Source organism: Glycine soja, chromosome 18 (genome assembly GCF_004193775.1).
Source record: "Glycine soja cultivar W05 chromosome 18, ASM419377v2, whole genome shotgun sequence".
NCBI classification, from domain to species: domain Eukaryota; kingdom Viridiplantae; phylum Streptophyta; class Magnoliopsida; order Fabales; family Fabaceae; genus Glycine; species Glycine soja.
Window position 1 is genome coordinate 47,648,421 of NC_041019.1, and position 72,089 is coordinate 47,720,509.

At 33.5% G+C, this 72,089-nt stretch overlaps 2 protein-coding genes and 1 pseudogene across 2 annotated transcripts; 1 reads left to right on the forward strand and 2 right to left on the reverse strand.

The window, feature by feature from the left end:
* The first annotated feature begins 16,441 nt into the window (after positions 1 to 16,441).
* On the forward strand, positions 16,442 to 22,278 carry LOC114396580 (alcohol dehydrogenase-like 4). Its single transcript, XM_028358643.1, has 10 exons — positions 16,442 to 16,658; positions 16,869 to 17,005; positions 17,159 to 17,208; positions 17,803 to 18,140; positions 20,250 to 20,332; positions 20,931 to 21,006; positions 21,145 to 21,200; positions 21,346 to 21,441; positions 21,640 to 21,801; positions 21,955 to 22,278. The coding sequence occupies exons 1-10, from the start codon at positions 16,574 to 16,576 to the stop codon at positions 22,063 to 22,065; spliced, it is 1,194 nt and encodes a 397-aa protein (XP_028214444.1). The 5' UTR covers positions 16,442 to 16,573; the 3' UTR covers positions 22,066 to 22,278.
* Positions 22,279 to 22,377: 99 nt separating this feature from the next.
* Positions 22,378 to 41,085, reverse strand: LOC114397346 (annotated as a pseudogene).
* Positions 41,086 to 64,453: 23,368 nt separating this feature from the next.
* Positions 64,454 to 68,625, reverse strand: LOC114396759 (vacuolar cation/proton exchanger 3-like). Its single transcript, XM_028358903.1, has 12 exons — positions 68,159 to 68,625; positions 67,288 to 67,355; positions 67,114 to 67,142; positions 66,570 to 66,766; positions 66,234 to 66,446; positions 65,966 to 66,094; positions 65,758 to 65,874; positions 65,577 to 65,630; positions 65,364 to 65,480; positions 65,145 to 65,238; positions 64,966 to 65,034; positions 64,454 to 64,860 (listed from the first exon to the last, which is right to left on the reverse strand). The coding sequence occupies exons 1-11, from the start codon at positions 68,426 to 68,428 to the stop codon at positions 64,973 to 64,975; spliced, it is 1,350 nt and encodes a 449-aa protein (XP_028214704.1). The 5' UTR covers positions 68,429 to 68,625; the 3' UTR covers positions 64,454 to 64,860; positions 64,966 to 64,972.
* Between the last annotated feature and the right edge of the window lie 3,464 nt (positions 68,626 to 72,089).

Here is a 72,089-nt window from a genome sequence, read left to right on the forward strand (position 1 = left end):
TTCCATAAGTTAGAACCCCTACATAATTATCCATCAAAGACTTCATAAACAGAGCCACAGGATTTGACTTACCATTAGTAAAAGATGGAGGGTATTGCATAATTATTCTAATGTGTTTCACAAGTATCTGACTGCAGGTCAACTAAGAATTATATACGCACCAAATAATGCTACCTACCATATACATTCCCACACGTTAGCATTAATGCTTGTATACAATACTGACCCTGAAACAATGTGCCCCTCCTTAAGTGATTCTACCTAACTCTGTATAATTCAGCCGTGACATATATCAACTCCCAACCTTTTTTTCTAGCAAATTTTCCTTTTGAGAAGTATCTTTAATCAGAGCAACACTAATCAGGATTCAATGACCATTATAAGGAATTTTCCCTTATAAGCATGACTATATAGTATATAGAGTATCTTGCATTACTTTTTTTTTGTCACAGTAAAAGAAAGCCGCACTAGAAGTGAGCAATGTTACCCAGCTATGATAGGTTTTAAGCCGGAAACCCCAACACTTAGTGGAAGCATATAAATCATCACTCGAGGATCATTCCTTTTGAATGCTAAACACGTCATTAATTCCAACAAAAAGTAGACATACCATTATCTCAATCCCAATTTAAAATAAAGAGATAAAATATACTATCATGTATTATCATAAAACTAAGTCAACCTTAAGTTTCAGCCAAATTAAGGTCTAGTAAAAATAAAATTGATACTACAAGTATTATCACAAAACTAAGCCAACCTTGAGGTTCAGCCAAATTAAGGTCTAGTAAGTAAAAAAGAAAATATTACTAGAAGATTAAGGTCTAGTGAACAAACAAGAATAACTTTAAAAAAACACCATAATGGTAACACTCACATTTGAATTGCCATTTTTAGCAAAAGAATATAAGGATGGTCTTTATGGAGAATTTAATGAATCACCTACTGTGCAATGTCACCATCAGTAAGCTATCCAATGTAAACATCATGAGAAACCACCAACAAAAGAGAATGTTTCTATTTTAAGTTGAAAATTTTCTAACCAACCATAAATTTTAAGACAAGAATAACTTACAGAAACTTCTTATAGAAAAGATTCAATTGCAAGATGAGAAATTAGGTGTAAGCAATATTGAAATATAGGGGTGGCAAAGGGAGAATGCAAATTGCCAAGGGAAGTAATGAAGCAAATCAAATGATTGATACGAAGGAGTGAATTGATGCGTACTTGTGAGGTGAGAAAAGCCTTCGTAACTAAAATTCTGAATCGTGGATGAGTTTAAAAATTGACAACATGGTTTTATCTAAAAATTAAAACAAATTAAAAAATTCAATGGGAACTGTAAGATTAATTTAAGGTCAGGGATTGCCTGACTGTGGGTGATTGCATTAAAACCTGACAGCAATCAATTCAGATCCGTGTCTTTTGTTCTTCTTGAATTGAATGTTGGTAGATTAATTGTTGCATTTTAATGCCTTCACCGACTAAACTTGTAAAAGTTACTACTAATAAAACATGTTATTCATCTCCTTTTTCTGTTTTTAGGAGGCGTTTATTTAAAGTTATCGACAAGATTATCGGGAATGTGGACTTTGGAATATGATAAATGTAGATTTGGTACAAGTTTTATATAAAAAAAAAATATTCATGATTGTGGGTATTTGGATTCCCATAGAAATGAAAGTTATTTTTTACAATGACAGCCTATCTTCGTTTCATTCTACCGCATTTGTTTTTCTAACTTTTATTTTTTAATTAAATAATTTTTTTTTTTTTAAAATTACTATTGTAAACAAACATGTTTATAGAAATAATATTCCTAGAAACAAACTCTCCCTTATAACTAATACTGCATAACAGAGAATCATTTATATTTTTTATGGCTTTAAGTACTTTGTTATTTATATCATTTGCATGTATTTGGATATAGAGTTAATAAATATTTGATTTTCTTATTTGAAGGATGCAATACTAAAGCTTCTTAGATACGCTTCTGTGCTTATATAAACAAGTTCTTTTTTAGCTAAATATACTTATATCATTTTAGTGTGAATAATGTCTTGAATACAGGTTGAAATATGCTCAAATATCTAGTGAACAACATAAAATTGCGCCTCCCTAGCTAAAACATGAGCAGCTCAATTGGCTTGTCTCATAATGAAACTTAATTAACCCAAAGTTTGGAAGAAAAAAAAAGATAAAACTTTTCTTGCACATTTGCAAGGTACCTCCTGGATCAGTATAGGTAACAGTGTTCAAAAAATAGCATCAACAATACTTTTACAATCAAGCTTAATACAAACATTGCTATAACCCAAAAAAGACAACCAATTTAAGGCTTGTAACAAACCCATAGCCTCAGCTTCAACAGGCAAAACAACTATATAAACAAGTTCTTATGTACTACTTCTCCCTAGGATGAAGACAATGAAACACCTAGATTAATCAAGCTTAATACAAACATTGCTATAACCCAAAAAAGATAACCAATTTAAGGCTTGTAACAAACCCATAGCCTCAGCTTCAACAGGCAAAACAACTATATAAACAAGTTCTTATGTACTACTTCTCCCTAGGATGAAGACAATGAAACACCTAGATTCACAAACATTAAAATGAATGAGGCATTGTATTTGAACGAAGTTATGCTTGATAGGAGGAGTGAAACACAAGATTAGTTTATATTCTTATATTTTGCTTGTCGTGGTTGAAATATAATGGTTATGAACAGTGCTTTCACTTAATAGTATCTTTATATTGTTCATAAAATATTTCTTAGTATTTCATTAAAAATGTATTCCCTTTTCATTTATTTTAATTATTTTTGCCTCTTAAGTTAAATGTAAATATTAAGAATTTTTTACTTATTAAATATAATATTAATTTTAAAAAATCAAATTGTATTTTCAACCCCTTTAATATGACTAATGTATAATTTTTCCTCAATATTTTGACTCAAATTTAATTTATTTGATTTTATTATTATAATTAAGTACCTTAATTTTTAGTTAGAGTAAATCACACATGTTTTCCTTGAGATTTAAGAAAATTATATATGTCTCATCTCCTTTTGCAAAACCTACACATGTCTTCCTTTTATTCTTAAAACCTACATAAATCCTTTAAACGTCGTCTATACATTTGACGGTGGTAAGTCATGTACATTAATAATCTTGATTAAAAAAGACTAAAATATATTTTTTGTTCTCATAAATATGAAAATATTCGGAATTGGTCATTGTAAAAAAATTTATCTATTTTTCATACTCACGAAATTTAAATCTATTACTTTGATGTAAAAAAATTGAAAAATCTAACACTTTTGACACTTCCTACAACAACATTCACATAGGTTCGGATGCACTTAAACCTAATTCTAGGAAAAAAAGTAACATTTAAATTTTGTGAAGACGTAAAGTAGACAAAAATTTTTACAGTTATTGATTTCAAACATTTCTATATTTATGAGGACAAAAAATATATTTATTTTTTTAATCAAAATTGTCGACACACATGACTTACTATTATCAAATGCTTAAACGATATTTAAAAAGTTTGTGTTGGTTTTAAAAACAAAAGAAACACATATATAATTTCCTTAAACTTCAGAGGAGCACATGTAATTTCCTTAAACCTTAGGAAAAACATATATATGTTTTTAAAAAGAAGATGAAACATTTGTAATTTCCTTAAAGACACGTGTAATCTAGTCTTTTAGTTATTATAATCAATACTTTCATTATTTTTTTATTCTATTAAAACTCCTAAATTCTCATTTCTCTCCCAAGTTTTTTAATTAATTCCATTAAATTAAATCTTTTTAAGTTCTTTTTAAATCAAACTTTACCAATCAAAACAATGTAAATTATATACAAAAGCAAATATATTTATAAAAATAATATTAAAATAAAAAATTATTTTATATAAATAAAAATGATATAAAATATTTATGAATATTAAATTACTGAAATATATATATATAATTATTTTTAAATAGATTTTAAATATTTATATACACAATTATTAAAAGATTTATTTTTATAAATTTAAAAACATATTAAAATTACAATAATATAAAAAATTGTGAATCACAAACTTAACGTTCGTACAAGACAAGTTATTTTACAATACTATACTCATCGCATGAATGATTGACTTAAGGTTATACTATTTAATAGTAGTAATTTTAAATGCCTATTCTATAAAATTAATAGTAATAAATTTAATCTAAATGAAAAATATAAATAAATTTAACACGAGCAAGTTTCGATAGCTTTCTATTTATTTGTGTCACATTATTAAATATTAATGTAATGAACCCGAAAAGGAGTCCTTTACGAAGGGGAACGAAGACATCTGGAATTGACAGGTTCAAAATGTCAAACTTCATTTATTCTTTAAAGTTGCCAAACTTGAGCAGGACGATAGCCATTATTAAATAAAAAACAAAGACCCAGTATTCTTTTTTAAATTCATAGAGTCAATTTTTTGTCTACTTAAGATTATTTATAATTTTATACTATAAATTAATTAAAATTACTTTAAATATATATTTAGATAATTATTAGGAAAACTAATAACTTTATTATTTATATTTATTTATAATTGGGTAAGAATATAGTAATATATAGACTGTTATAAGATTAATTTTATGTAATGATAAAAGAATATTGTAATTATACATAGTTTATATAGTTTTTGTTTTATTAGTATATTAATATTAATATATACTACATTCTTGGGAAGAATGTAATATCATAATATGGAATTTAATTAATTATTAACAAATAATCTTTAAAAGATAAATCAAAGGATTATAATTGTTTGGATTTTTTTTTCAAATATTTAAGTTATTTTTTATTTTTTATATTTGATCCCAGAATTAATTTTTTTAGTGTGTATTTGGATAAATATTTATAAAATTAATTTAAAATAAAATTAATTTTGATTAAAATTAATTTTTATGTGAAGTAATATATATTTGGATACTTTTATCTTAAAACCAAGTTTGCTATAAAACTGAATGCAAAATTTTCAATTCAACACAAAGTTACTTTTTATCAGGACTAGTCAAATAGAGATTTCGAAGCAAAACATTTTTATTTAACAATAATTAGACATCCATGTTTTTATGAAAATTAAATTTGATTACAGTCAAAATCAATTCTCCTTACTCACACAGTAAAACTAAACACACTATAATCCTAAATAACATGGAATGAACACGAATCAAGAAATTAAGGTATGTTTTTTTTTTTTAAAGTAAAATTGAGTCAAGCTAATATGTTAAAATTGCAAATTAATATAAACACCAAACAAAAATAATTATATTTTCCTTTGTTAAGTAACTTTACATGCCATCTTGGATTTTCCTTTTTTCTAAGCTTAATTATATTTTCAATCCTTAAAATTTATTATGTCACGAATTTTGTTCCTCAAAAACAAATTCACGGATTTGGCTTCCTAATTTGTGAAGAGTCTTGCTACAATTTTAAGAAATTAAAACAAAAACTATTTTATTAGAAATCATTTTTTTAGCAATTCAAATTTCATTAAAATGCATAAAAAGTGTTTGAGTAAATTTATAAGGAAATTGTATTATACAATACCCACAAAATACATGTGTCATCTTACATGACACCTTGAGACACATATCAATTCTCCACGTCAATCCTGCAACAGGAGTGCAAACACTCGACCCTTAACAGTGAACTTCCAAACTGATAAGTTACCTCTAACCTATTAATATTTGAATATATTTATCTATTGGCAAGTAGTTAATTATCTACAAAGTCACATTATTTAGAAGGCATAATTATCTTTTAGTTTTTATTTTTAAGTTATAATTTATCTTTAACGTTATCTACAAGCTCCCGACTATTTTCTAGAAGTTGGGAATTATCTGCAAATATTATAACAATCCCTACAAACAAGAACCTGCAATGACGCTCCACTCTTATAAATATCAGGTTCCATCAAACTCTTAAACACACATTCATGATCCTTCACACACTTCATCACACAAGCAACAAGTTTGGGCCTCTCTCTCTTACTCACTCGAGCCTTATTTATGCATATACTTGCTTATTTCTCCTAACTCATATTCTTACTTAAGCGTCAGAGTCAGGTTTTGCAGGTCCCCCCTCCTTTCCTCCTAACAAAGGCCCTTCTCAAAGCCGATGTGTAAAGTCCTAAAGCCCACTTTGGTCACGTCACCCTAACATACCCTAGCTTCAAATTTGGTAAGAACATTTAGTGCTCACCATGGGACCGCAGTAAAACATATCCCGCAATCTCTCGTCAACTCTCTCTTGCTCATCCATGGTTAGCACTCGGTCTAACCTCAGACACGAGACCCCTCTCGAAGACATCCTCATCCAGCAGCTATGACAGACACAAATACTCTAAGCAACTCCAAACCCACATTGTGGAGATAAAGCGATGCCATGAGAAGGAGCTAAGAAAGTTAAAGGCTGACCATGATCAGTTGGAGGTTCATGCCAGACGTCCCCAGGGCGACAAACACTCTGCTCACACTTTTCTCGAGCACACCCAAGGAGAATCACACTCTCAACGCATAGACATTACAGATGACTTAAGTCTCTCCCACATGCACCTTCAAGCAAGGCGGACTACTCGTCAACATCTCTTCGTCGACTGGATTATGGAGGCAGACATACCCTTGGCGTGGAAACCACTTAACCTTGAGCGGTACGATGGGACAACATATTCAAATGAGCATCTGGATGCCTTTTTGACTCAGGCAAACCTCTACACCAATAACGACGCAATTTTATGTCATGTCTTTCCATTGTCCTTCAAGGAAGAGACATTGACTTGGTACGGTGGACTCCCACCTAAGTCCATAGACAACTTCGACACCCTCGTTGAACAATTCAGTGTGAAGTACACGACCAATAGATTTCATCGCATGACCTTGGCCAGCCTGCGACAAGCAGACAAATAGTCTCTCAGAAAATTCATGGATAGATTTTGGTGCACAACCGTCCAAATCCAAAATCTTAACCTCGAGGTAGCGTTGCATTCGATGCTCCTCGCCTTACACCTCGGCAAGTTTGTGGATAGTCTATGCTTAAAAAGTCTCTGATAACATAGACTAGTTGCACGAACAAGCCAAGGGCTACATCTAGATGGAAGAAATGTCCAGATTCAAGAATGAAGCCTGACAAGCTAGACAAAAGTGTGACAAGCGAGAAGGAAGTGCCAAGACCGACTTACATAAGTTGGACAAGAGGCACAAGCCAGACAAGCACCACCCTCTCCCCAAAGGGCCTAGGTACGAGTGTTAGACACTCCTAACAACCAATCACACTACGATTCTGGAGGAAGCTTTCAACTTGGACGTACCCATCAGGCTACCCCTGATGAAGCCTCCCAGGCCGGGGTCAGACGCAACCAAATATTGCAGGTGCCATCGCAGTATTGGTCATAACACATAATATTGTTGGGCCCTAAAGGACAAGAAAGAAGAACTTATACAAGCTGGGTACCTAGCCCAGTTTGTCAAAAAGCTAGACAACTACCAAGCAGAAGCAAGACCTGGAGGACACCAAGAGGAGTAGCATAGGAACCACGAAGCAGACAGAAGAAGAGCGGAATACTGAGGTAGACAAAGACACCAGCAACAACGGCATGAGCGACAACTCCCAAAAGAATAGGAACCCGCCCTGTAAATCAGAGCACACTACTATGGAGAACAATCCTATCAGTCCCAAAAACATCATCTATACGCTATCCGAAACATCAACATTAATTTTGTTGACGCACCACTACAACGAAGTTTCCCTCCTATCACTTTACAGATAGGGACTTCAAGGGTATCAACCCCGTCAACCAAGACAACCTCGTGGTTGTCTCCATCATCATTCCAAACTTCATGGTGTCTAGGGTCTTTATCGACCAGGGTAGTTCTACTGATATCCTATATTGGAAAACTTTTCAGAGACTCGAGATCTCCCCTAACATTTTCCATCCTCATGTCGGTCCATTCCTCGGCTTTACAAGTGAGATGGTAGAGACCAGAGGCTATGTGGACTTGATGACCACCTTTGGTCAAGGCAAGCATTCCAGGATCTTCACAATAAGATATCTACTGGTTGACGTATACACATCATACTTTGCTTTAATATGTAGAAAGACACGTAACAAGCTTGGAGCCATAGTCTCTACGCCTCATTTGAAAATGAAATTCCCTACTCTGACCGTGGAGATTGTAACCGTCAAGGCAAACCAAAAGCAAGCACGACAATGCTATGTAGAGAACCTAAACATAGCACCATGTTCTCCCATTAAGGAGCCTGCCATGCCTCACCCTATAGTGTTTGAAGGCACTCGAGTCATGAGCGTGGATGAAAGGTCTCAAACTTAAGTCCTAACCATCTACCAAGCAAGCCTGAGGATTAATTTGACATAGATCCACGAGGTGACACCTTTAACAGAGACCTAAAACCCATTGAAGAACTTGTCAAGCTACAACTCAAACCTAAACCTGGGTAGTGCACGTGGCTCAGTAGGGACCTCACTAGTTACAAGCAACGATGCATCGCCAATGTGCTATACAAAAATGTGGGTTTATTTGCTTGGCAGCCAGCTGACATGCCGGGAATCCATCCCAGCATAATCTACCACAAAATTGTTATTTGTCCCCAGGCCAAACCAATATCACAGAAGAAATGGAAGATGAGAGAAGAACAACTTAAAGCCGTCAAAGAAGAAGTCGACAAACTCCTCAATGCAAATTTTATCAAAGAAGTCAGGTATTCTACCTGGCTCACCAACGTCGTCATGGTAAAAAGGCCAACGACAAATGGCGAATATGCACCAACTACACTGATCTGAACAAGGTGTGCCCCAAAGATGCATACCCACTGCCCAGCATCGACATGCTAGTCAATGTAGCATCCGTATTCTAGGTGCTAGGCTTCCTAGACACCTACTTCAGATACAACCAGATTAGGGTGCATCCTCTAGATGAGGAGAAAACGACATTTATCAATGAAGATGCCAACTTTTGCTATAGAATCATGCCTTTTAGTTTAAAAAACACAGGCACTACATACCAACAAATGATGGACTGAGTCTTCAAACAAAAAATTGGATGAAATTTCAAGGTATATGTGGATGACATGGTCGTCAAGTCTCAAAGCATAGCCCAGCACGTGGCAGAACCAGAAGAAGTCTTTGGGGAACTCCGCAAATATGACATGCGCCTCAATCCTGAAAAACATGTACTTTTGGGGTAAGCAGAGGCAAGTTTCTCGGCTTCATGATCACTCACCGGGGGAATGAATCCAACCCCAACAAATGCACTAACATACTGGAGATCCGAAGCCTGATCAATATCCAAAAAGTCTAGAAGCTGAATGGTAGGCTAGCATCCTTGTCCATGTTCCTCCCGAAGCTCACTGAAAAGGTATTGTCGTTTTACTAACTGCTCAAGAAAGTTGAGCCCTTCCTATGGGACGAGAGTTGTGAACAAACTTTCCTGGCTTTCAAGAAGACCATAGTCACACCGTTAGTTTTAATTCAACCCAGGCCAGGAGTACCCCTACTCATGTATCTCTCAATAGTTGACGAAGCCGTTAGCTCAACCCTTGTACAAGAAGAAGGGAAGCACCAACTCCTTATCTATTTCATCAGTCGCATACTCGATGATGCCAAGAAGCGTTATCAAATGATAGAAAAGCTGGCGCTGACACTTATTACCTTGGCCCAACAACTCAAGCCCTACTTCCAAAGTCATTAAGTGGTAGTCAAAATGAACTACCCCATTAAGTAGGTTTTGAGGAAGCTTGAACTCGCAGGAAGGATAGTTGCATGGTCTGTAGAAATTTCAGAGTTTGATATTCACTATGAACCTTGTGGCCCCATGAAGACACAATTCATGGCTGACTTTCTAGCAGAATTCACTGAAAACGACAAAACCACCCCAGACCGGAGGACCCTTTACGTTGGCAGCGGGACAAGGATCATCCTCGAAGGCCCTGACAATATCACCCTAGAGCAAGCCCTTAAGCTTAACTTCAGGGCCTCAAACAACTAGGCAGAGTACGAGGCACTGATTATAGGTCTGAAGTTAGCAAGAAAAGTCAGAGCCAAGAGGCTACGGTGCTACACGAACTCCCAGCTTGTCCAAGGATAGGTTGCCAACATATACTAGACCAAGGAAACAATGTTTCTCAAGTACTATCACATTGCAAGAACTCTTATTGACAATTTTGAATGTTTCAAAATGTAGTACATTCCCAGGGAGAGCAACACCAGAGCAGACCTGTTGATGCAAGCTCCATTGGAGCTTGTAGGCCTAGGATCTTCTTCATCAATGGATTCCTTTGCTTCTTGGAAGATGAATGGCAGCGAAATGGAGAAAGAAAGAGAGAGAGGAGACGCCACTTCAAGGAGAAGATGAGTATAGAAGAAGCTCACCACCATAGGAGGCTATGGATAAGAGCTTGTAGGAAGAAATAGATGAATGAAGGGAGAGGGAGAGAAAAGCACGAAATTTTGTGCTCTAAATGAGCTTTGAGATCTGAAGTTTAATATTCAAATGATCAAAGTTGAAAAAAATACACACACATGACCTCTATTTATAGCCTAAGTGTCACACAAAATTGGAGGGAAATTCAAATTTCACTTGAATTTGAAATTGAATTTGTGGAGCCAAACTTTGGAGCCAAAATTTCACTAATTATGATTAGTGAATTTTAGTTATGGTTCAGCCCACTAATCAAAGATCAATTCCAAGATTCTCCACTAAGTGTGCTTAGGTGTCATGAGGCATGAAAAGCATGAAAGACATGCACAAAGTGTGACTATATGATGTGGCAATGGGGTGTAGTAAGCAAATGCTCACCTCCCCCTCTAAAATTTAATTGGATTGGGCTTCTACAAATTCAATTAAATTTATTTCCAACCACACACATCAAATATCCACTTAGTGCATGTGAAATTACAAAACTACCCCTAATACAAAAACTAGTCTAGGTGCCCTAAAATACAAGGGCTGAAAAATCCTATATTTCTAGGGTACCCTACCTACATTATGGAGCCCTAAATACAAGGCCCAAAAATAATGAAACCTTAATCTAATATTTACAAAGATAAGTGAGCTCGTACTTAGCCAATGAGCCCGAAAACTACCCTAAGGCTCATAAGAACCCTAGGGCCTTCTCTTGCATCTCTGGCCCAATCTACTTGAAGTTTTCTATCCAATGCCCTTGCGGGATAGGATTGCATCACCTGTTCTCTAAGCTGGCCAATACCAAGAAGGTCGGGCACCTCAAGACTATCATCCAAGAGATGCTCCAAACTCCCACCATAGTCACTGAGGAAATTATGGATGACCCCCTACAAGAACTTCCTAATTCAGGGGGGGAGGTACTACCACCAAACAAGGATAAAGCCCGACACCTCAAACAGAAGGCCAGCTACTATGTCATCCTTGATGGTGAGCTATTTAAAAGAGGGTTGACAACACCCTGGCTAAAATGCCTAAACAATTATTAGGCAGACTACGTTATGAGAGAACTTCATGAAGGGATTTGCAGTCTCCACACCAGAGGACGCTCCCTAACCACCAAAGTGGTACGAGCCGGTTACTATTGGCCAACACATAGGATAGATGCCCTCAACTTTACCAGGAGGTGTAGACAATGCCAAGAGTTTTTAGATATGCCATGCACTCCTCCTGACAATCTTCACAGTCTGAGTTCCCCTTGGCCTTTCGCCATGTGGGGATTGGGCATACTGGGAGTATTACCAAAGGCCTCAAGAGCAGTCAAATACTTACTAGTCGTCATCGGCTACTTTACCAAGTGGATAGAAGCAAGACAATTGTAGAAAATTACGGCCAACGAGGTGGAGAAATTCTCCTGGAAACACTTCATCTGCAGGTATGACCTCCCATACGCCATTGTCATTGATAATGACACTCAATTCAAAGCTTAGACTTACGAAGACTTCCTGACAAGGCTAGGCATCAAGCACCTAGTCACCTCTGTCAAACATCCTCAGACCAACAGTCAGGTAGAGATAGCTAGCAGAGTCATCCTCAGGACCTTGCATTCTAGACTCGACAAGTCTAAGGGTCTATGAAAAAAAAAGATCTCTACAACATACTCTGAGTGTATCATTGTCCACCCTAGACAACATTCAATAAAACTCCTTACCGACTCGCATATGGCACAAACGCCATGATCCTCGTTGATGTCGGGGAACCATCGACAAGGAGATTGTTGTTCCAGCAAAAGCAAAATGAAGAAAATATGAGAGTGAAACTTGAAATCATGTTACGAACCAACTAATTTGCATCACCCCTCCACACATATTTTAAAATCCTTCCACTATAATTTTTTTTCCATCAACTCTCCCACCCAACCCTTGTCATCCTTGTTATTTTGACTCCAACACTGACACCCAAAGGCTCTCCTTCTCATGAAACATATTCAATTTCCACTTTACAATTAGTGCATCATTGAATAAAAATAAATCTTTAACCCGCAACCTTCCTTGCTTTCTCCTTTTACAAATTGTTTTCAAACTATTGAAAATCATGTGAAGCTACATTTTAAAATCATTAGAGAATGCATTTTTTGCATTTTAATAAAAATTATTATTTCTTTTTACTTTCTTAGTTGATGTCCTTAAAACATTGGTTAACATTTATCATTTGTAAAATATCACGAATTTTGTCCAAACATAAAAAAATTACCTCAATGAAAAAATAGTCACAAATTTTTTAATTATGAGAATTTTCTTTGTCTAGATAAAATTTGTGATGTTTTTATAAATTGAGGGATGAAATCCATAAAATTATTGAGAGAAAATTTTGCAAAATTAATTTTTTAAGTAAAAATGTAATTAAATTATTTTTTTGGAAAGGAAGATTTTTTTATTATTACTTTTTAAAATATGTGTTAAAAAACATTCTGTTTGATTATAATAGAAATTCTCAAACACTCTTGTTTGATTATGTACATACGAGACAAAATCAAAATAAATATTTTCAAACACGTCAAAAAACTAGTTTGATGATTGCTAGACATTAATATATTATTTTTAGAATAAAAACTTCATTTAATTCATGAAAATTGCATTTACTCAATTAAATATTTAATAAAAATATTAAATAATCCCTAAAATTTATAAATGTAAATATTTTAACTTTTTACTTTATTGTTTGTCAATTTTATATAAAATCATTATTAGTCAAAATGTCATAATAAAATAAGTTAAAAATAACTTTGTCATCTCAAAATAAGTTTTTTACAATTCTAGAATTTATTCAAATAAAATAAGTACCGCAAAAACTTATTTTGTTCAAGGAGATGTGTTTTTTTTATTATTATTCAAACAAGTAGAGTATCTTTTTCGGTCCTTTTTATAATGCAAATAATTAGTTTATAGGGATTCAATAAATAAGTTATTTTAATTGATACTATTAAATTTGTCTCAAATTTATGCACGCATATTTTTTTTTTAAAATTACTTCTCGCATTAATGAGACATACATTTTTTATGTTTTTACTTACTTTAATTCCTTTAGTTTCTCCCATTATTAATATATTTAAGGATAGATAATTTATTTTTGTCTCTGAATGTGTAGAACGTTGACAAATTCATCTCCAATAGATGAAAATTCAAATTTTAGTTCTCAAAAGTGAAAAAAGTGCGACAAATTCATCTAAATGTTAACCTTTTTTTGTTATTGGTGATGGAAAAAAAACATTGTAACAATGTATCAATCATTTTATTTTTTGTAAGGATTAACTTAATGATTGTGCATTTTTGTTTGAGTCTCATATTTTGGATAAGGTACTCTTACATTAGACATTTCAAAGTAACAGACAGATTATGTTTATTAATCAATGTTATGTTTATTTTAATTTATTCTTATTTCCCTTTAAGTACTTATTCTAATGTTATATTTGTAACGATAAAAAGGAAGGGGAGAAAAGATAAATATTAAATTATATTTTATTTTAAGATAATCATTTTTGTGATATTTTTATTTTTCTGTGTGTCAGATAAGCTTTTTCATGAATGGTAATATACAAAAGTTAATGGATGAATAAATTTATCGTACTTTTTTTACTTTTTAAAACTAAAATTTGAATTTTCTTTTAGAGATAAATGTGTCAACGTAGTTTTATGTATTTAGAGATAAAAAATAATTATTTATCCTATATTTAATGCTTCGATTTCTTAATCTCTTTTATCATTAATAAATTTTTAATCAATTAGTAGTTATGTATGTTATAAATGCACGTTAACAGAATAGACAGGGACAAGTTGGGACCCTAGTTAGATGCACAATGTGTCGCATTTATACTCATTATAACTTTTTTTTCTCTCATAAAATTGAATTATTTTATAATTTTGAATATTAAATTATGATTTTTTATACATATATTATACGTATTACTTCATCGTTTCGGAAACAAATGTTTTAAAGAAAATAAAATTTATTTCAAAATTTATGTTGTTTTACAAAATGATATATTAATTAGAGAAATAAGAGCATATTAGAAAGTTATCTATTTTTTTTTTAAATTTAACAAATTAATTATATTCCTGGATACTTGTGAAACAATCTTAAACAATTATTAAGAAAGTAAAAAATTTATAAAAAATAAGATATTCAACAGTTATTTATATTTACAGTCATAATAAATACTCACTCGGTTACTAATTATATAATTTTTTTCAGAAATTTATTTGTCCATTTATATAAGAATTTTTTTTAATTTTTAGATGTATTAATTATTTTTTTTATATACTCTTACTTAATTATTCTTTCTCTAAGTATTAATGAAAAACAATTAAATGGATAAAGAGATAAGAAAATGATAATTTTAAAATAATAATACAATTAATTGATAGATTTAATGGGATTAATTAAATTAATTACTTTTTTAAGGAGCGTAAATTAATTGAAAGATTCTTATAATTAAGGACGAAGGGAGTATTATTTTTTTCCATATCTTTTGATGTTTTTTTTTTAAAAGAATTTATGTTTTAAGATTTTAAAGTTTAATTAGTGGATTTTTTCAAAGATAAATAATAACTAGTATCTTTAGGATATTGGTTAAAGGACTAAATGAAGAATATTTTTTTATTAAAATGCGTAAAATTATATTATTCATATTTTTTTTACTCTTTTATAATTTTTATAATAAATATTTTCTTCCTCTAATTTTTTTAACTATTACCTTAAGAACACTAGTTAACCAGACTCATTATCAAATAAACTAATAATACAAGTATCAAATATCAACATATTAAATAAGAATATTTTAATCTAAATATAATAATTTTTAATTTTATTAAATATTTTTTAATCCATATACAATAATTTAAAATATCAAAATATATGTGAATGAGATAGTACTTAATAAGACCAAATCAGGAAGCTTTTAAGCTTACCCACCAATTAAAGGCTTCAAATATATATATATATATATATATATATATATATATATATATATATATATATATATATTGCTTAAATTTTATTTATTATTAATTTAAATTATATGTGATGAATCATTATATTTAATTGAAAATTTTCCTATATTAACTGTAAATTACACTAACACTTACTAGATTTCATACAATTATACAATTTTTTCTACTACGCTAACTCATTTAATTACTTGAACAAAATTAAAGTGACAACCCTTCGAATAGCTCCATGTCCAACGGAGTTTTCTCAAATATTGATATTTTATAAAACTATGAATTAAAGTGACTTACACTTACGATCTCAAAAAAATAAAAATAAAGGCCTACTAGTTTCACTATTGATAGTCTCAATTTATTTTTAAAATTAAATATATTTTTTACCAAATCTTACTATTTATCATTTTTAAATATTGATAAAATAATAAATGAAATTTTATTTAATAATATGGTATTTTAACAAGTAACAAAATAAAATTTATTTATATTATTTAAATAAAATTAATTTTGAATTTAATTTTATCAAAAAACTCATAATAAATATTATGCAAAAGGAAAAAAAAAAGACAAATGAATGAGAAAGAGACAGACCCTCCATTCACGCCTTCTATTTTGGCTGTGGTGACGTTTTCTTTCTTTTATTTTGAAAGAAAGCTGAGGTGACTTAATAGAGATTTTTTTTTTCTTGTTGCATTTAAGAGACTATTTTTTTAAGTTACATTTAAGAGACTATTAAAACTTGTATTTGAATATAACTTTGAAACGCCGGTCAATTCTTCAAAAAACAATTTAATTTAGTAATTATTATCAACATTTTTTTTTCTTGTTGCATTTAAGAGACTATTAAAACTTGTTTTTAAAATATAACTTTGATGGTCAATTCTTAAAAAAACAATATATTAATTTAATTAATATTCAACATATCTAATCCAAATCAAACAGAAGTGCAGTCTCAATAAATTGCTCTGTAGTGAGGGTCCTTTGGTTCAGTTTCATCAACCATAATTTATCTATTTCGAGTTCCATCTTCTTTCAAGCCAGCCCCCACTTCCATAAAAACACAAAAAGGCCCCCAGAGCAAAAGTTTAGAGGAACATGGCATGTCCAGCAATGGCAAATGGGAACGACTCATTGAACTTGAAGCCAAGTGAGACCAAGGGAAAGACCATCACTTGCAAAGGTTAGTACAAACCCGTAACTTAAATTTCACAACATAGCATAATCATCATATCTCACATTAATTACTTAGCTTGATGCAAAGAAAATACTACGAACACAAAACAAACCCCCTTAATCTCTCATCTTAGGTTGGTCTCAATTTTTCATCATCATATATTCATATCCAATATCCATGCATCTAATTTCATATGGGTGTGTTAATATTCATTAGCCGCGGTGGCATATGGTCCTGGAGAGCCCTTTGTGGTGGAAAATATTCTTGTTCATCCTCCTCAGAAAATGGAGGTTCGAATCAAGATCCTCTACACTTCAATTTGTCACACCGATCTTAGCGCGTGGCGAGGCGTGGTATAAATTAATCTATATAATTAATTAGTATTTATATATAACCTATGATCGTTTATTCCAATTAAAACCATATTATAAGTTGTTTGTCTCATAGTATTTTGTTTTTTGCTTTGTTTTCTTTTCTTCTCTTGTTGTGATTGTGATCAACCAAAGAGCGAGGCTCAGCGTGCTTATCCTCGGATTTTGGGCCATGAAGCATCTGGGTAAGACTTTATGGAAACCATTCAAGGATTTTTTTGAATTGTCATTTGTTTTGTTATGATATTAATTTTATTAGCAACAAGAGATGGAATCCATGACTTTTTTTTTCCTTTTATTCTTCTTTGACCATTCAATCCACCGTATATTTCCAATCACTTCCATTTTAACCACTCAAGTCTCCTGTTGCTAGTAGCTTGTTTTATTTTGCATTTCAGATGTAATTTTCCACATTTTTAATGCTATTTTTTACATTTTGGATGTAATTTTTAGAAGCTAATATATAATTATAACTTTCACATCAGAAACTTGATTCTTTATTGTTCAATGTGTTTACAAACATGCTATAAGCCGAGTCAAGTGGATTATTGATGTTAAATTATATGTAAAACATTTCAGATGTGATTTTCAGAAGTTAATAATTATAACTTTCACACATCGATCCAAACTGTGATTTCTTTATTCTTAACATGCTTTCGAGCATATTATATAGGCCGACTCAAGTGGGGTTGTTGACGCCAATTTATATGCTCAACATGATTGTAACTGATTGACATGAATTGGGGTTTGTTTTCAATTTAAATTTGATGGATTTGTAGGATTGTGGAGAGTGTGGGGGAAGGAGTGAGTGAAGTGAAGGAAGGGGACATAGTGGTGCCAATATTCAATGGGGAGTGTGGAGAGTGTACCTTGTGCAAGTGTGAGAAGACCAACAAGTGTGAGATATATGGGGTGAATCCCATGAAGAAGGTGATGGAAGGAGATGGCACAAGCAGATTCTCCACAGTTCATGGGAAACCCATTTTCCATTTCTTGAACACTTCGACTTTCTCGGAGTACACGGTGGTGGATTCGGCCTGTGTGGTGAAGTTTGTGAGCACTGACCACAGTCTCAGCATCAAGAACCTCACCTTGCTCAGTTGTGGTGTCTCCACAGGTTAGTCAAAGTTGCACACATACTTTGAACCTTTTAACTAACCGGATCATGTTACACATATTTTGCTAAATACACAATACAAATAAGAGTATAATACCTTAGTGTAAAACAATTATATTGTTGTTTAATTAAAGAAATGGAAAGAAAAAAGTAAAAATGATAATTTTGGGAAAAAAAATCAATTTTTCCTTGTTTTTCTTAACTGAAATTAAAAAAAAATATCTTCATTATTACTTATTTTCTACCATGCCAAGCAGACATACACTCCAAAATGAGATAAACACTAAACATTTTCTAATAAAATAACAAGTGTTTTTGTTTTGGCAAAAAATGTGAAACAAGTGTTTTTTTTTTTCTTTCAAAAGTAGTAGTTAAGAAAATAAAATAGCAATTTTTATTAAAAATTAAATATTTATAATATTAGAAAAAAATTCATTGCATAATTTTTTAAGTAATTAATAATATTCAATAAAGTAATCTTATATTTTCAAATCAACATTTTTAAACACTTATTAGGAAACCCATTTATTGTTGTTGTTTTTGTATTTTTCCTTTTCTTATGGGTGAATACAGCAAAATAATTTTGCTTTAAGATTACATGCATGGAAAATATATTTTGGAACAGTATCTTCGAAATATAAGTACAGAAAAAACAAATGAAAATTAAGATAGTACTACGTATTGAAATAGTAAAATGTAACCATGAACACACATAGATCGTGTTTCATGATTTCACGGCCTACCACTTCTTCTGTATCTGTCATCTTCCATTGCGTGCAGCGGGGTTTTGTATGATTGTTTGTTTGTGTATTACTTTTCAAATTTTCAACATTTGCACGTTTCATGCTGTGTTTTGTGATCACTGCTCTCCTCATGTGATCACTGACTACTGAATTTCCTTCTGGGAATGATGCATTGTAATAGGTATTTTAAGATTTGGTCGCAATCTGATCACTTAGTACAAGTTAGAGAATATTTTACAAATTTTCAAAGTAAAAGACTAAAGAAATTTACTTGACCAAGTCCTTGTGGAATTTCAGTTGAAGAAATTTGATTTCCAACTCGATCGGGCAATAATAGTTGACTTGAAATTTTGGAATTTATAAAAAATGAAAATATGCATCCTTCTTTGTTGCGTCTCTGATTCTGAGCTTTTGACATTTGACAAGTCATTTTCTGAAAATTTAATTTCCACAACTATCTATAAACTGCCGGTGCCCAGTTGTGCATAGTTGCTGAGGTAAGAGGGGACAAAGACAAATAATCACTGAGAAAATTATTATTATTATTATTATTATTATTATTATTATTATGGGTGAAGATATAAGGAATAAGGGTTGTTAAATTTATTTCATTTAATTTTTTATAAATATTAAATTGGATCAATTTAACTATTAAAACAAAAAACATTAACATTAAATGGATAATTATTTAAATTTCATATATTTAAAAATGGCATTTTATTTATTTTTTTTATATAGAGAGAAGAAAAATGATTATATTTTGACACCCTGTAAATCTTTTACACAGTCTTTTGATCAAAATCTACTTGGCTTCAAGAATCATATTATTAACTTTAAAAATAATTATCTTATTTAAATGAGAAATTATAATTAGATATGATAATGTAAAATTATTTTATATTATTATTATAGACATTAAACACTTATATATATATATATATTAATTGTTTAAACTAAAAGTTATTTAATAATCACTTAGAAGAATCATATTTTTTTTCTTTTAAACTTAATATTTCATAATTAAATTCAATAAACAAAATTTACTTATTCTCTCAAATAAACACTTCTTTCATTCGATATGCTTTTTTTTGTAATTTTTTTTTACCAACATGCATTTTACATCTATATACTGTATAGTTTTTAACAAACTCAATAAAGTAATGAATACTTTAATGATTGTCTGCTTTGTCCTAATCTTGCATTTATTATGATAAAATACTTTAATCTTTTTATATCACGTGGATGGCTGGCCATAATTGAATTGTGGTAACGTGTCGGCTATGCTACATACTAGAAATGATGTGTGATTGTGAATTGAAATTCCAATTAAATGTGAGTTTTTGTTGTTATCGAATTTAATGCGTAGGGGTTGGAGCTGCTTGGAATACAGCTAATGTGCATTCGGGTTCAACTGTAGCTGTTTTCGGCTTAGGAGCTGTTGGGCTCGCTGTGAGTTTTCTCTTCTTTTCCTTTTTCCCCCTCTTTTATCATTGGATGTTAATGTTAATGTTACTTTATATATATTCTCTACATTGTACTAAAAAAAATATTCTCTGCATTTCTCCTTTTTAAATTAAGTAATAATTACGGCGCTAAACCACAAAATAGGTGGCCATGTACAGAGAAAGAAAAAATGACTAAAGTTAGGCGTCATTTTCTCTTTTCTGTTTGATCCATTCCATGTGTGGATTATAATTATCACTTTATCAGTAACAACCTATATGGCATCATATTCAAATAGAGACGTTTACAATAACACCTACTTTATGTGTTTCACATTGTGTACTTATCTTCCACAGTTCCACAGAGCTTACGTGCCTCAGTTGTCTAATTATTGACAAATAATTTGTTTAAAGCAATGTCTAAACAAAATGTAAATAAAAACCTTGTAAAATATGTTATCATAAAAAAATGTGTAATCTTTTAATGTTGCTTGTCATATTCTCTTCTGATCCTATTTAGTTTAAGCCTAATAATAAACGAAGCAAAAGAAAAAAAAAAAAAAAAAACTACGGAAGGCACTCATTTTAAATTGGACGTGATCCAGGTTGCTGAAGGGGCACGAGCTAGAGGTGCATCCAAAATAATAGGTGTAGACATCAACCCTGACAAATTCATCAAAGGTAACTAACTTCTTTCAATTGTTACTGATTTTTTTTTTTATCTTGGTCCCGTTTTTTTTATTGATTTTGAAAATATGAATTTTATTTATAAATAAACCTTTAATGACAATATAATGCATTCTTTGTGCTCTGTTCAAGCTATGGGAGTGACAAACTTCATAAACCCCAAGGATGAAGAGAAGCCAGTATACGAGGTTGGCATTTTGTTTCCTCTCATTTTACAAAAGAAAATATCATCCATTTATACATGTATTTTGACAACTGACATTTCTAACAAAACTAACAAATTAACATTTATCAATAAAAAAAATACATTTTGACCAACAAATTTATTAGCAGAGAATTAGAGAAATGACTGATGGAGGTGTACACTACAGTTTTGAATGTACTGGAAACGTGGACGTTCTTAGGGATGCCTTCTTGTCTGCTCATGAGGTACATTGCTATATTCAAGCTAGTTTTTTAACCCCTTATTTATGGTTTCATTGTAATAGTTAATATTTTAACTAATGTTTTATAAACTCATTCCTCATTCGAAAACAAGGATCAATTTCAAACTCATCACAAAAGATTTTACTAGCTAAAAACCATTACCTTACACGTTCAAATTTGGTGTCAATTTTTGTGACACAGGGTTGGGGATTGACTGTAGTATTGGGAATTCATGCATCACCAACTTTGCTTCCCATCCACCCAATGGAGCTCTTCGATGGTCGCAACATTGTAGGATCTGTATTTGGAGGTTTCAAAGGGAGAAGTCACTTGCCTCATTTTGCGAAACAATGTGGACAAGGAGTAATGATCATCACTACTTGAATTTCTTTTATAAAATTATGCAATGAGTTTTCATGAGCAAATAATGTTATATTCTTTTATTATATTATTCAATTTAACAGAACTCATGCATGGACTAATATTTATTTGTTATGGTGCTAACTAACCATTTAGGTGGTGAAGCTGGATAATTTCATCACTCACGAGCTACCTTTAGAGGAGATAGACAAAGCCTTTGATCTTTTGATCACTGGGAAGTCACTGAGATGTCTTCTGCACTTCTAAGAAAAGATGCCCTTTAGATTGGATGTGATAATTATGATCTGAATTGTTCAATGGGAGCATATCAAAATATGAATGTGAAATAGTCTTGGAAAGGTGTTAGGGGTGCTTTTGAACAGTGTACTGAAAGAAAATAAGATGAAGTGTACTCAGCTTTGTTCACCTAACATCACTTGATAATAGCGTGCTGTAGCTGTTCAGCTACTTTTTTCTTTATTTCTTTGCAGCCCATAAAAATCACTATTCTGTAATTGGTAGAGTATAAAATAAGAACCAATCTAATATCAACATATATGCCAGATATGAAAGGTGAAGTGAAGAGTTTGTAGATAACATTTTTTCATATTCTTTCGCCAAGTAAAACATCCCCCAAAAATTACAGCTCATAATGAATTCATCAAAAGAATACAGCAATACATCGCACAAAGCAAAAATATATATCCAACAAAATTTTCAGCCAATGGATGCAGAAGCATTGAGAGATGGATAATCATTTTCACTGCCCGCAGATATAGGCTAAAGTAATACCCACAAATAATGAGAAGTTATAAAGTGACTAGCATTGATTCCACAAAAATTCAAGGAAAAAACTGGCTAAAACAATATGAATTCGAAGTTCAGTATCATTGATTATTAGTGTTCTTGTGTTTGTTGCGATTTTCCTCCGTAATTGTTTGAAATTCTTTCTCGCTAGCAGTAATTAGGCGCTTAACAATGCCATATGTGGTAAGCTTGATGCTGCAGAGAGAGAAATGGAAGATATTAAAAACTAATGACAAGAAAGCACAAAATTTTAGGTGTTAAAAAGGAAAATCTGGATAAGTTGGAAGTATATGAGCATTGCTGAAAGGTAACAGGGTCAATATATCATAATCTTAGTTCTATAGACAACAGCAACCTGCTGTTAGGCAGGGATTTTAGAGCATTGGGAACAAATCCCCGATACAAACCAGCAACCCCATCTCGTGCCACAATACCTGCATCAACAAAAGTATAAATTTGGTCATTATGCGATCTACAGAAGCATAAAAAAATTTCCATTGTTTAAATAAATTCCATCGAAAGGCTAGCTGATTTTAGTTAGAAGGGAATTAGTAGGACAAAAATTAATTCGTACTTGTCTTCACTGAATGAAGGTACCAAATAACTGTTAGTAAATATTTGTTTTATAATTTAAAATTTATAAAAATATATTACTCATATTAATTTTGTTTTTATAAAATAAATTATTTGTTTCAGAATAAAATTAGATTTCTTATCTTTTCTAAGATTTTGCTTTAATGGGTCAATGTAATTTATTATGTATTTGTTATTAAATTTGTTTGGATACCTGTGGGTAAAAATATATTACTCATATTAATTTTGTTTTTATAAAATAAATTATTTGTTTCAGAATAAAATTAGATTTCTTATTTTTTCTAAGATTTTGCTTTAATGGGTCAATGTAATTTATTATGTATTTGTTATTAAATTTGTTTGGATACCTGTGGGTTGGTTTCCAGCAGTTAGATCTTTGATGTTGCATAAGGGAGATATATATATATATATATATATATATATATATATATATATATATATATATATATATATATATATATATATATGTATTTTCTCCTTTCTAGAAAGCACACAAGCAAACAATTCTGATTTCTCTCTCTAAATTTTTCTATTCTTTTTCTTGTGAAAAACTTATTTGAGAGTAAGAGCATTGATTTTTCAGAAGGTGGGGATCCTTTCGCATCATAACCAACGGGTTGTATCTTGAGATAAGAGTGCAATCAAATTTTCTTACGAGTGCAATGGGGTGTTTTTCTCTCTAAGGATAGCATTTACGCACTTCAATCCAAGCTAACAAAATTTCTCCCTTGAATTATTTTCCTTTATGTTTATAGTGCATTGTTGATTCATGTTGTGAAGTTATTTTGCTACTGTTTTTTAGTTTAAGACTTTGCATCTTCTTCTCATTTATTTCTTTTATTTTATTTTAATTTTCTAACAATAACTTCCATAAATACAAGTAGACATATTAACTGCATGCCTTAGCCTGTTAAAATAACCTTCAGTAAGAGTGTTGATTCCTCCCAATTCACAAATATACAAGGGATAATTTTACAGTCAATTAGTCAAATGATCGACTTTACTGCATTAATCAAATAGATAAGTATTTAGTTAAGAATTGGAAGATTCTTAATATATTGTACTTATTATTCTGCATGTCTTCTTAATGGTATTTTTGATTTAGGGAAGAAAGTGAAAGGATAGAAAGAGTAGAAAATGAAATGATTTTATAGGTTATTTGGTAGGAAAGAAAGTTAAAACGTATTCAAAAATAAGAAAATCTTTTAAAAAAATAAACAGCCTTTCCTGCTCTTTTCCGTCTGGTTTTAGATGAATGACAAAAATTAGAATCACATTTTTTTCACTCTTCACTTTTTAAAGTGCTCCAAACAGATGGAAGGAACATATCACATGTTTTTTCTGTCCCTCTATAATCCGTCCTGGTGTCCTTCCAGAATCTAGTTTCAACCGTTCCAAACAAAGTGTAAAGGAGTATAAATTCAAAGCACCAATATGGTGACTTAATTACTGCAGCTACAAACCCAATAACAGTGGCCCAAAGAATAAAAGTAGAAACAATGTGACAATGCATAAGCCTGATTTTTTTAATATGTTTCCCTTGTAAACTTATGCATTCTGATGTCAAATAACCAATACGGGTATTTGTAATGTGGATGCAAATCAAGTGTCGCGTGACTATATATTGCTGATACTTAAAAGTAAGCAGGAACAATCCTCACCTGAAAGAGCATCTAATACTGTCTTATAAGGTGTGCCCTTCAATTGCATCTGTCTTCGCTGTGTCCAGAGGATAGCATGTAAGTGTAGCGAGAGATGCCGAAAGGACAGCTGTGAGTATAGATGTTTCAGTTCTCTTTTGATATTTCTCAGGCAATGATTTCTTTAATCTGTCATCAATAGAAATTTGAGATATTTCAATTTCAATGTCCAAATCCAGTGTCTCTCAATTTACTTAAAAGATATAAAGATTATTAATGAACTTACAAGTCAAAAACACAAAAGTTCACTGCAATATAAGGAGCTATTGCAATTAGAGAAGACCCAAGGCCACGGTAGAAAAATGCAAATCCTTCCTCCCTTAGCATGCTTAAGGCAACCCGGAGAAGCCATAATATGGTTCATCTTCAGAGAGGCAGATCTTGCATAAATACTAAATCAGTTCAATCATACCTCTGACATGGTCCAATAACCAGGTTCAACAGCTAATCGCAATCTTAGAACGTCTAATGGGTAAGTTATCTACATGGATATAGTAAAACATTAGATACATAGATGGATAATTGGATATTAATAAAAGAAATGAGTAAGATATATAGGATATAAAGAGATATCAGCTGTATTACATAAATATGACCAACAAAATACAAGAACACCACAAATCAATGAAACCATACAAGCAAGGGTCCACTAATTACTTACAAAAGTGGATGTCATTCCAGCAAAAGCACCTGCTGCAAGTCTTCCCGCAACAGATAGCCTGCCATTCTCTCCCCTGAATATTTTCTGTGAATCCAAAAGTAGATATTCAGACATGAACAGGTAATATTTGCCATTAGAACTTCTGATACTATAATTTGGGGTAACCTTATAAATCTCATAAGCAAAAAGCTGGACAGCACTGTAAGGTACAACACGGATCACCTGGAATATTAAAGAAGAAACACTAACACAAATGAAAAGACCGGTCAATATTATGAGATATAAATAGAGAAATACCAATACATTCTTTCCTTATTGTACAGACCTGAGGGAGGTTACCCTTCCAGTAACCTTGAATACCTTCTTCTTTCCCTATGACTGCTATGGCCTGCAATTTATATGATGTAAGATCCAAGAAGAATTTTGTAACATTTTGAGCACAGAGATCTTAGTGCATCTACCAGGGCGGATCATCAAGCAAAGAGATTGGGGAGGCCAATAAACCACATTTAGTAATTAACATGCAATTTGTAAATATAAATCCTTAATAACACAAGGTAACTAGTGAAGAAAGTAAGCTATTACTATTCCTCAGCAGTCTTTACAGACAGAACTTGGCAATTTCTTTACTACAAGATGGCTACAATTACTAGACAGCAGAATTATCAATTACCAGCTAGAAACATGCAGCTGAATATGTCGAACATTTACAAATACAATTGTCATCATGCAACCACCTTGTTACACTTTCAATTAAAAAGGACTTTCACCAATTGGTAATGGATACAATATTTAATCAAGAGTCAAGACAATGGAGTCTGTCAAGAAGGTACGGAACTCCTTGACATATCTCCTGCAATTCCTTGTCTGTCGTGTGCCTTTCAGTTTTTTATTACAAGTTTGTTAGGTGTAGAACCATTCATGTGTTTTACCCAACAGTTTTAGATTTTGAGATAGTTGGTTTTATGACATGATATCGAAGCCACTATAACCATGTGGTCTAGTTTGATCCTTGTCCTCATTCTTCTAAGTTTATGAGAGAAAACTAAATTTCGATGCAAAGTAAGGAGGGCCATTGTTCACACTTAAAAGCCCAAAGGGTTCTTGGGCAAGGAGGCATGTTAATATAAAAATCATTCATATGCTTTATCCAACAACTTAAGCTTTCGGGATAGTTGGTTCATGATGAAGTGGTTGGAGGGGAAGATAACTCCTAAAAGCTAGAATTCTCTTATGTACTAAATAACACAACAGCACTCCCCATGAATGATGAGATTCAAAGAGACAAGAACCTATTCTTGCAGCCTCATTTTGTACCAATCACTTGAGAAACCATTTTTTGTAATCAACGAAATTTGATATACAAATTGCAAAACTTCATCTCTTTCAGTCTGAGATAGTGTTATTTTTTCTTTTAACTCACGCATACATCTTTTAAAGATATATATAGTGAAGGTATAAGTAGCTGTCAATGAATAGCCTAGGTATTAGAATAATATTTGTTCATGTGACCATATCATATCAGGTAAGTGAAAAATAACAAAACACCCTCCCACATCCCAATTCATAAAGAGATTCCAAGCTAGTCATGTTTAGACCAAAGGAAGAGTGTATACGAAGCTCCAAAGCAGATTATATCACATAAACAATATACTTGCACATCCACAACTTAGGGGCAAACAGCATACTCTGGAACCTCCAAGTAGGAAAAAAAAAAGAGAAAGAAAACTAGCGTACCCCAGTGCCCAGAGGCTCCTCGCTAAGTGAAGGCATGGGGGAGGGCCATTGTATGCAGCCTTATCCTTGCATTTGCAAAGAGGCTGTTTCTGGATTCGAATCCATGACCAAACAGTCACCAAGGCATAACTTTACCACTGTCCCAGGGCTGGCCCTCTCTAGATAGAAACAAAGGAAGAACAAAATCAGTCAACACTTAACAAAATAAGATGAAATAAATAGAAAGGATTGAAGAACATTACCTGAATGAAACTTATTGCCTTCTTAGCACTATTCTTGCCCAACCCGCACGCCATGAGTCTACAAATACAGTAAGTGTTCAGATTAGATTAATTAAAAAGTTGTCTGCAACATAGTTTGATTAGGATTATTATAAACATACACCTGGTTTCTATTCCACCTCATTTTCTTTCTATTACTCTCTTCATTTCTCATCACATAGCTTATCACATTATTTATCATTTTCTTTCTCTACTTATTTCTTTTTTCTTTATATCTATCTTCTTTCCATTCTAACCTACCTCAAAATGAGGTTGACGTTTGATATTTTCCTTTTGATTACAATAGGGTGTTTGGATTCTTTTTGGTCTTCCTTTTTAGTCATCGTGTTTTCAGTCCCATCTTATTTTCATTTCGTTTCACATTCCCAACATTTTGCAAGGGAAACAGTCAGAACAACGTATCCTTGTTTTCAACATTTGGTTAATTACGCAATTGTGAATTTGCTCTTTAACATTTTGATCATAAGCTTTTTCAAATAACAAAACAAATCTAATCCAAACACGCACGTAACATCAATTCTCAATAGCAGGCAAATAAACCAAAAAAATGCATCAAAATTTACAATTAAAAGACTTAATTATATTTTTAGTCCCTCAAATTATAAGGTGCCTTCTTTTTAGTCCACTACTCAAATATAGAAATTTACATTTCTTAGTCTCTCAAATTTGAAAAATATTCTTTTTATCCCTCCGCCAGAATTTGATATGCATATTTTTATTAGAGGAAAGGACTAAAAGAAACATTTTTTTAAATTTGAGCACTAAGAAAATACAAATTTTTATTTGACGATCAAAAAAACATAATCAAGCCCACTTTAAAATATAAAAAAAAAAACACTATTTAAACGCTTCGTTTGAGACATAGTTGTCGAAGTTCAGTTACAACTTACAAGTTTGTTATGTTCAGTTAGTTACCGTTAGTTTCTAAGAAAGAAAAAAAAAATTATTTAATAGCGGCATTTTGTACACCTGCATGAGGAGCTTGATGCGGTCGAGCGGCGCGGTGAAGGTCTTGGCGGCGGCGCCGGCAATGGCTCCGGCGGAGAAGACGGCGGCGTCGCGGGGCACGATGGCGAAGGCGGCGGGGGGGTTCTTGAGGAGCTGGGACGGCGTGGGCATGAAATCGTGGTGCAGTTTAGAGCCGCCGGTGGCGAAAGTGAGGGCGGTGGAGTTGTTGAACGACGTCGTATTTGAGGTGGAGGATTTTGCACCATGAGAGTGTAGCTCTCTCCTCTGTGGGGAACATTTTGGAAGATGGAAGAGGGGAGAGGAGATAAGGCGCTCAGGGAAGAAAGGTGGGTGATGACCGATGAGTTTGAAAAACACAGACAACCCCTTATTATTATTTTTAAATAATTAATAATCATAAAAGGAATATATAAGTTTTATTTCATGTAAAGATTTGGCATGGGAATGTGGGAAAAAAAACTTAGATGCTCTCAATCGTTATGCTATCTTCATTTATTTTTTAAAATCTTAATTTGAAAAAAAAATTATGTTATGGATTTTTTATGAAATGGTCAATATTAAAATTTTGTAAATGAAACAATTTAAATAAATTGAGTCTCCAGAGTTCACCCGAATCAAGAACACATAGATCATAAGATTCAATGAACATTTTCAGAAGTAGTTAATCACTTAACTTTTACTAAAATAAATTTATATAATATCTATCAATAATATTCTCATGTTTACCCACAAAAATCAAACTCACACCGAAATCTTATATAGGAATAATGTTACTATAGAAAATTACTATCAATCTGTAATAATCTTTCATTACTTAAAGTAACTCTGTGTGTAGGAAATTTCCCCCCCATAAATTATTGTCCACACTAAATTTATATGCACAATTTATGTAATTTGAATGTTGTTTTTCATCTTTCGTTTCTCTTTTTTATATATTTAGTAGCTTACTAAATTAAAATTTAAAATATTTTGTTTGTAGGATTCACACCCCACATTTTCATTAATTACAGTACCATTAATTTCAAATATCTTCATATGCATTCTTTTCTCAATTTTGTTTTGTTTTGTTTGGCTTCTTTAATCTCATTTTTTTTTCTTTTTTTTTCTTGCTCGAAAGATCACCTGATTAGATTCGTTGGTTGCCTTTTCTTCTTTGGCTCTATGGTAGGTTTACAATCTAAATAGGTTTAATATTTTTTTTTTGTATTTGATTTCTACCTTTACTTGGATTTGATCTTCTGTGCAGTTTCTTCTTTCATTTTTGTTGCAATTAATCTCGGTACTTCTTTTTTTTCTTTTTTTGTATGGTATATGAACAATCACTCCCATTGCGTTAGCTCCTTCGTATATCTTTCTCTTCTCTCTTATCCAAGCCTTTATATAGGTGAAAAATATAAAAATTATTTGTCATATGTCAATTTACTTCTTGCTAATTTGTTTCTTCATCATCGAAAATTAAAAAACAAATGTTTTGGTTTGAGATGCATATGCAAGGTAATTTTTCCTCTTTTTCTTTTTATTTTCTTTGCAATTTCTCTATTTGAAAGGCCTCTACCATTTTTGTTCCTTTTGCATCTAGAGTTTCAGAAGGTTACTCATTAATGATGTGTCAATCATATTCAATTGAAAAGTCCAAATATCCAAACATTGAATGGTTTTTTAAATGACATGGGAAACAAATCATGTAATATTAGTATGTTGGATTGGGTTGGAAACAAACCATAAATACAAATTATTCTTACTTCTTATATTCTCAAGCAAAGTTATTCATGGCTTTAAAGGTTTTGTGTTCACATTATATAATTCATGACATTTGAGTACTTATTGGATAATATATAATAAAAAAAAGATTTAAATAATTTTTTAATCCTTATAAATTAAGTTAAGCTTTAGTCTTTTATGTTTTTCGTCCCTATAATATATATATTTTTTGAAAAAATATTTCATTAAATGATAACATATTTTAAAATAATGATGTCACAATTTGATGATATCATCAAGCACTACATATACAAATAATGACACAATTAAATGTGTCACGTCATAATAATAACATCATCACAAAAATATAAATTTGCAAAAGGTGATTGATAGATAAAGATAAATAACTTGAAAGGAAAAAACAAATTTGATTGATTTGATCTGAAACCTTGATTACATTGCAATTTTTACTTGTTATTTAAAGAATACAATTGAAATCAACATTTTTTTCCTCTTACAATAACTACTCACTACTCCCCTTTTTTTGAGATTATGGAAATATGGGAATTTGATTTGAAAAATTGTTTTCAATTACATTCTATGTTCAAGCTTTGTTTTTCCCTTGAACTTCTTCCAAATTGAGCATAGTTGTAGGTCACCTTAGGCATATTTGTGTTGAACCCTAATAAATCATATAGAAAATGGCCAAATTAGTCATTTTTAGTGCTAACATAACTTATCCTTTTTTTCCTCGTCCAACTATGACTATGAAAATCGACTAGGAATTCCACTCAACCAATTTTAATGGGAACCAAGTCTTAAACTAGTTTGTTTAATTAATTAATTAAAAATTCCATCCACACAAAAGTGGCATCATTAACTCAATATTAAATCGATAAATTTCATCTCAAACATATTATAGGAACTAAAAACATATTTAAATCTTAATTTTATTTTTTTAATTAGAGTTAATTTGGATCAATTTGAATTCATTAATGACTCGTAACCCCGTAAATGTTCCTACATACACTATTAGAAAATACACTTTCAACATCGGTTATTTGGAACATTCTACATCGGTTCTAGAATCGATGTTGAAAGTGACGATGTTGAATGTATGAATGTTAACATCGGTTTTGGAGAACCGATGTTAACATACATATGACAACATCGGTTCTCTAAATACCCGATGTTAAACACAATGAACAAAAAAAAAAAAGTGTATGCATGATGAACGTTGACATCGGTTTTCCAGTAAAACCGATGTTAATATGTTAGTTTAACATCGGTTTTCTAAAAAAACCGATGTTAATATATGCCCTTAACATCGGTTTTGTTAGAAAACCGATGTCAACGTTGATGATGCATACACTTATTTGATGTAGTTCTTTGTGTATAACATCGGTTATGTGTACATAACCGATGTTAATATTCAAATATTCACATCGGTTATTTATAATTAACCGATGTTAATGTACAATAGTTGACATCAGTTATCTACAGATAACCGATGTTAAAATACAAACGCTGACATCGGTTATACACAAATAACCGATGTTAATATACAAACGTTAACATCGGTTTTCTATTATAACCGATGTTAAGGTTCATATCGACATCGGTTTTTGTAAATAACCGATGTTGGTTATGATATTAACATCAGTAAACCCAATATTGTACCTGTCAAATGCAATTTCAGGAGGCCCAATTCACAGCAAATAAACATTTTATTCTGCTTTCAAGCAGTTTTAATGATAATAAACATCAAATAATTGATTTATTATAAAGAACAATCATCAAATGAATTCAATGTTCATGTTACATAGAAAATGTACAAAATGTAAAAAATGTTAAAAAATGTCCCTAAATCCTAGGCCTGATCTCTAACTCGGAGATAAAATTATGCCCACTGGATCCGCAATGCTTTTAATCTCTCTGGCTCCAATGGTCTAGGATTGTTAAAATACTGCATGATGAAATAAATCATAATAAATTAATAATGTAATACAAATTATAAATAAATCGATTTTGTTTGAAATAAACTTACCGCTTCCTAATTATTTCTAAAAGTTCCTAAAATGATGGTGGACATCCAGTGCATCACATAGTAGCCGCACCCAGTACTTCCTTTTTGTCTATTACACTAAATACATAATGAAATTTGAATATTAATTAAACAACTAGTGTACAAACACATAAAGAATATATATAAGTGGAAGTTTTATGTAAATGACGTACCTTGACGACAATCCACCTAGTAGAAGCCTTTGATTTAGGCTGTGGAGCATCATGAAGACCCTTGATAGCACTGTTCCATATGAGTAACAATTAAAAACTAGTGTTGTACGTTGAGGTATTACAATGCAAATGTATTGAAAAGAACACTAACCTATTAATAATCCCCTTAAGGTAGTTGTCTGACCTGTTATTCAATGAACAAAACCAGACAACTAAGTGTTCCTTGGGCAAGATGACCACCATCTGCCAGTGTCCGCTGCAGTGGAACCTAAAATGGGTTAGTACATTAGTAAACATTAATTAAATTTAGTTATTTTGTGACTTACTCATTTAGGTAGGCTCCAAGATACACATCGTGTTGTGAACTCTGCATCCAACTCTTTATGTAACTTTCAGATTCAAACTGCGATTGCCCAGACTTCTGAATGGACTGTCGCTCGAGGAATCCATAGATATCAGAATTCCCCGCTCGCATACATGTTTCAGTGAGATGCCTGTTTATGTTAAGTCAAAGTTAAATATTTATGAATTGAAAGCCATAACTTAGGTAATTAAAAGCCTTTTATATAAAGACTTACATAATCCACAACTGTAACACTGATATGCTGAGACATTGACCACCGTGTGCGATTTCGGAGAGTTCTTCGTGCTTTATGTACAGGGGGAAATCTGGATTAACGACCCCGAACACAGTGTCTTCCATCTAACCTGATAAGGCCTCAAGAAAAGCTCTGGGATGGTCAATGTCATAAGATAAAGCGGATCATCGACCTCCGGATCAGGCTTCGGAGGTGGTTTTGGCGGAGACACAACTACCTGTTAATGAAACCAAGTTAAATAGCCAAATTTGAGGTACACTTAATGAATTAATTTAAAAAGAAGAAACATATAGTAAGGACAATAAGTACCTGCTGTGATAAAGACTTGACCAGATGTGTCGGCCAAGCAAGGAAGGTGTGAAGTGCCTGCCCCACTAAGGAAACCTCATCAGTGGGTACAGGAACTGGAGCATCTGGATCTGTAACCTCCTCCACACTCACCTTTACTTGGCCAGACAACAAAGGAGTGCTATGAACAATAGTGGATCCCTCATAAACTCTCCCCATGGCAACCAGGCGGGCAGGATCTGCTTTTATGTACAAGCCGCACCTGTCAGAATCACCCGTCTCAGGATCGTTTCCTGAGGGATCAACACAACTCCCCTTTGTGCTCACTCGAGGACCGGAGGGACCAGGACCAACCAGAGGCTCAGGAGGCACTGCAAGTCCCTGAGATTGCATCTGTGACTGAAGCTAGCTGAAGGATGCCATGACTTGGTGGATGATGAAACTGGCGACAAACATCAGCTGGATGAAGTCCTAAGGAGGCAAATTGAAACAAAAAACCGATGCCTCAATCAGAGAAAAATGTAGTTGTCACTTACTTGCTTTGGTGACCTCTGTCTCTGCAGAAAATTACATTAGACGATGTTAATCAATTCTCCTTCATCATGATCATTTCGATTAGCATGAACGTCGTCAGCTTCTTCTTCTCCGACAACGTTACGAGTGATTTGAGCGGTCAAAGGACTAACATAGGTGTCCATGTATGAATCATCATCTTCTACATTAACACCAACTGTTTTGCCCTGCAGAACCACGTACCACCTTTCATCACAAGGGTCTTGCACGTAAAATACTTGTCTAGCTTGTTCTGCCATGATGAAAGGGTCATTGTGGTAACCAAGTTTCTTTAGATCTACCAGCGTAAATCCTATATCATCGGTGCACACACCGGTGTTGCTATCAACCCATTTACATTTGAAAACACATACTGTAAATTTCACATAATTAAGCTCCCAAATTTCATCAATGAACCCAACGTAAGGAATGGAAGCTACACAGGATTGGCGTCATTGACACTTGCAAAGTGTTGAGATTCAGCCCTTAGGGTGACCAGCTGTTCTGCATTGTACTTTTGTCATCTTGTGCTTTTGTGTAAAATGAATATTTGTTTATGTTGTATCCTTGCCAGGTTATAACATTTCTTTTAGGCCCATATGCTAGCTTTCTTAATGTTTCTGAAGCATTCTCATCTGTAAAGACTGTATCTTTAAACCAATCACAGAAAGTCTTGTTATGCTTTTTCAACACCCAATTCTTTGACATTTTCGGATTATTCTGTTTGACTAAAGCTTCATGCTTAACTATGTATGGCAAAACTTCATTACTGTTATTCAAGACATACAAGTGAGCTTGTAACAAATCTTCTACACTTGGAGTGATCACCTGCAATCCTCTTGAACCCTTACCACCCACTCTGTCATCATGCCGAGACTCAGGAAGCCCAACAGGTTTAGCCTTCTCTAAGTATTCTGAACAAAATTCAATGGCTTCTTCTGCAATGTACCTCTCAACAATAGATGCTTCTGGACGATATAGATTCTTTGTATACCCTTTTAAGAATGTATCGCTCAACCAGGTACATCCACCGTAGATAAACAGGACCACAACATTTGATTTCTCTGACTAGATGCACAATCAAGTGAATCATGATGTCAAAGAAAGCAGGGGGAAAATACATCTCCAACTGACACAGTATAATTGCGGCCTCATTTTCCAACTCATCAAACATGACTGGATCAATGACTTTGCTACATATAGCATGGAAGAAAAAGCACAGGCGAGTTATCGTTAACCTGACTTTGTTTGGCAAGATGTCTCGTATAGCCACGGCTAACAATTGTTGCATGAGCACGTGACAATCGTGAGACTTTAACCCTACAAGCTTAAGCTCCTTCAACTGCACAAGACTCTTAATATTTGAAGAGTATCCTTGTGGAACCTTCACCCGACAAAGACACTGACAAAAACTTATCTTCTCCTTCTTGGACAAAGTATAGCAGGCTGGGGGCAAGTAAATTTTCTTCCCATCAGACCTTGGATGCAACTGTGATCGTATACCTATATCAGCTAGATCTTGACGGGTATTCAAGCCATCCTTCGTCTTGCCTTGAATGTTAAGGAGCGTCCCAATCACACTGTCACAAACATTTTTCTCCACATGCATAACATCAATACAATGTCTAACGTCAAGATCACACCAGTACGGAAGATCAAAGAAAATGGACCTCTTCTTCCATATGAAACTCTGACTTTTATCCTTCTTTTGGGTCTTCCCAAATACAGTATTCAGGTGTTGAACCCGCTGATATACCTGCTCACCAGTCAACGGTATCGGCGCAATATCATGCTCTTGACTTCCATTAAAAGCTTTTCTCAGTCGTCTGTAAGGATGATTGGGTGTTAGAAATCGGCGATGCCTACTGTAGACTGTTTTTCTCTCATGTTTAAGTTGTATGTAACTTGTATTTTCTTCACAGATGGGACATGCATGATGACCCTTAACACTGTAACCGCTGAGATTCCCATATGCTGGAAAGTCATTAATGGTACAAAAAAACATTGCACGCATTTCAAAGGTCTCCTTGCGAAACGCATCAAACACTACAACCCCCTTGTCCCACAACTTTCTCAGATCTTCAACCAACAGACTTAGATAAACATCAATGTCATTTCCTGGCTGTCTTGGGCCCGATATCATCATAGACAACATCATGTATTTTCGCTTCATGCACAACCAAGGAGGCAAATTGTAAATTACTAGCAGAACTGGCCATGAACTGTGTTGAGTGCTTAAGGTGCCATATGGATTCATTCCATCACTGGCTAGTCCAAGTCTAAGATTTCTTGGCTCATTCCCGAAATCTGGATACAAACCATCAATCTTCTTCCACTGGGAGCAATCAGCCGAATGACAGACCATTCCATCAGAAATCCTTCCATTTGCATGCCATGTAAGGTCTTTTGCGTCGTCCTCGTTAGCAAAAAGACGCTTAAACCTTGGAATGATTGGAAGATACCACAAAACCTTTGCTGGTGGGCCCTTCTGTGACTTTTCATCATAATTGCTTTCCTCGTCATCCTTAACTTTGTACCGTGAAGTCCCACACACAGGGCATTTGGACATTTCTTGGAATTCATGCCTGTAGAGTATGCAATCATTGGGGCAAGCATGAATCTTCTGATACTCCATACCCATGGGACACAGTATCTTCTTCGCCTTATAGTAAATTTTAGGCAGCGTGTTGTCCTCTGGAAGCAGATTGTTCACTACCTCAAGCAGTGAGGTGAAACTTTTGTCACTCCACCCATACCTGGCCTTCACATTAACCAGACTTAACACCGCAGACAACATGGTTAAGGAATTCTTGCACCCCGTATACAAAGACTTCTTTGAATCACTCTGCAATCCTTCATACACAGGGGCGTGTGCTTCTTGAAAAAACTCTTGTCCAAGGTCACGAATCATGTCCTCCAAGCGATCTCCCATTTCTACATCAAACGGTTCAGATTGGGACCCACTTTGCATGTCAGTCACTTCACCATGCCATATCCACGTCGTGTAATTCTTCTTCATCCCATCACACAATAGATGGTCCCGTATGTCGTCAAGTAGTTGTCGTCTTCCATTCAAACAGTTGATGCAAGGACAATAATATTTTCCTTCTTCATTCGGTCGACCTCTTTCTAAAGCAAATTGCAAAAACTGCTCGACGCCATCCTCATATTGTGGGCTCATGCGACTTTGATTGATCCAACTTTGATCCATCTAAGCAAATCCATGCATACAAATCTCACTTTTTTATTTATAGGTGTGGCCCTATCCCATTTAGGAAGACGGTCTTTTATGTTAGCCTCAAACGTCATGGTTAGCATTATTTTGAACAATTTGAGTAAATTTCGGCAGCATTTTGCATTGGTCTCCAAGTACAGGACATGACATCGGTGAAACAAATTTCACAATAATCAAGTATGCACTCAGAGAACAACTTGAAATGCATTCAACTGAAATTTCATCAAATTAATCAAAATAATAATAACCTGACTGAATGAGTCTAACATAAAAATACCAGTCTCCCCAAACTGTCCAAACGGACAATTCAAGACTAAATACAATGACTAATGCAAACTATCCACAAGAATCATTGCATTCAGTCTCAAACGGGAATCTACGGTTCACTCAGCATGAACAACAATTATTTATATAGCAAATTACATTCAGCACGTATAACAACATTCATGACGTACAAGAACATACAAGGACATCAACAGTTGTGTGTGTGTTTGTCTCTTTATGTGTGAGTATGTGTGTGTCTGTTTATGTGTGTGAGTGTGTGTGTCTGTGACTCAGTGTGTGTGTCTTTGTGTGTAGGTCTTTGTGTGTGTCTGTGGCTCAGTGTGTTTGTGTGTTTGTCTGTCTCTTTATGTGTGTGTGTGACTCTGTGTGTGTGTATCTTTATGTGTGTGTGTGTGTGTTTGTGTTTGTGTTTGTGTGTGCGTGTGTTTGTCTCTATGTGTGTGTGTTTGTGTATCTGTGTGTGTCTCATTGCAGGGTAGCAAAGGATCATTAAATTGTAAACATCATCAGCCACATGATGAGGGAAGCAGTATGAAATCAATGCTTTACAATCTTTTTGGTGGGGAGCAGATATATTGGATAGGAATCTTTGCAGCAGAGAGAAAGAGGAAACAGGACATTTGTTTTTCCACTGCAATAGAATCATCCCTATTTGGTGGGAATCATTATCCTGGGTGAACAAATCTGCAGCTTTTCCAAAAGATCCAACACAACATTTTCTACAGCATGGAGATATATTGAATGAGGGGAGAAGGACTACTAGGTGGAAATGCTGGTGGGAGGCAGTGACCTGGACCATTTGGCAGCAACGGAATAAGATAGTATTCTCCAATGAAACATTTGACAACAACAAATTGATTGGCAAAGCAGCTTTCTTGTTGTGGACTTGGCTGAGGCATTTGGAGAAGGATTTATTTTGTCATTTTAACCAATAGTCTAGTAATCTTAGAGAAGGGACAATGTAATAGCTCAGAATAGAACTTTTGATTAACAGCTTTTCATTAATATGGTCTATGGCCTGGCTGTGGTTCCTTTTTAGACTCCATTCAGTCTAATCTCGAACCACTAGCTTGGGAAACAAAAATTGTATTTCAGTACCTCTGGTACTCAATTATCTATATATATACTTATCTTTGCTGATAAAAAAAAACATGTATAACATATACCACTTAAGGGCACTGGTTAAGAAATTGAAAGATGGAAATTTATTGAAAATTATAGGAAAATGCTGATGGTGTCTGTGTGTGTGTGTGTGGTTGTCTGTGTGTGTCTATGTGTGTGTGTATGTGGGTGTGGGTGTCTGTGTGTGTGTGTGTGTGTGTATGTGGGTGTGGGTGTGTTTCTGTGTGTGTGGTTGTGTGTGTATGTGGGTGTGGGTGTGTTTCTCTCTGTGTGTGTGTGTGTGTGTGTGTGTGTGTGTGTGTGTGTGTGTGTGTGTGTGTGTGTGTGTGTGTGTGTGTGTGTGTGTGTGTGTGTGTGTGTGTGTGTGTGTGTGTGTGTGTGTGTGTGTGTGTGTGTGTGTGTGTGTGTGTGTGTGTGTGTGTGTGTGTGTGTGTGTGTGTGTGTGTGTGTGTGTGTGTGTGTGTGTATGTGTGTGTGTGTGTGTGTGTGTGTGTGTGTGTGTGTGGTTGTGTGTGTATGTGGGTGTATATATAAATGCTACGACAAATGTCTACCAAACAAATACAGCAGTATATGTGTATATAAATGCTATGACAAATGTCAAAACAGTAGTCTATCATAATATATATAAAGATAGTAGACCGTACAAACGTACCTGGAGTTGCTATAATCAAAGAGCTTCCACAACAACGCCAATTAGCAGTAGTAAATGATAAGCCTAAAAAAACCATATAGAAATTAGCCACAGTGTATTTAAAGGCTTTTAAAGCCTATTATCTACATTTCAATTAAAATACAACATCCCAGTAGTTCATGACACCCCAGCACTTCATTTAAAGGGGTTAAAATGTTCTTAACAGTTTTCTCTTCATTTCATGACACCCCAACACTTCATTTAAAGGGGTTAAAATGTTCTTAACAGTTTTCTCTTCATTTGATGACACCCCAGCAGAAGAACACAGTCTACTTACCTTGGAATTTTCGCTTGAAGTGGATGACCCTGTTTCTGATGCTGCCTCAGATATTAGAGCTTATGATTTATGATTTGAATAGCTAAAAAAAAAACAAGATCGTGTAGGGATGAGAACCCTGTTGACAATTTTATATGACTATATATGTAAAACATTTTTAATGTTATTTTGTGGTGAGCATTCCTGTATAAAATGTCACTGTCAACCATCCATCCATAAATGAGAATCAGTTACAAGATGGTATGAGATACTTAAGCATTCAAAAGGACATTAAAATCCTGCTTCTTATGGCAAAAATAGTCGTGTGTAATAATTTTATATTATACCATTCTTCATCTTTGAATAGCTAGTGATTAGTTGTATTATTAGAATTTCTTCCTTAAATTTTCACCTTTTCCTTTTTTGGTTTCTATAACACCAAATGGGCAATCTGCAACAAGCCCATTCCCACAGTGGACATTTACAGGTACACCACCTTCTCTAGATTGAGTAGATTCTATTTGTTCACTTTGCTATATGTAAACAGAGGCATTGGATTATTAGTTCTTATTATAAACACTTGCTTTCCTAGGGCCCTATGTTTTCTACAGATCTATTAATTAAGAGTCGAGGACTAATCATATTTCACAGCCTTCTATTTAGCACCGGCTTCAAACATAGCTATAGTACTACTCAACTCATGAGCAGGAAATTTGGGGCACAATCAATACAGATTGCAGAGACACTTGAAACAATATGGCATGCAGAAATAAGGTAGGTTTGAGGTTTAGTTACCAAAACAATTCATGCAATTCATAGTTTAGGAGCAAGATACAGAAATTATACCCAAGCTTGGAAAGAGGATAGGATGGAACTACATGAAAATTTGAATCAAAGGCTCACTCTAATTACTTTCCTACTATATGTACACTTGGCAAATTTGTTTTCACTAATATTAGTAGGTCATCACCACTACAGTAGAATTTAAGTTAAATTTAGATAAGTACCTTATGAAGAGGCCAGCTACCTTTTCACACCTAATAAGTTAGAATTGAAGAAATTTCTACATGTATAATTGAACAAATTTGTTATCAAACTTGTGTGTGTGTCTGTGTGTGTTTCTATGATGAGTGTGTGTGTGTGTGTGTGTGTGTGTGTGTCATGAGTGTGTGTGTCTCTGTGTGTTATGTTTCTAATTTAAAGTTCTAAGCTGTTTATTTTGTCTCAGGATGATGATGATAACACTGTTCTCCATATAGCAGCAGAAACAACAAAAATGATACGTGAAAATCTTGATTAGCTCATTGTATGCTTGGGAATCCTAATGCTGATGTATTAGTCAGAAACTACTGCCAAGTTGCAGCTCTGTGCACTCATTGTCATTAGATTTTGATAATTTATATGACTTGTAAAGCATGACAACAAGTTTTCTTTTGGATTGAATTTCCTTTAATTTCTATATTAGTAACACTGGAGGTGAAGTAAAAAAAAGTAATCAATTACCAGGACAGAAGAATTTATCAACCAATTTCTCAAAGGGGGTCCTGTCGTTGTAAATATACCTGCATCATTATCAACACGAGCATAAGATTGTTGTGTTTTTTTTTATCAGCCAAAAATATAATATATTCATTAATAAGTACCAGACGTACTAAATTAATACATATTTGTATAAGTATGAATCATAGCTGATTCTCTAACAAGCCTTGATATTATACAAGTTGAAAGAAAACTACATAGGATAATAGTGCAGAGCTGTATCCTATTTCCCTATGTTGGGGACCTTGCAGTGTTAAGACTGATTGTGGGTGCTTGCATATGCATGGCCACTTTCCCTTTGCTATTCCTAATGTATCTCTGTTGGCAGATACTGACTTAAGGAAGTGAGAATAAAAAGAGACAATTGATGATAAGAAAAAGGTTGGGAAACTGGTGATTGACAAGGCTACGTGCCAGGCCTTATGGGGGAATACAGATATTGGATGGGAATTCCAGCCATCAATAAACACAGCTGGTGGCTTAGTGTGTGTTTCCTGGATTCAAGGTGAACTTCGAGAAGGCGTATGATTCTGCTTCATGGTCTTTCCTGGATTACATGCTGGATAGGATGGGCTTCAACCTTACATGGAGAAAATGGATCAAGGCTTGTTTGCAATCTGCCACAATATCAATCCTAGTAAATGGCAGCCCTACAAAGGAATTTGTTCCCACTAGAGGTTTGAGACAAGGGGATCCTTTAGTCCCCTTGCTCTTTAATATAGTGGCTGAAGGTTTGACAGGAATGATGCGGGTAGCAATAGCCAAGAACCTGTACAGAAGTTTCATGGTAGGGAAGCAAAGTCAGCCTGTAAATATTCTGCAATATGCAGATGATATAGTATTTGTATGGCATGCTTCATGGGACAATGTCATTGTTTTGAAGCCTATGCTGAGGGGTTTTGAATTGGCATCTGGATTGAAGATTAATATTGCAAAAAGCCAATTTGGGATTTTTGGAGCTGGGGCTAATTTGATTCATGAAGCAGCACAATTTCTGAACTGCAGACATATAGAGACTCCTTTCCATTATCTGGGCTTTCCCATTGGGGCAAAGTCTACCAACAGCTTGGTGTGGGAACCTCTGATAAGCAAATATGAAGCTAAGCTATCTAAATGGAATCAGAAAATTTTATCTATGGCTAGGAAGGTTACTCTGATTAATTCTGTCTTGACTGCCCTACCCATATATATTTTATCTTTTTTCAAGCTCCCACGAAGAATAGCTCTCAAACTTGTGTCCTTGCAAAGGAACTTTCTGCGGGGGGGGGGGGGGGGTGATCAAGGGCATAAGAAAATCCCTTGGGTGAAGTGGGATGTCATATGTCTCCCTAAGGAGGATTGGGGCCTTGGGGTCAAGGATATTTCTAAATTCAATCTAGTTGTGGGCCAGAATACTAATGTCAAAATATGGAGGCTGGTCAGATCTTAGTAATGGAAGGGACAAAGCTTGGCATTCTCAATGGTGGAAGGACCTCCGAAAGCTATATCAGCAGCCTGAGTTCACTCTTATTCATCAGCAGATGGTATGGAAGGTAGGGGAGGGGAAAAAATTAAATGCTGGAAAGATAAATGGTTAGGGGATGATTGTCAACTTGAACAACAATATAATCAGTTGCTCTTGATTAGTGGTCAGCAGAATAGTACCATCTCGAACATGGGAAGCTTCTCTCAAGGCAATTGGTGTTGGGGCTTAAAGTGGAGAAGGAATCTATTTGATTATGAGCAACATATAGTTGTGGCATTTATGGAAGCAATTACTGATATACAAATCTAGGCTCATATGCAGGATATTATGGTCTGGAAAGCTGATCCCTGTGGTGTATATTACACTCTTCAGCAGAAATATAATCAGTTTTTCCTGATAAGTAGACAGAATCACTCTCATTAATTCAGTTTTATCAGCCTTACCTATCTATTTACTATCTATGGGGGGCAACATGGAAGCAAAGAAGCCTATCTATTGTGTGGCTGGGGGATAATTTAACTCTACAACCAAAATATCCTACTTTCTATTTAATAAGCAATCAGCAGACCTTTCTATTTCTATTTTTTACACATTTAAAACTCAAACATATAAAATAAAAAATATATAACAAACTAACAAAGATAAAGACAAAAAAAAGAAAATATAAACTCACCTCACTTGGTGCTGCTGCCCATCATTTCACTCTCACAACAAATAGGAATCATGTACCTGCATGGAAGAAATAATCACACAACACACAATGATCAGAATAAGCAAATGCATATAATTAAGCATGATACAATATCAATATTGATGGAAGTAACAATGACTTCTAAAAAATTTGGATGAAATTCAATATGTAAATCAAAGCTTTGCCCCTGAAACCCTCTGTGTAATATCTCGGGGCCTGATTTTTACCAAATTAAGGTACCAGAGAAGAAGATCCTAATCTAAATGACTGATTCCCAAAAACACAATCAAAACCAATGTAAAAACTAAAAAGCAATGTCATAGATAGCAACTGGTAAGGGAATAAGGACTGAATTTTATTCAAAAGAAATAGAACCCCCAAGATGTTTGAGAGCTTGGTCTCTCCCTTCTTGAAAACCCACTAAAAACTGCCTAACCCCCCTGCTGTTACTCTATAATTTATTCTGCAATAACTGCTTAAGGCAGTTACATATGGTCCTAAATCACTACAGATTCAGTTACGATTAACCCTTTGTGCCTAACTAGGGTTTTGAAACATCACAACAGAGATAGACCATTGAACAATGGATTTTCATCATTAACATACAACAGAGACATGCCTTCGATGGAAGCGCAGACACGAACTCCACAAACGCGAACTCGACAATGTGGTTGCAGTCACAGAAGGAGAAACAACAATAACGCCCTGGGAGTACCCTTTCCGGGACTTTTTCCTTTCCTACTTTTCTTCGACCTGCGAAAGTGAGCAAATGTTAAAACGACGAACGCCTAATGTTAAAACGAAAGGACGTACCTCAATGGATAAGTGGCAAAGACGATCTCCACAAACACGATCTCCACAATGTGGTTGCAGTCACGGAAGCGCAAGCCAGTTTGACACAAAGACGATCTCAGGCAGAAGGAGAAAGAAGAAGAACGATAGGGTTCAAGTGCGCGGGTTGTGCAATTTCAGAAGTTTAATATATAATGATAACAACATCGGTTTTTTTTTAAAAAATAACCGATGTTAACATCAACTACGTAACATCGGTTTTAATAAAACCGATGTTAACATCGACTCGATAACATCGGTTTTTACAAAATCGATGTTAACAATGGCATACTAACATCGGTTTTGGAAAAACCGATGTTAACTAAGTCTACTTATTTACAAAAATGTCACCGCACTTTTGTTAACATCGATTTTGTGAATAACCGATGTTAAAGGTCCGATGTTATATGTAAAAATTGTAGTAGTGATAACACCTTTTAGTGCACCTAAAAATATGACAATGGATTATCTTATGTAGACAACATGCCATATTTATGTCTATCGCGGGCATTAAACCACCCTTTGTAAAAGAAAAAATACAGTACAAAATAACTTTCTTTTGTTGACTAAAGCTTAATTGGATGTGCTCTTTAATTAGTTTCTTAACATTCATTGCCTTTAGGAACTATTGTAATACTTAGGCGTCAGGGATCAAATACACACCCAATTCAAGTTGGATCACTGAACTACCTTCAAAACGTGGAAAATCTTGAAATTGAGTTTTTGTGCACAGATACATGCAAAGAAATGCTACTACAATAGCCCTGACTTATTAAGCACCTTCAAAAGTAAAAGTTGCAAATGTGGGGACATGTTGGCGAAACCCATCTCTCCTCGAAGCTGTGATGTCTTAAATGGTTTTGTTAAGAGTAGTGCCACTTTTGTGATCACGGATGATTGGAAACTTGTGCCAGACTCGTTAGATACTATTTTTTTATCAGTTCAAGAATTTGGGAATAGAACATGTCTTTAGTTTATGATATGACCGTGACTATAACTAAGAATAAGGTGCACACTACTAAAAAACTTGTTTTTTACGACGCACATTCTAAGGCGGTTATACAAAAACCGTCTTAGAATGTGACGCGGTGGCATTTTTGTAATTAAAATCATTATTTTTTATTTTTACGACGCACATTCTAAGGCGGTTATCAAGAACCGTCTTAGAATGTGGCACGATGACATTTCTGTAATTATAAAAGAGTTAAACAAGGACGGGTATCTTAAAAAACCGCCTTTATATTTGTTTCTTTATTACTAACCCTAGCTTTTTAGTGCTTTCAATCTCATCTCGCGCCGCACCCCACTCACCCTTTCATTTTCCATTCAATAATTCAAACACCAGTTAATGGCTACCCTTCAGATATTCTCCTCCTCCTCCTTCTTCTCACAGCATTAAATGTCGTCGTTTCCATGACTCCATAATTCACCGGAAGCAGAACAAGAAGCAGCAACAGCAGCAACGTGAGTTCACTTCCTTCCAACAGCTTCACCATCACCGACCCCTCCATCCCAGGACACCCCATCGTCTTCGCCAACCCAAGCTTCCTCAAGCTCACGGGCTACTCCCTCCGCGAAGTCCTAGGCTGGCCCGCAGCCATCTTCTCGGGCCCATTAACATCCCAAAAATTTGTAATCGAAATTCATGAAATCGTTAGAGAGGAGGGAAACGCGCAGGTCATTTTGCTCAACTACCACATAGATGATATGCCATTTTGGATGCTTTTTTGTGTTTCCCCTGTTTTCAGCAGTGACGGTGGCGCCGTCGTGCACTTTGTTGTTGTACAGGTACCGCTTCAGAAAAAGGAAGGGTCCGGAGTGAGGGATTTCGGGTTTGGGTTCGGGCCCATTCGTGCACTTTGTTGCTCAACATTAATAATTACGTTCGTGCACTTTGTTGCTGTACAAATCAAATCTCTCTGTCTCTGTCTCTCTCTCGACCAATCCCTAGAGAGATCCGGCATCCAAGCCCCCAACCTCATATCTTCATTCTATTCTGATTTCATACTCTGTAAGCTCTTTCTCTCACCCTTTTTTTTGCTTCTGTCTTGCTGGATGGATTTAATAAAGAAAAAAAATAAAGCATTTATATCCCATGTTTTATTTTTCTGGGTTTGATGCGTGACTAGGTTTTAGCCTTGTACATATGAATGAGTTTTTCCATCCAATTTTACAAGATTTGGTTCTGTTCCTGTCTGAAATTTTGATCCAATGTGTTGCCATAGAAGCAGAATTTTCCATCCAATGTGTTGCCATAGAAGCAGAATTTTCCACCTTTTCCCTTCTGGGTTTTCTCCTTATGCATCCCACTGTACCACACTGAGTTTTTGAATATGTTGTCTCCCTGTGTGCATAGCTAGTGTTCAATTTTGTTGTTAACAGCCAAGTAAGCAGTTTAACAATTTACAGGTACCTGAATGATACAAGTCTCAAATTATTTGTCTATTCGATATATGTTAATGTTCAAGGTGAGTGAGAAATCGTATAGCAGACGAAAAAAAACCACGTTAAGAGAAACTGATTTTATAAAAAAAATCCAAACAAAAAAAAGAAACAATAACTGTCAAAAAATTAAGCGAAAAAAAAACCACGTTAAGAGAAACGGATTTCTCAAGGCACCAAATAACATAAATGACATAATGAAGAAACTGAGAGAGAAAACAGTTTTCTGATACGTGATTTCTCACCCTTCACGGTAGTATGTATCAAATAGACAAATAATTTAAGACTTGTATCATTCAGTTAATTATTTATTTAATTTGTATTTTAGGGGTCAAAAACTCAATATTTTCTCCTCATACGTTGGTTTATGGTTTAGTGGAAGAAAGTAATTAATTATAGTGGTGTCCCTATTGAGTTCTATGAAATGATGGGCCAGCATATGTCACACAATGTCTGATTCAGCCTGGGCAGAGCTATGTCTACAACTTCACCATCAAAGGTCAAAGAGGCACACTTCTCTGGCATGCACATATCACTTGGCTAAGAGCCACGGTGTATGGTGGCATTGTCATTTTGCCTAAAAAAGGCATTTCTTATCCGTTTCCTAAACCAGACAAAGAAGAGATAATTATTCTAGGTAAGTTTTATATTAGGGAAAAATAATCATTAAGCCTCTAAAGATTTTAGTCCTATGTTTTAAAACTGATGGTTTTAGTACTCAGCATTTTTAAAAGGTATTGGATTTTGTCGTTGATCATATACTTTATTTTGACTATGCCCGTCACATTTTTAGAAATACCAAGAACTAAAACTATCGTTTTTAAAATATATGGACTAAAATTAGTTTTAACAAAAAAATTAAGGTACCTAAAAAATATTTTATCCTTATATTATTGATTCGATTTATTTTCATTAGCACTTATACGTTATATTCCGTTGTAGTATTAAGTTTGATTTGTATCAGTTTTAGGTGAGTAGTGGAAATCAGATGTTGAGCTTCCTTTTTTTTGCTGAGATGGGTGTTAAAAAAGTGCACGGAGTGAGGGATTTCAGGTCATTTAAAAACTTGTTGTACAGGTACCGCTTCAGAAAAATAATTTTTATGTTGTATTATCAATATTAAGTAATAGTTTTTAAATGTTGTAATTATTAATGTTGATGAACTATTCCAAAAGGAAAACTATTCCTCTTTCTCCAAAGTCATCCCAGAGACTGAAGTACGTAAAACTCTAGCTTAACAGGAGAAAATTATAATAACAAAATTGACATAGACGTACGCAGATTCAAGCAGTTATTTACAAAAATAATATGAAAAAAGTAGTTTCTAAAATAATATGAACAAAGTAGTTCTCCTCAGCCAAGGGAACCTGATAAGACTCTGATTAAGGAGGAAGATGATTTTGCCAATGTTTCTTAGGGTATACTTAATGATTCGTGTGAGATTAAAGCTAATAGGAAGAAGGTGAAAGTAAGCTTAATTATGATTATCTGAATACAGTTACGCTACATGGTTTTATTGGTTTTGGTTTCGGGTAGACTAGACACCTGAGCTGCATAAAAAAACTGTAAAGGTTGTGGAACAACTAGGTATTGATCAAGCCATTCCTTGTAGAATATTGGAGATAATGAAAGTGGAATGTTTGACAACTAATTATTGAACTTGATGCAGTTTGCTTTGTGGTCTGTTAGGTAAAAATTGTAGATGCCGTTTAATTTTTACTAACTTGATGTTTCAGGTGCATGTGGATGCCCGTTGGTCCCACCTCCTCAAGTTCGTTGTTTTCCCTATAATCAAGTAAGTATCTACGAATTGAACAATTGAACTCCATTTCAATGCTATTTCTATTTGTTAATATAACCACATTTATATAATTTATCTTTACTAGTTAACTAAATTATTTGCCAGAGTGATGCTAATTAGATATTCTCATCAAATGACAGAATACACCTTTTTATATAAATTAAAATTAATTTATACATAAATTAGATATAACATTGTGATGCTACGATAATTTAAAATTAATTTATACATAATTATTTGCCAGAGTGATGCTATGCCGTTAAATTTTATATGGATAAGGTGATATATAGTGACATACTATCATTTTCTATTAAGCCATGATTATCAATTACCTTTCTATTTTATTTTTTAGTTAATTGAATTTTTTAACTAGTATAACAACCATTTCATAAAATTTATTTATGTTTGACTTACTCTGCATCTACCTCTAAAGAAACAGGGAGAAATTTCTTTATTTTTCATGTCTATTTAGCTTAATTAAAAAACTCCACTTCTGTTTAAAAAAAAAAGACTCACTTTTTTTTTATTTTTAAATCAGTATCCTAAGATAAATAATAGTAAACGTTTAATATTTAATAATAAAAGTATCATTTTATTGTCCCTTAATTAACGTTGCTTGAATACTGCTTATTTGATCTTAATGTATTAATTTAACTATATATATATATATATATATATATATATATATATATATATATATATATATATATATATATATATATTCATGCAGTAAATAACTTTAGTGTATGCCCATCACGATAAGTATATAATTAACGAATTTAATTAAACTACATACATGATATTTAAAAAAATTATATTATCATCTAATTATAAATTATTATGTATGATAAAATAAATGATTTTTTAATAATTATTTTAAAAATTATGATAAAATGAAATTCATTTCCTAAACAATCCTCTTTACGCTCTCAACAAAGTAATAAATAATAAATAAATAACTATCCTCTTCACGCTAATGTTTTAAATGAAGACTTGCTTTATGGACAATTAATGCTATATTAAAACTGGATCAAGTTTATAGACTTTTAAAAACTAGCTTAACAAAAGAGAATCCGGCCTTGACCTAAAGTAAAATTTAGGCCCCAAATAAGTTACCCATAAAATTTTACTCTTTTAAAAAAAAGAAGAAGAAATTATTGAAATTACAATAGGTAGGTAAGGTTAACAAGACTTGAGGTGACCTAAAGATAATTTCACTCCTAATAACAGAGTTTGAACAGATTTTTTGAAGGAATAAAAAATCTTGTAACTATTATTTTTCAATAAAAGAGGGGCTAATTCCTTCTTCTTCTTTTTTAAATAAAAGTTACGGTGGCATGAGATAAGGAAAGTTACAGTAAAAAATAAATATTGCTTCCCTCTTTGTTTTTTCTTTATACATTCATTCATTTTCATTTTTCTTAAAGTTCTTTGTCACAGGCTATAGATGAGGGTGAGGCTTTAATACATCAACCACCAATATTAGATACAATAACTAATTATGTGTTTACTTCAGCTTGTTTAAATTCCAATAATATTTTTGTTATCGACATTTATAGTTTCAAAAAAATGCAAATTGGAATAATAAATCATGGTACACAAATAAGGGAATCTGTTTATCTTGGAATGTGCATTTTTGCTTTGAGAAGTGTGAAATTCATTCACCAAGTAAATGAAATAGAGATTAAGTTCCTTCCTTATGAATGGCATTAGTTTACTGTCTTTGTTAAGAACCATTGACAATTTTAAGGATAGAACAACGAAACTTTTCATTTTTGCAATGCATTACATGGACTGGGCATTGTATAGGACTTACAGATTAGATGTTGCCTGCCCTTTTATCTAGAAAGCAAATGCAGCAGGTGATTCTCTTCTTGTTTGAGACTATAAATAGAAAGCAAAAGCAGAATGTCATGGCTCGGGAAGCCAAAGTAGACTAAAAATAGACTATGTGGTGAACTAAGTTTTGTTTTCTTTCTATATCCATGTTACTCGTCCTTTCCACATTATGTTATCTAGGAGAAATAGATGCACAGAAAGCTCTCTTATTGTTAATTTTTATTGTAGGATTGTTGCTGATGGGGAAGAGGAGGATACTGGAGCTATGGTGAAGTCAACAACTCCCCATATGTTCTACAAGACTCTTAGAGCTTCAGACACCAGCACTCATGGTGGATTCTCACTTCCCCATCGAGCAGCTGAAGATTGTTTTCCTTCCCTGATAAGTATGAATTACGATGCATTGATTTCTCGTCTAAGGAATTGTGTTCTAGTGTTTTTGTATTATGTAATATAATGATTTTTCAATTGTTTAAAATAATAAGTATACTTTTACTTCAAATCAATGTTTAGTGTTGTATTAGTTAAAGAAATTACAACAAATAAAACAATAGCAAAAAATATTACAAAAAATAAAACCGTTGCAAAAACAAATATAAAAAAAATTACTAAACTTTCTAAGACGGTTATAAGAAAAACCGTCTTAGATAGTGAGACATACTAAGACAGTTCTTGAAATAACTGTTGTAGTATGTCTCATGTGAACTTGACTTTTTAAGACGGGTATTAGAAGAACCGTATTAAAAAGCAACACATACTAAGACGGTTATTTAAAGAACCGTCTTAGTATGTCTCGCATGGACTTGGGAATCTAAGACGTTTATTGATAGAACCGTCTTAGTATGTCTAACTTTTTAAGACGGTTCTATTAATAACCATCTTAGAAAGTCTAGTATACTAAGACGGGCATGACACAAAACCGCCTTTGATAAATTATACATTCTAAGACGGTTATTCGAATAATCGTCTTAGAAACCTATCTATACGACAACGGTTTGAAAACCGTCATAGAAAATGTATACCATTTTACGACACCGCAGATTTCGACGGTTAAAAACCGTCGTTAAATGTCTCATAGAACCGACTTAAAAAACCCTTTTTGTAGTAGTGGCAATTCCTTGAACTTGCATATCATAATATTGCTTTGGATTTCCTTTTGTATTACAAGTTGTTATGACAGCTGTAGATTGATTAAGTGGGTATTTGTTGCTATGAGATAAATTTTTTCATAATCACTTATAGGAAAAAAAAATTTAAAAAGTGAAATATTTTTTCATAAATTAAAATTAATTTATTTATCAGTTAATTTGTAAAAATTCCCTTATGTTAACTTCTCCGAGAATTGATTTTTAGCTCCCCTTCTTCTCTGCTTTATTTTTAAAATGTGGGAAACCTTCGTCCAATGCTATTGAAATGGGAAACCTTACTGCATGTTATTTGACTTCTAGGTTTACGCCAGCAAACATCAGCTCGGGAACATGTACAACTTTGGAGTTTGTTGTTCCCATATCTGAGACAAAAAATGGATATGTGAAAGGACCAATAATGTAGATGGCAACAAGTGATTTTGTTGTGACGCCCATGTCGTCCCTTTCTATTATATCTTTATTGAAGAGTATGAAGATTCCCTTCAGTGATTAATTTGGGAGATTAGCATCGGCACTAAGGAGATAAGAATAATCTCCATAACGAGATACAATCTTGACTTATTATGGTTTAGGTTGATTTTCGCCTGATTCATAATTAAATTTTATATATCACGTGAATATTATTATATTCATCAAGATCATAGTCATGTAGTTGGTACATGTCCTATTTGGAGTCGGCAAACTTTCATTCTCGGTAATCGACCGAGTGGATTACTTAGATTCAAAGAATATGAGAGATTCAAATGAGAAAAAAATGGAAAATTCAATTTTTCAGCTCTCAATTGAGATTCAAACGTCCAATTTCACCTCTATAAAAAAGGGACTAATCAAGATTAAGGTATTCTAATCTTATTTCAATTCATATATTGATATTGGCTTACCTTTGCACGACTAACTTGAATGTCACAGTATCATTATAAGTACATTTTATCACCCTTCGTCAAAGAACTCAATACTTCTGCACGACTAACTTGAGCGTCAGAGTATCATTATAAGTACACCTTATGATCCTTCGTGAAAGAACTCAAAGAATCATCACCTGAGAAGGTTATGTCAAATCTAATAATAAGAACAATTCACGATCGTAAAATATTTTTTTCCACAAAGCATCTGACTTCTTTGTTTTTTTTATCCGTAAAACTCTATCGAATACAAGAGGTATATAACAACTCATGTTTATCCTCAACCAACTAAGTTATACCAGACAACATCTGACTTCTTTAATTATATATGACCTTATATTGATTTGCTAGAGGATTATTATGTAATCATTGTAAAGTTTATATATTGTTACACCCTCATTGTACAAGCATCTCTGACCTCAACAGTTGCTCTAACAGTTGGTCTCCGCCTCTTGTAGTCCTTTTGATTTTTCTTTTTACTGGATACCCTCCTTTTAGTTTTAAATTGACATTGTGGAATTTGATGAGTTGGATTTGTTATTTTCTTAGTTGTACAGTGGTGACTGTAAGTTTTTTTTTTTTTGAAAGAAATATGGTGACATGTAATATTCAACCCCTCGTTACTAGGCCAAGTTTAACGAGGTAATGACTTGCCTTGTCAATTAGTAAATGTCCTATTTTCTTACAACGCTAATTTGTAGATTGTAATTGGTTAGATGTTTTATGTGATATTTTAATATTTAGAGACTGGTCATATAATAAGTTTTATTATATATGAAACATTCTATATTTTATTGATCATTATACATATGACAAAAGGCTAATATGGTAAGAAATATATAGATCAAGCAACAGAAATATATATCAGCACAACGATATGCACTTTCTATGCACAAGCTAGCTTGCCTTTAGATTTGGAAAAGGCTCGAGTCCTAAACTTGAAAAAAAAAATCTAGGGAAGTTTATAGTTATGCTCTCTAACCAATTGTTTAGTTCCTTTCCATTAATTATATACTTTTTTAACGATATATATATCAGTCATATACTTTGTCCATGGAATGCGCAGAAATATATATATGTTTTATAGATATCCAATTAATTTGGTTTAAGTTGGATGGGACTATTTTATAGGCTTTAAAGGTATTTTCTATTTTTTTTAGCGCTTGTATTTTCGTGGTAAATAAGGTAAGTAAGCTGGTGGTGCTTGTCCATACATGATTTCATAGGGACTGGCCTTAATAGTGCTGTGATATGTAGAGTTATACCACCACTCAGCCAAGGGAAGCCATTTGGACCATTGTTTAGGATCATCTGAGCACATACATCTCAGATATGTCTTAATACACATGTTCACTACCTCTATCTGCCCATCTGTCTGAGGATGGTAAGTAGTAGAAAACTAAACTTGAATCCCTTGATAAGCCATGAAGTCCTTCCAGAATTGACTGACAAAAATCGGGTCCCTGTCACTTGTTATTGAAGCTGGGCAACCATGAAGCTTAAAGACATTATCCATAAAGCATGGGCCACATCAGCAACAGTATATGGGTGTTGTAATGCTATGAAATAAGCAGCTTTGCTCAGCCTGTCAACAACAACAAAGATTACTTGTTTCCCAAAGGAATTGGGAAGACCCTCTATGAAGTCCATGGTAATGTGCTGCCAAATCAGATCAGGGACTGGGAGTGGTTGCAACAACCCAGGGGAAGCAGAATTATCATACATACGTTGCTGGCAGGTAATACATTGATGGTCAAACCTTTTAACGTCCTTAGATAATCCTTTCCAGTACACCACTGTCTTGACTCTTTGATAAGTGGCATCCCTCCCTGAATGACCACCATAGGATGAAGAGTGCAGCCAATTAAGTATTTCCTTTCTCAATTCAAGATTTTTACCAATGACCAGCTTGCTTTTCCTCCTTAATTCTCCTCCTGACCAAGAGTAATCCTTATGTGAAGAAGGATCTTTCGTAACTTCAGCAATCAGTTTTTGTAAGGCATCATCGCCTTGCCAATATGCTTTGATTCTCTCTAGTAGATCAGACTCAGGTTGGTGAGTGGAAATAATAGTACATTCAACTCTTGAAAGTGCATCAGCAGCTTGGTTCTCACTTCCCTGCTTGTATTCAATAATAAAATCAAATTCCATAAGTTTTACCAACCATTTTTGTTGGAAAGCTGTGGAAAGTCTCTGGTCAAGAATATACTTGAGACTTTTGTGATCAGTTTTGATTACAAACTGCTTAGGTAATAAGTAATGCCTCCACTTTTGTACAACAAACACCACAGCTAGTAACTCCTTCTCATAGGTTGACAAGGATTGCTGCTGAACATTTAAGCTTCTTCTTATAAAGGCTATGGGATGGTGATCTTGCATGAGAATAGCTCATAGGTTGACAAGGATTGCTGCTGAACATTTAAGCTTCTTCTTATAAAGGCTATGGGATGGTGATCTTGCATGAGAATAGCTCCTACCCCCACTCCTGAGGCATCCACCTCCACTAGAAAAGTCTTTGTAAAATCAGGTAAGGCCAATACAAGTGTCTGGCTTAACTGATCCTTAAGATACTAAAATGCAAGCTTGGCTTCCTCAGACCAAGAAAAATTATCTTTTTTCAACATGTCATTTAGTGGTTTGGCTATGGTGCTATATCTCCGCACAAACCTTCTATAATAGCCTGCCAAACCCAAAAATCCTCTCAATTGTTTGGGGGTCTGAGGAAGAGGCCAATTCCTCATTGTTGCCACCTTAGTAGGGTCAGTAGAGACTCCATCTCCAGTGATAAAATGCCCTAAGTACTCCACTCGAGTAACCCCAAAGTAACACTTAGATTTCTTGGCCAACAATGCATTTGCTCTCATGGTAGACAAGACTGTTTGTAAATGATGCAAGTGATCCTCCATGCTCTTGCTGTAAATAAGAATGTCATAAAAAAAGACCAACAGAAACCTCCTCAAGTATTCTCGAAATACCGAATTCATTAAGCCCTGAAATGTGGCAGGGGCATTGGTTAAGCCAAAAGGCACAACCAAGTACTCATAATGCCCTGAATGAGTTTTGAAAGTTGTTTTATGTACATCTGCCTCTGCCATTCTGACTTTATTATAGCCTGACCTCAAGTCAATTTTGGAAAATACAGTAGAGCCGTGTAGCTCATCCAATAGATCATCAACCAAGGGTGTAGGGAACCTATTTTTTACTGTACTCTTGTTGAGGCCCCTGTAATCAATGCAAAGTCTCCAACTTCCATCATTTTTACCAACCAACACTACAAGACTGCTGTAAGGACTACTGCTATTCTGGATAACACCACTCTTTAAGTAATCTTGTACCAATTCATCTATTATGTCCTTCTGTTGTTTAGAATACCTGTATGGTCTCTTATTCATAGGGTTAGTTCCTTGCACCAAGGGAATAGTGTGATCATGATCTGGTCTTCTAGGTGGTAGCGTAGTGGGTACTGCAAACACATATTTATATTGAAGGAGAAACTTATCAATACTGTCAGGAATTGAGGAAGATGTAGCATGGGTGCACAGGGAGTGGAGCAGCAATCCTTCTTCAGACTCACATACTTGCAACATAGAAATGTGAACTCCTGCACCTAGTGTCCTATGTATCCGCTGCTTCCTAATTATCTTAATATTTGTAGAACAATTGCCTCTCAAGACATGTATTTTTCCTTGAGCAGTGAACTCCATGGTTAACTTGTCAAAGTTCCATGTGATATTCCCCAATGTAATCAGCCATTCGATACCAAGAACCATATCACAACAGCCTAAGGGTAATAGCAGGATATCTGAACTGAATGTAGTGTTCTATATAAGCCAAGAGAACCCTTTTACCATAGTATTATTCTACACTCTAGCCCCATCAGCCACAGTGACACCAACAGGATCCATATCTTCAATTTTGCACCCTAGATTCTTGGCTACATTAACATCTAAGAAATTGTGGGTGCTCCCACTATCAATGAGAATGTGTAGGGGCTTCTTCCTTACCTGGCCAGTAACTCTCATGGTCCAAAACTTGGCTATTCCAGTTAAGGCATTTACTAAAATCAAGGGTTCATCAGGAGGGTGTTCAGTGGGTCCTAGGTCGTCATCAGAGCCAGAATTCTCAGTTATTTCCATGATGTGGATTTGGAGTTTCTTATGAGTTTGGCTATGAGCAGGGGTAAAAGGTTCATCACAGAAATAACAAAGACCTTTAGCCCTTTTTTCACTCATATAGGCAGGGGTTAGCTGTTTAGTGTTTTGTGTTTTAGGTTTTATAGGTTCTAAGGTTTTGGGAGGGTTTGGTAAAAGTGGTGGCTTTGCTACAGGGGTGGGTGGGTCTGAGGTTTTTAGAGATTGGTTTGACTTCCATGCTAGTGGCATTGGCATTTTCATACATCTTAGCTAGGGAAAAGACTTTCATAACAGAAGTTGGTTGGAAAACTCTAACCATCATTTGAATCTCCAGTTGCAAACCACCAAGAAAACAACTCAATTGATGGGCCTCAGATAAGTCAATTCTTGAGACAATTGCATCAAATTCAGTGTGATAATCAGTAATAGTACCTTTCTGTCGAAGTCTCATCAGCTCAGCCATTGGATCCTCCCAAACTTCACCAAATCTTTCAATCAAGATTTTCGTATAGTCATTCCATGAGGGCAATTTATTGAGTCCCACATTCTTCATATATGCATTGTGCCATTGGAGAGCTTTTCCTTCAAAGTGGACCACAACCAAGCGCACCATATACTCTTCGGGAGTTTGATCAACCGAAAAGAAAGTGTCACACTGGATGATCCAGTTCTTGATGCCCTCGCCATTGAATCGGGGAAAATCCAAACGTGCAAGCCTAGTGTTACACGAATAAGACCTGGAAGACGCGACAACACTTGATGAACAAGAATTTCTGTGGCGTCGAAACATATCCTTGATCGTGCGCTGCAACAAAGCTCCAATATCCATGAATCGTTCTTCCATTCGTGTAGTGAGGCGCTCTTCAATTTCACGAATTTACGTTTGATTTTTGGTATTATCAGCCATGACAGAGTCGTAGCTTGGAAGGTCACCGTCTGATACCAATTGTTGCAGTTGTTCTAGGAAGTAAGGACCTCAAAGAGTAACCAAGAAAAAGGTAGGGAATCCAAGATAATAGAATGGACACCGAACAAGGGAAGTTGTTATTGATTGGATTGGAAATTATAGAGAGTTTCTTACAAAAATGAATGAATGCCCCTTTTGCTAAAACTGCTATATATATATAGCAATTTCAGTTACAATTTTTCACATGTCCTAAGGCTAACTAACAATTATTAGGGTCTTGCATCAATTAGTTTCTGAAAAGTATATAAAATCTAGTTTAAATATCAATGTTCGTGCGACTAGCCACTTATATAAGCACCCAAATAACCATCCAAACAAGTGTATGACTTTATACATATAGAAGAGGAAGAATAAAAGATATAAGCACCAATTTCTAATTGTCAACAGACTATAAATAGGTAAGTAACATTAGAGAAACCAAAAATAAAATTAAATCATGAACTAGAAAAGTGGAGAAATTTGGGAAAAAGAATAAAACATATCCCAGAAAACATGAAAACACATATTCTACTCATAGTGCCTATCAGTTGTTATGGGAGGGGGGGGGGGCAGCTGGAAGTAAGGAGGATTGGTATGTGGAGTTATGGAAATTGAAGATCCCTAGTAAGATTGTTGTATTTGTGTGGAGATTATTTACAAATAGACTGCCAAGAAAGAAAAATTTGCAGAGGAGACAAGTGCAGCTCATGGACTTGTCATGCCCTTTTTGTGGCTGTATGGAGGAGGAGGCTTCCCATTTATTCATTCATTGCTTGAAGATACAACCTATTTGGTGGGAAACTATGTCTTTGATGAATATTAAAAGTGTGTTCCCATCAAACCCAACACATGATTTCCTCCAACATTCATATGTTCAGGTGGATGGTATAAAGGTCAAGAGATGGCAAAGTTGGTGAATGGCTGTAGTATGGTCCATTTGGCAGATACGAAACAGAATTATATTCTCCAATGCACCTTTCAATGCCAACAAGCTGCTCAAGGATGCTATATTCTTAATCTGGACTTGGCTAAGAAACTTGGAGAAAGATTTTACAATTCACTTTAATCAATGGTCAAGTCAAATTCAACAAGGTTTTTTTTGTATCAGTAGAGAGTAGTTTTTGCTTGGATTTCTAGCAACTGTATTACTTATGTAGCCATAACATGGTTCCTAATCAAACTATATTAGTTTCACCGAGGAACCATGTGTATGGTATCCTACCTATGTACATAGTACCCTCTGGTACTTCAATTTCATTCATATATATATATATATATATATATATATATATATATATATATATATATATATATATATATACTGATAAAAAAAAGTAATGTACAAGAGAGAACCTAAATACACATTCCTATCACAAATCGAATCTCGGGATGCCTAGCCATTTTTCTCTAACCAAATACAACAGCAAAAAACAACATAAGCTGCACACTTCTACAAATTTTTTAGTTCAAATCATGAGAAACTCTACCAAAGAGGCAGAGTTGAAAATGAGAGATGGACGCAACAATAGGACCAAACAATTTTGTTGTTATTACTCTGAATCGCATAATCTGAAAATGATTCATAACTCAAATTTGCTTTAAAGATTGACATAATCAGAACAAGAATATTAATCGCGTCAATCTTCAATGCAATTAATGGATGAGTGAAGAGATACTAGATCATGAAGCCATAGATGCCATTGCACAGTTCCTTAGCCTTAATTGTAATCTCAATGATAATAGCCTTCAAGTTTTCAAAAAGATTGCTACAATAGAATGTCTGGGGTAAATGATGAAGATGCTTCACATATACAGTCCTTCTAGCACCCTTTCTTTCTTCTTAAACATAACCTTATCCTTTGCCTTCTTGAAGTCGACATGAGTCACCCCAAGAGCAAGATTTTTAAAAAAAAAATTGGTCATGAGAGTAAAGGAAAAGGCACAATTTAACATCTGCTCTTGAATCGAAACCATCTAACAGGTTCAGCAACTCCAACATAGTCCTCTCATTGAGGAAAAAGGAACCTTTTCGTTGACCACATAGATGAAGTTGGATGAGGCCCAAACAACCACGGGTTGACAATTTGCTGATTTACAGGCCTCGAGATGCTGGATAAGGCCCGCGATGTTGCTCTAGACGTAAGAGTGGGGATTCTCCATGGCGTAGCGAACCTCGGCCTGCGCCGTGAGATGCATCACGTGCGTGAAAGCAACCACATCGAAGAGCTTGGCGTCGTTGAGGTCGCATTCGACGATGAAGAAGTCATGCTTGTTGAGTTTGACAATGCCATTTTCGCGTCATTTTAACGTGAGGGAGACGTGGGAGCCAACAAAGCCAACTGTGTCGATGACGAGGACGGACATGCCACCTTGACGGTGGATCTAGGCAAAGGTGCGGACCTACTTCTCCCATTGGATCCCGTCCTAAGAGGCGAAGATGTAGTGGTTGTCGGAATCAATGAAGCCTTGGAAGCCGAGATATGAAGCGGTGAGGACGATTAAAAAGAGGGCCCTTAGGAAACATGGTGCTGGTGGAGGTGAAGCAGCGATAGAGCTGGTGGTTCATGTGGTGGGTCCGCTCGATCTTGAACTTGTCGGGTTGAATGGAAGAGTGATAACCGCTGATTATGACTATATGCGGGGGTTAAATTATATAGGAATTTATATTTTTTTTCTTAATTTTTCTTTTTTAGTAAATAAGTATTAAATTAATATCATTTAAGTTTTTGTGCAGAGAATATTAAAAGTGATAAATTTATGATACGTAAAATAAAGCCCGAAAAGAGCAAGATTATTTGGGAAGACAGGAATAATCAAGAAAAGCAAGCTAATTAAAGAAAGCAGGACTAATTATGGAAGCAGAATAAGGAAAACAGAGAGGAAAACATGGTTAAGTAATTCGAAAGTAAAAGCGGGTTTAGGGCAAAAAACTCACTAATCTATACCTATAAAAGAAGAAGAGAAAAGAAGGAAAAAACACACAAAAATTGCAAGAGAATACAATTCCTTATAGAAGGCAAATGCTAGAAGAAGGAGAAGCAAGCATTGGGAGACATTCCTTCCCTCCATTTCATTTCTTATCTTTTCGCTTGTACTAGATATTCTCCTCTTGCAATTGTAAAACCTCCATGACAATGAGAGGCTAAACCCCTTTGTTGGGAACTTGACAACCAACTACTCTTTATTTAATTTCTCTTTCTATCTATTTATAAATATTATATTTGCATTATCTTTTCCTGTGATTAATATTATTGTTTGTGGCTTGATCACTCATTTGCATGGTAAGTTTTAGGTATAGCATTGAGAAACATTATTTTCTAATAGAATTGGAAAATAGTATCTAAATAAAGTCATCACTATGGATAGATTAATATTTGTTTAGCCTGTTATACATCTCTATTTTTAATCCAATTTACTATTTTAGCTCTGTAAAGGGATTTGAGAGTGAAAATAGATAAATTCGGTTCTTTCATGCGGAAGACCAAAGTTAGAGTATACTAGTAGATGCAGGTGTAAATTGGAATAATTATAAATAAAGAAAAATCATTAACATTACATCAAAGAGTAAGTTTCCAACATTCTCATCTTCTGAATTTACTTTTACAATATTATTGGGTTCTCTAATTTTTTTTGTTTTAAATTAATTAATTTAAATTCTTGTTTAATTTCTCTTTTTGTTTGATTTAATTTTTTATCAATTTAAATTATGATTTTCTCATAACCTTTTCAAATAAATTTTCTTTAACTTCTTTTATCAATAAAATATTCATCTACCTAAATACAAAGCCTCTCTAGATTCGACACTCAGACTTTCATTTTAACTTTACTACTTGGGACGAATTGGTGTACTTGTCAATCTATCAACAAAGAGCTCCTCCTCTAACAAAGGTGTGAGTGGTGCCGGGGTGAAGGATGCAGAGGAGGGAGAGATCAAAATCAGGGAGCTTGAAGGAGAGGAGTTTGGCAATGATAGTGGAGCAGAAGAGGGAGGCGAGGGTTTGGAGGAAGTGAAGGTGAGAGTCAAAGTGAAAGAGAGGATTTGGAGGAAGTGAGAAAATGAGAAGGGAGCGAAAAAATGAAGGTTTAGACAACGACGGTTTTTTCTAAAAATCGTCATGTTTGAAAAGTGAAATATCTCAACGACGAGGATGTTTGTAAAAATCATTATCGTTAATCTCCTTTTACTTACAATTTTGCCACCACGTTTATTTTAAGACGATTTCCGACAAATCAACTTTAAGTTTACGTATTTTTATAGTTGTGCTAATTGTGTACGTCATTGATTTTTCTCTTTAAAATCAATTTAACACATTATCCATTAACTATATGATTATGTAACATCATTTTTTTAATGCAATAACATGCAAAGGCATCATAATAGGAAACGTGATCCCAATTACTTAATTAGGTTAGTATCTCAGCCGGCCCTATCAATCATATGCAGTATACTTCTTTTTTTTAAGAGAACCATATGCAGTATTCTATAGTAATATTATGGTGCAATATCAATTTAATATAATTATATTTTAAGAGAAAAAAATTCAAAAGCATTTATGTAGTAAAAAAACATTAAGGGTTAAAATGGATTGAACTATATGCTAAATTTTATATAGTTTAAAATCCTCTATTTCTCAGACATTTAATTAGACTTAAGTCTGAGCTATCTATAGATTTAGCTATAAATCCTCTATTTTTTTATACTATAAACCTTTTTTGGGATCAGGCTTATGTGTTGTCAGGTTATTAGAAACTTTGTCGTAAAATATTTCAAACTAATTTTTTTATAAAAAAAATACATACGGAGGGACATTTTATCACCCTGTGCTGCTTCTGGTGATAAAATAAGTTGTTGCGTGTGTCACTATTCGATTTTCTTCGAGTTGAAGTACTGGGTCTTGTGTGCTCAACATTAGCACCCCTCAAACCATCATCTCTTGTGCATGCCATCTGGGAATCTATAGATTCATATATAAAAAAGTGAATTAGTTAATGGAAACTAGTTTTTAAAATGTATTCAACATTTTGAAAACTAGTTTAAGGAAGATTTGTGAACTGTGAAAAAAAGTGGGGCAATGCACCAAACACAAAACGAGGAGTGGGGTGGGGGCAAGGGTTCAGTGAAGATGCTAAGGAGGGCAAGCAAGTGTAGTGGGAAGAAATGAAAGGGAAGAGGCCACATTGAAAGTTCATTTAGAAAGGATAATTGAGAATGAGAGGAGGTGCAAATAGATGGGCATAAGAAAAATTCACAACTTTCTCTAGTGCTCCCCCGAATGTATGAGAATTTCATAAAATCTTTGATTAATTTGCAGCTTTTAATAGATAAGAAACTTTTAATTTTTTTTTTGTTTTTTAAGAAAATAATTACTATTGATTGGCAATTTTTCGAGAGAATTTCCTTAAAAAAATTTGGATAACTGTTCTTAATTAAACGAAAACAAACTTGCACATTTAACATATCATTTTCAATTGTTACTTCGTTCTCATCCATTTAATTTTTTTTTTGCTCGATATTCTCATCCATATATATTTGCTAATAAAACCTTGGTTGGAGGGTGGTACGGGGTTATAATTTGCTGAAAAATACGTTTTTAAAAGATGAAAAATAAAAAATTTAGTCCTTGAAAGTGTAAAAAGTACGACAAATATATCTGACTGTTAATCTCCGTCCGTCATCGTTAATAAAATAGCCTACGTGATCCAGAGGGACAAATTTGTCACTGAAATGATTGTCAACGTGGATTGCCAACATATGAACATATTTGTCATAATATTTTTTTTTTACTTTTCGTCTTCCCATTCCGTTGACAAATGCATCCCTTTAAAGATGAAAATACAAAATTTAGTCTCCGAAAATAAAAAAAAAATACGATAAATATATCCGAACATTAATAATAAATTATGACTAATTATTATTATTATTATTATTATTATTATTATTATGTGTTTGTAATTTATTGCTCCTATCCGTTTAGTACTTATACAATATATTTTTTAAATTGTCTTTTAATATATATATTTTTATTATTTTAATTTTCTTGTCAAACCTTAATCTTTTCTGTTAAAAAAAACTTCACTTTATATCTTTTAATTTTATCAAATTTCTACTAAATTTTTCACTTTTAATCTTTGAAATTATTCCATATCCTAATTCCAACTTAAGTACCCTTATATTTAGACTGAAAATAATATATCGAGAGTTTTGAGTAGAAAAAATACAACTGGCCGCGGGACTAAATTTATTTATTTATTTATTTTAAAAGAAGAATTTAATCAACTATTTTTTTTTAAAAAAAAAAAGCCTTACAAAATTTAAACTAGATAAAGCTAAAGTGGAATTATAAGTCTTTTTTCTTAATCAATAAAATGTGTGTGTATATATATACATAATATGAATGAAATGAAAATATTTACTAACAAATAAAAAACTCAAATAAATTTAAATAAAAAATACAATAATGCTCAAACTAATATAGAGGTTAACTTAAAAAAAAAGACTAATACAGAGGTTTATTCTTTGCCTTTGAATATAGAGTTGTATCTCTCGCTGATTTAGGGGCTGCAACGACCTTGCATTCCATTTGATAGACTGTGACAGAGTACGTAATAAAAATTAATAATTAATTGAAGAAACAAAAAATTTCAAGAAATAAAAGGCTTTCATTTTTTTAAATGATAACTCAATTTTTTTATATCATAAAACTAAAGAAATTTATTTTATTTTGGAAAATAAGTAGTTATATTGATTAATTAAAAAACTAATTAACAATTTGATAGATGGATAAATAGATAGATAATCAAAATATAAGAGTTCAAATCTTAAGTTGTATTTTATCATTTTTTTAATCCTTTTTTCCCTAGTTTCTCTCCTATACAATTCATTATTAACGTCTAAATATATTTGTTGTATTTTTTACTCTTTCAGGGACTAAATTTTATATTTTCATCTTTTAAAAATACATTTGTCAGTAAATTACATGTTGTTGAGGAACAAAAATGGTTATTAACCCTATAATTTTTGTAGTATATGGGTAAAACTTCTCACTTCATTTTTATACATCAACAATAATATTTGCACTCAGTCCTATAAAATTAAAATTTATAATTTTGTAAGAAGAATTATCCTGATTCTTGATGTCCACTCAACCCTTATATATGTTAGCCTCAGCTATAGGTATGAAAATATATGCTCAAAGATCAAGAAGAAACAAGCATTAATAGAATTTTTATTTCTCACACAATAAATACAAGAGATTCTGCAAACTGAAAAAGGGATTTCTTACTAAAGCAAACTCAAACAAGAACAACTTCCACTCATTTGGCATCTACCGTAGTAGAACAGGATCAAAAGCAGCTCTCTGATAGAACACACGTATGTATTATATTGAACATCTTGCACAGTGGTTCATTTCTCACAGCTATTGCAACTTAAAATACTTGCAAAGCTTCTGCAAATTCCAAACTTTCTTTTTCTCCCTTCTTTATGGATATGACAAAGTGATCAGATCATGAAACAATAATCAATCCATTGAATTTGAATCTGATTTTGGTTTGGATCGATGCCACCATTCTTCATCTTAGGAAGGGACAACAAATAGGCCAAAGCCTGCAAAATCAAGTTCCCAAATTTAACTTTAGATCAAATTTTCTGTGATTTCACAAGAAGAATTATATTTATATTTATGTGACACATAACTTGTAATTAACTTACCTACTAATTAAGCGCTTAAAACTGCATTAGTGGCTGGTTTAAGTGTGATGTTAGTAACATCAGCTTGATCTGTGAAAAATAACAGATCAAATTTTAGGCATGAATTACAAATTTATAATGGCATCATAGATTTTGACTATTTATGTAACCATTGGAAAAATTTGATATATTTTACTTACTATTAAAGGGTGTTCTTTGTACGAAGAAGCATGCCCCAATAACAATGTAGCACAGCAGGAGAACAAGGCCTTTCATGTAGTGAGAAGTCCCATCCTATGAATAATTAAGGGTGGTTTTGTCAATTCTTATAATATTTCATTCAGAGATTGAATGAAAATATTATGTCAAAATAATATGGTGTTTTGTTTGTCAGTTGAAATTGTTAATTAAATATATACCTGTAAAGTGAAGCCTGTGACTATTATTGCCAACGCAAGGGAACCTGTCTCTAGGAGGTTGAAGTTCAGGTCCATATCGATACCCATTATCCAAGCAACGATTACACATAATGGGACCTATAAGCATAAGCTTTCATTAAAAGAAGGAAAAAGAAGTAACTAAATGAAATTATGAAAGTGTCCGTTTACATATTAGAGGTGTGTGTATCGTACCACGAACATGGCAATCTGAGTTGCTGAACCCAATGCAACACCCAATGAAATGTCCTGTGGTCAAGGCATTACTTTAGTTTAACATTTTAATTAATTAAAAAAAATATTGCTTGGCCAATATGAATATTATGTTAAATGAGGGGAAGTGTGAAAAGTTTATAGCACTCTCCCAAGTTCTCACCAGCTTGTTCTTGAAAGCAAATATGATTGCTCCTGCATGTTCAGCTGCATTTCCAACTATTGGTAGCAAGATTATGCTGAGAAAGCTCACAGACAAACCCCACGAATCTGATGCATCCTGTTATGTGACAATTTTATCATCAATATTTATAATAGTCAAAATGGACTTCATTTTTTGAAAGAAAAAAAAAACATTTTATGTCAATTACCTCAATTGTATCCACCACATATTCAGACAACACAGCAATGAACACAGTCATCCCTACCAACCAAGCAATGCCACTCCATAATCCAATCACAGCTTGTTCTTCTTCACCGTCCTCACCATCCTCACCCTCCTGAACAATTCATGATATAAGCAATTTAATTAATGTGTGTCCACAGTTGAACAATTCAGCTTGTTAATTAATTAATTACTTCTAAGATACTATAAGCAATTTAATTAACCATTTTCATAATTTAAGAAACCTAGCTTACATCTTCGGCTTCAAATAACTGCCTGTGTGTCCACAGTTGAAAGACAATGTAGACTACATATGCAATCAACATCACAATGCTAGAAGCTCTTGACAAGTGGAGTGAAGGGTCTACAGTGAGAGCAGCTGAGGCACCACTGTATTTGAACAGCATTGGAAGCAAGTAGCACAACAATCCCAACAACAGCATAAGTGAGTTCACATCTGCTTGTCTCTGCAGATTCAATGCTTAACATTAGTCATCATTGTTCCGTCCATTATTAAGAAAAACATAAAGAACTAATGAAAAAATGTGCACACATTAGATGAAAATGTGAATGGATTTTTAGGGCCTTACTCTGTCATATTTTTGTTCCACTTTAAGGTTTGCAATGCCACCACATAATAGAGAGGTCCCAAGAACCAGAAGAAGGTTTGAAAGAATAGAACCCAACAGAGAATACTTGACCACAGCAATTTTGTTACTGCTAAGGGCAAATATTGCTATTATGAGCTCAGTAACATTCCCACATGTAGCATTCAGAAGTCCTCCGACTGTAATTGAGAAAATGTAAAACATTTAATTAGCAGCAGTGATACCATAATCAATTTTCCTCAGCAATTTGTAGGAGCATGCTTTCTTATTCTAGTTTTAACCCTTTGATTTTACTATTTCTAAGATCAAAAGCAGCACATGGTTTGTCTCGAGAACCAATAGTCTAGAACATGTGACTGGTGCAATAATGTGAATAGAGTCCTAACTCTTGATGTGTATAAACTTCAAAATTGATACAACAATCAAATATTATTTTATGTTCCAAATTAAATATTAGCTATTAAAGGAAATTTTCATTGTGGTAAACTCTCCAAAATTGATACACTTTTTCAGTTCAGATTCGTACCTGTGGGACCAGTGTAAAAGGCAACTTGTCTTCAACATTTGAAGGGACAATCGCCGAAGAGAAATAGAAAAAGAATCAGCAATCAACCCAGAAACAAAAAGCATGTTGTATAACAAATGATATATCCAAAGATAAAAAAAGAAAGGGTGCAACAAGTTCATCGAGGTTCCTTACTCTGTGATGAAGCTCACACGTTCAGCAAGTGGTGTAAGTCCAAGTAAGCTCAATATAAAAATCCAAGGCTGTTTGCCATAATAATAAATAAATAAGTGAATAAATAAAAATAGAGAATCGTCAATCGTCGCAACGTAATAGCGGGAAATGAGCAATAGAGAAATCAATTTGCAAAATTTAAATTTTGTTTTTAATGAAAAAGCATTCATAAATTTTATAGTTTCACGTAACCATCTTAGTTTGAAACAAACTTTAAATCATAAAAAAAGAACCGCCCTACTCTATCTGCCGTATTCAAAATAAGGTCCAGATAGTTTTAAACTCAATATTAGTTAATTTAGTTGACTATATATTTTTTTTAATGTACTCAACATTTTAGCTATGCTTTTACTTTCATAGACAAAAGATTGACACGAGGAAGATCATGGTTTGGACCATCCAATTACAAGTCATTGAAAGTGAATTAGTGTGGGAGTTGAGTTACTTTAAGGGCAACCTCATGCAAGAGACTCCCATTATTATGAGAATACATATATGTACGAAAAATTATTGAATTTAAATTTGTAATAATTACTTGAAAACGAGTTTGTGTGTGTGAACTCATGGCATTCTCGGATTGAAAATTAATGATTAATGTTTTAAAATATTAAAATTCATTTAAGAAATTAAATATTCCCAACAGATTTTTTTTTTATCATCACACCGATCTAAAAATTTAAATCGTAATCATATACTTAAAGAATAATATGCCAACTATATATATGTGTCACGTTTATGTTATTACTTGGAAATGATTGAGTTAGTTGAATTGATGAATGATTGAATTAGTTGAATTTGAGAAAAACAAGAAAGTGTAATGAGAGGGACTCACTCTTCCAAAGCCATAGCACTCGGCAATGATGGCAGCTGGAATGGCAGGGATGAGAATGGAAAGCTTGGTACCAAGAATAACCTCTTGCAAATTTAAAAGGATGCTTCTGAGTGTGGCACATGGAAGCTTGGAGACAAGAGTTCGGCTAGACTTCTTGCGCAAAGACGTGGAGGACATGCTGTGTGCAGAACGGCCATGCCTATTCTCCTTGGTCAACACCCTCGGTTTCCCATTCTCCAATAGCCATGGTTCTTGCTGGTGAGAACCCATTTGCTAGATACCTGTGTGTGTAAGATTTTTGGCAAGCAAAGAAGAAAAAGGACACGAGGCAATGCACAAATTGTGATGTGATAAGCCTTGGTGTGCAGAAATAAACTACAGAATGGCACTCTAGGGTACCACGTATATATATCTCTTGTCCCACTTGCTAGCTAGATAGCTATGTATGCACGTATTATTTTGTTCATGAAATTAACAAAGAACGCCACGTATATTTATAAAGTTGTAGGGAAGTTGAGATGTGGAGAATCCTTCCATGGGAACCTTCCGGGAAGTTTCTCATTTATATTTATAAGAGGATTTAAAAAATTTCTCTCTTAAATTTAATTTCTCCAATAAAATTTATTGGTTACTAAAAAACAATTATCATTGTTAAATATAAGTAGATACAAACCTTTGAATCTTGTTTAAGGATCCGTTCGAACAAAAAGAAATAAAAAGAAAGTGAATTGAGATGAAAATTTTTACACTAAAGCAAAGTGTAATAATATGAGTCTCATATTATCTTATTGTTCATTTCTACTTTCTTTTATCTCTATTTCTCTTTAAACAAACACACCCTAAATAGTTAAAATAATATATATATATATATATATATATTAGTCTCTAAAAATAACATGTTTTGATTTTAGTGTCTATGCAAATTTATCTTTGGTTTTCATCCTTTAAAATTTAAAATTATTATTTTTAGTCCTTATAAAATGGACGAATTTTGGTTTTGGTTCTTGCAAAAAAAATCTTTGATTTTCCTTCCCAAAATCTAAAATAACTATTTTTGGTTCCTAATGTGCATTTTAAGGTAATAAATAACATTTAGTTTAAGGAACTAGAATTTTTTTTTATGAGGTTATCATATGCTGGACGACATTAGCATAGTGTTATCTAACATGATCAATTGACCTTTTGCTGAGTACATACATCATTTATTTTCATTTATAAGCAAAAAATAATCCAATGATTTTTGTTTTTAAATATAAGTAAATTTCAACTATTTATGACTTATTTAATGAGTCTATCTTTAAAATATTTTTCATTTAATATAGGAGACTTATGTTTGATATCAAATTTCACTGAAAGATAATTTAAGAACAAAGTATATTTTTTATTGAAATTAATACAATTTTCTTATAAATGAGAACCAAGGGTGTAAGTAGTTAATGAGTGTCACACTTATATACTAAGGACCAAAAAGAAGATTTCAACTTTTTGAGGGATAAAAATTAAAAGTAACAAATCTTATAAGGATTAAAATCAAAACTTGTTAATTTTACAAATACATACACACCTTCTTCGATATTCAAGTCAATAACAATTCTACTAGAGTAACAATATGCAATAAATGCTTACATGCTACAATGATGTTATTTATAGGAGTCTCAATTGGGTTGGATTCCTTGCTCAAGGCCTTGCTAGCATGGAGTTATTTCAAATTAACCAATGAATTCAAGTTCAAGTCTTGAATGTGTAATTAAATTGAAATAATCAAAGGAGAGTTTGTCATCCTACAAGACTCGAGAAGGATTGTCCCAATGAAGACACATTGGCTTTGGAAGATTGTAGATACAAAAGGATGTTGTTGGTGTAGTGAAAGAGAGAGAGACAGGGAGAGAGAATGATTTATTGGAGTTGGAGACACCAAAGGACATTTTGCATCGGTTGTTTATATAACTGATGTATTATAATTTTACCTTTGTTTTGCGTGCATTTTATTTGTATTTTAGTATTATGTCATTGCATTTGTATAGATTTTCTTTCTTGTGAACTTATCACTATGTTTTTCATGTTTGCTCTTTCAAACAAGTCTTTTTAGGAAGATTTGGAGAATTTTGGAAGCCTTGAAAATAAGGAAAAGAATGGTTCATGCTAAAGAAATCAAAGAAGATAACGGGTGGGACGTTATCTTGGTCAAGCCCATGACTGCAACCTGCTGTGAATTTAAATGTTATTTTATCTATTCTTTATTGGGTTTGAAAATCCTTTTTTGCTCACTTCTTTAAATAAAATTTTCAGACTGTATCATAGGGTTTCGACTTCAGTTTCACAACTGCTTAGAAAGAGAACAAGATCTTGATCTACCTCTTCTCTGGTTTATCTTTCTCTTTGTTATTTCTATTATTTTTCCATGTCTACCTGTGAGCGTTGTCCTTTTTATTCTAGGGTTGGGGTTAGCCTCTGACAAATATTGGTGTTAATCCAGTTATTTCGGTGTTCTCTTATTTCTCCCCTCAATTTTTCTCTTATTGATTTATATATGCAAAACGCTTATCAACTGTTTGTCATAGTCTGAAATTGTTAAGGAAGTATTGAAAGGTGAACATAATGTGTTGGACAAATAAGAGAATTCGAAGGACTTAGGCTTTAAATTATAAAAGTAGAATTAATCTTAAGATGGTAAGACGAATTAGTAAAAAACGTAATGAATCTAATTCAACTTAGTTACCACGAAAGTAGAGATAAATTCAATTAGATACGTTTTAATTAATATCTTGTAAAAGAGTAAAAATTACATAGGTTAATTAATTTACCTTCAAAGAAAAGTAGGAAGAACACTGAAATATAGGAGGTTAATAGGAAATCTTAGAGTGAAAATTTCAATCTTGAAAGTTTTCTAAATTTGAATTTTATATATATGAAATATTGCTCTATCTCTATTTTTAATCTATTTTTTTTATTTTCTCAATCAAATCTCTAAATGTTTTTCAAATTGTTCAATTTTTATATATTGATTTGTGACAATTCCAAAGCCAAAAATGCATTCCATGTAGAGAGAACTATTATTTTTATTACTAGAACGATACTATACACTTGCAGTAACATATCAATAATTGATGTAAAGCATGTAACCGCCTACATCTGTTGTATAAATAACAAATATAAAAAGAATGTCGTAAAAAATCCTTTTTCTACATTACAACAAATTAAATAAGAAAATTATCTCACCTTATTCTATCATATTTTGAAGACGACTTAACCACTAAACAACCTCTAAAGACACTGTACATATATGTGGCTATAAGTTTACTTGTCCTTTTTATTCCGGACAGTATGCAGCAATGTCAATTGAGCAAACAAGTTGCCATTATATCATAGAAATTATGTGAAATTTTGGCTTATTATGCAGTAATTATTTCATACATTAGAGTATATTAAGAGTAATATATCAACAAAGTTTTTCTATAAATATAAAATGGAATTTAAGAAATGTTATTTAGAAAAAGATGTGTGGTTTCAACAATCATTGAAGGAGAAGAAATTTTGGAAGCCACAAACTCATGGTTTTGTACGATTGCATAACACTGAAATATCATAATCAAGTAATCACTCACATTCTCCGTGTTGAGAAGCAAAAGATACCAACAACCAAGACCACGAGAAGTCGAGAATGGCTGAAAAACTAAACACGTAGTAATTTATTATGGCATTGAATAATGCAAAATGCATTTATCCAAAAAAAAAAAAACGCAAAGTACAAACCACTGTACGACTATACAATACTTTATGATGGAGCTTTACTAAAACCTGATGCCAAATAATGTCAAATATATATATATATATATATATATATATATATATATATATATATATATATTGATTTTAAAATTCTCACTCTTAAATTAAAATGTTATGAAGATTTTCTTATTTTATTTAATAT

What these genes read in the sequence shown, in the direction of transcription:
- LOC114396580 (XM_028358643.1), top strand. Translation starts at nt 16,574, where the DNA reads ATGGCATGTCCAGCAATGGCAAATGGGAACGACTCATTGAACTTGAAG. An exon ending in CAGTTGTGGTGTCTCCACAG is followed by an intron (nt 18,141 to 20,249) that starts GTTAGTCAAAGT and finishes TTTAATGCGTAG; the next exon opens with GGGTTGGAGCTGCTTGGAAT. An exon ending in CGAAACAATGTGGACAAGGA is followed by an intron (nt 21,802 to 21,954) that starts GTAATGATCATC and finishes CTAACCATTTAG; the next exon opens with GTGGTGAAGCTGGATAATTT.
- LOC114396759 (XM_028358903.1), bottom strand. Translation starts at nt 68,428, where the DNA reads ATGGGTTCTCACCAGCAAGAACCATGGCTATTGGAGAATGGGAAACCG. An exon ending in AGTGCTATGGCTTTGGAAGA is followed by an intron (nt 67,356 to 68,158) that starts GTGAGTCCCTCT and finishes TATGGCAAACAG; the next exon opens with CCTTGGATTTTTATATTGAG. An exon ending in CTCAGATTGCCATGTTCGTG is followed by an intron (nt 65,481 to 65,576) that starts GTACGATACACA and finishes TTATGCTTATAG; the next exon opens with GTCCCATTATGTGTAATCGT.